This window comes from Melospiza georgiana, chromosome 9 (genome assembly GCF_028018845.1).
Source record: "Melospiza georgiana isolate bMelGeo1 chromosome 9, bMelGeo1.pri, whole genome shotgun sequence".
In the NCBI taxonomy this organism is placed as follows: domain Eukaryota; kingdom Metazoa; phylum Chordata; class Aves; order Passeriformes; family Passerellidae; genus Melospiza; species Melospiza georgiana.
The window spans coordinates 25,742,704-25,797,390 of record NC_080438.1 but is presented as its reverse complement, the minus strand read 5'-3'; the positions used below and the strand labels follow the sequence as shown (position 1 = coordinate 25,797,390).

The following is a 54,687-nucleotide window of genomic DNA, read 5'->3' as shown; positions in this document are numbered from 1 at the left end:
CTTCTAAGTCATTGTGTGCAGGGATGTGCAAACTCATGGTTTTGTGTTTGCAATACTGACAGAATGGTAATTTAGATTAAACCAGATTTAGATAACAGAGGGTAAGGTTGGGAAAGTAACACATATGTTCAAAATATTGGCAACCAAAGTCCTGTTTTCTTCTTATGGAATTCTATATCATGTCATTGAATACTCTTGAATTTAATTCTGTTGTTAACCAGTGTGAACATGAAGACTGGCTTTCAGATGCATCCATTTTTTCTTATAAGAAGGAAGAGAACAGTGATTTTCCCTAATGAAAGATCTTTTTTGGTGTTTTTTTTTTTTTGTTTTGTTTTGTTTTGTTTTGTTTTGTTTTTTGTGGTAGGCAGATTGGAGTTTAGTTGCTTATGTTAGTGTTACTGAACTCTTGAATTCTCTGCAGAATTGTGTTTGCAGGGACCTCCGAGGCTTAAATTAGAAAAGGCACAGAAGTAAAGAGGAAGGGAGGGAAGACAGCATAATGTTATCCCAGAAAAGGTGGGAAGGAACTTGTAATTGCTCAGCTGACAAGCCATCAGTCAGTAATATCCTGAAACAGAAGTCATTTTTATCCACAAGCTCTTTAAAGAAACGAGGAGTAGCAAAACATGCATAAATAACAGAGCTGCATTCCCATTCCTTGCTCAGAATACTTCAGAATTCCTGTGGTGCCAAAATGGAGACATCTGGAGCTGCCTGGACTTTAGATTTTAACTGAAAACAAAGTGCATTAGTTTTTAGAGCAGGTGATAGAGGGGGGAAAATGCTGCATTGTTTGGATGTGTGTTCAGGAGGTCAGGATGTTGTTTCTAGTTATCTCTTGCTGATTTAATAAGTGAGTATGGACAAACCACTTAATGCGAAGCCATTTCCTGTTCTGTAAGTGATAACAGGTCTCACAGTTGTTACATAACTGCTCTAATCTGGAAACACAACCTTGAGCAGAGTAAAAGGAATTTTGTCCCATTTCACTTTTGTATCCTGTAGATAGGATCAAAGTTATGAGGTGTTTTCTCTGTTGGTGTAAGCAGCCAGTTGCAGTCCTATACAGGACTATACAAATAACTGGAAATAAATAAAGTATTTAACAGAAGTGCTGTTTTATACAAGGTGTTTGAGGGTTTATTTTGCTGGTAATACAGGGAGAAATTCTTGCTTTTGACTTCAGAGGTCTGTCCTGGCAAGAGATCCTGTAACACTGCAAGTTGCCAGCTCTCTCAGGTTTGCATGTGCCAGCTCTCTCTGATCCACACAGACTGATTTTCCTGTGTGGCCAGAATTACTGTTTATTCTCTTGAGACTAGCACTGAAATGTTTGTATTCAAAGCCAGAAGATCTTTAGGATGGTTTTCCATAGAATGCAGTCTCTCCTGAGATGCTACATGAACAGGTGTGGTCACTTAGAAAGAAAAAAGTAATTTTAAAAGACTTGGTGGGTTTTCAGGTAAAATCCTTGTAGATTTTTTTTAATACTTACTGAAGCTCTGCTGAGACCTCCTTATTTTTAAAATTGGAGTCCTTGAGTTCCAGACAGTTCTGAGGATTTTGGAGTGTGAATCTCATTCTGGGCCCACATTCAGAAAATTTTAACTGAATAAATAATTCAGTTGAAGCTCAAATCACTGACCCTGAATCCTGAAAAAGGTAAAGTACTTGTTGAATGTTAAACTCATATATTTAAATTCTCTAATTTTCTTTAATATGCTATCCATTTAACTTAAAATATTTATTTTATTTTACTGTAAGATATTAAAAGCAGAGCTGTTCTCAAATATACGATACTATTAATTAACAAAACATACAATACTATTAATACTACTAATACAATATCTAATTCTAAAAGTTGTAAAAAGCAATTTAGAGTATATTTTGGTGATTTTATTAATAAAAATGTTGTTTAAGTTAGACTGGCTACTGACAATGGGCTGAAGTGCAGAAAGGCACAGGAGGTCTGGCTTCATGGTGAACGCTGCGAGCTGGAATGTATGAGCCTCACAATCCAGAAAATGGAATGTATGTAAACAGGTGTTTTATTCTGGAAAACGTGGGCTTGCATTTGTACCAAAGCAGCTCTTCTGGCAAAGAAAGCACGGGAAGGTGCTTGTCACAACTCTTTTTGCTATCCCTCACTGAGCTAAAACGCTTGATTTGGTGGAGACAATCATGACTTGTTGGCTGGTGTCAGCAGAGGGAATCATCCTTCAGTCACTGGATGTCTGCCTCTGCCCTGGGAGCAGCTGCACCCCGAGCGCTGGAGCGTGAGCCCGTCCTGCCACCCACCCCTTGTTCCTCACGTCACGAGCCACATTGTCGGTGTGCAGCTAATAAATTCCTTCTTTTTTTAACCTTATACACCCACTGTTCCCGTTAATGTGCCCATTGTTTCTTTATGTCAACCCAGTCCTTCTGTTTGTCCTGCCACTCCCTCGGCCGCGTATACCTTTGCCTTCCTTGGCCTTGTTCATTTCCTTGCACAGGCTCCTTTCTTTTGTTAATCTCTTCTGAACTGTTATCCCCGTAACCCTGAAGCTGCGTGATTGATACGACTATAACATAAATAATGGCCAAAATAATGCAAATTTTTTTCAGTATTGCATATTCTATTTGCAATTTCAGTGGGTTTGGTTTTCTTTAAGGGAAGAGGCGAGTTAAAATTGTAAATATTTATTTTGTTTATTAATTTTATGTTAATGAACAAATGAAAGAATTTAATTAGTTAAGTCTAATTATTTATGTGATTTGGTCATAACTTGGTCCCTCTGATGTCTGAGCCCTGTGGGGTGTTACTCCTGTGCTACAACTCGCTGGGGGTAGACAGCTGCACCCTGGCAAACCCTGCCTTGGCAGCAGCTGCAGAGTGCAGCTAATTGAAAACCTGGCGAAATATGAATTATGTTTTCCTCATGCTTTTTCTCGAGAGGAATTAACGACTCCCAATTCCAGCACACGCAAGCGACGCCCGCGTTCCTCTGGGCCGTTCCCGGTGCAGAGCGACACGCCCGGGTCCCGCCCGAGCGCTGCGGTGGGACCGTAACCCCGGGGCAGCACCGCATTCCCCCGGTGCCCTCCCATCCCCATTACCACCCCACCCCATCCCATCCCATCCCCGCCGCCGGCGGAGGGCGGGCGCTGCCGCAGCCGCTCACCTGCGGGGGCGGCCCCTCCGCCCGGCCCGGCCCGGCCCTGCCCTGCCCGAACATGCGCCGAGGCTCCGGCTGCCGCCGCTCCACGCACACCATGCGAGCGGGCTGCGGCGGCCGCCGGGGAGCAGCAGTAGCAGCAGCAGCGCCAGCCGAGCCCGCCGCCCGCCCGCCTTGCCCTCAGCCGCTGCCCGTCGCGACGCCTCCATGGACGCCCAGCCGGCCGGCAGCGCCGGTGCTCGGTACGAGGCTGGGCCGGGCCGGGGGGCCGGGCCGGGGGTCGCCGGGGGCAGCGCCGCCTCACCGGGCTCTGGGGATGCTCCGGCCCGGGCGGGAGGAGCGGCCGGAGCGGAGGGTCCGGCCGCGGGACGGTGTGAGGGGTGTGAGGGCGGTGGGGTTCTGGGCGCTGCGGCCCCTGAGGGCAGGTCGGGCCCCTGCTCGGGGCTGGGGCCGGAGCCGCCTGCGGCCCGTGGGCAAGGGCTGCCCAGGCCGGGACCGACCGGACCAGCACCGGGCCACCCCACGGACCGCTCCGGCCACCGGGCTGACCCCGCTGAGGGCACGGGATGTGCCCACCTGTGCCGGCTGAGCAGGCACAAACTCGTTCTTGCACTTTGAGGGGGTTTTCTTTTTTCTTAGACAAGAGCATTAGCTTGAGCTAATTACATACCTGCGCAGCAGCCCTTCAGTAGTTATATGCAAATTGCCTTTGGGCTTCAAAGGGTTGCTGAAGAGCGTGTCATGTCTGTGGAAGACCAGGTCCTTTTGCTTGAGCTCCTGTTTGTGCAGCTTGCAACACACCTTGACAGCGAAGGGCTGTTCTTTACCCTGTAACTCAATACCTTCTTGCTCACCCTCAAGAGGGAGCTGCAGGTGGATAACTTTCTCCATTCCAGGTGTGCACTCCCACTGCCCCTAAAATACATAAACTTCCATTGTGTGCGTGTGAGAGTTGTTTCTTCAAAGCTGAATCAGTCTGCAAATAACATTCTTCCCCCATGATGACGGTGTGTTAAGTTGTAGACATGGCTGCGTTAAAGGTCGGCTTGTGGATTCTGTATTTGACATAAGACATTTATAATCATCTGTGCAGGAGTAGAAGCTTTTAAAAGTGCATTTGTTGGAGAAGTTTGCTGATTAGAAGAGTGGTGATGGCTCTGTTCGTGGCTCTTCATCAGGTGTTTGGAGCAGTGGTGTGCTTTCTCTCTGGCTGCACACTTTCCCTTTATCTTAAAGTTGAAAACAGCAAACATTTACCTGAGACTTTACTTCTGCTGAAGAAACCATGATGGGAAAAACCATTTCCTGAACTTTAGATTATAGAAGCTGTACAATAGTGCTCTTTTTTGGTGGCATTGATATTAATGTTAGAGTTATTACAGAGATCAAAAGAGGTGGTCTAGTGGCATTTAAAGCAGCAAAGTCCTGTGGGATTTAAAAATCTAGAGTGCTACACTTGCTAATGATCAAAAATGACCTGTCTATTAGTATTTATATATATATAACCCCTCCTGGAAGTGCTCAGGGTCTGGTTGGATGGGGCTCTGAGCAACTTTGTGTAGTGGAAGGTGTGCCTGCCCCCAGCACAGGTATGGAATGAGATAATGTTCAAAGTCCTTTCCAGCCCTGTGAATTCTATGATTCTGGAGTTTTTAAGAGTTTTATATAATTTTTTTTTGCCATGCTCCGTCTTGATAATTCTTTAACAGATGGCCCAGCAATTTAAAAAGTATTTTTTAACTCCAGGCTGGAGAGGTGGGCTGTGTGTTTGTAATAATGATGTTAAATGATACCATAAAATTACCTCCAGGTGCTGTGTTTGCACTGACAGTAGCAGCAGGCTGAGGGATTGTGCTTCAGGAAGTTCTGAGCGCGGGGAACAATGTGTGCAGAAATATTTAGAAGCAGGAAGGGAGCTGGGTGAATTTTCCAGGTGGGGCAGGTTGTCCCCAGAGTCTGTGTTACTGAAGCTGCTGGAGCTCTCGGTGCTGGCTCCTCATCGCCTTTCTGGAGCTCCATCTGCTGGAACCAGCTCTCCATTCCAGGGTGACACTGCCCTGGGATCTAAAGGGATTCAGGTGTTTGCAGTACTGTGCTACAAAGTGTTGAAAAGCATCTATCAGAATTTTGGCTAGTTTGTGGGAAAAGATTACTATTTCCTTATTGTAGCCCACATTTTGCTTAAATCGCTCCTTGAAATTCCCAGTGAAGCTCCCAGACAGTGTTTCCACAGATCTGAATTTGTGGTTTCTTTAGGTATCATGTGTGTTTTGGGAATAGATTGAGATTATCAGATCATTGTTGGAGGAAAAATGATCTAGTGGAATGATTTGAACTGAAAGGTAAACAGATATTTGAGCAGGGATGATGAAAAATGACCTCCCATTTTAGAGATTTTCAGCTGTTGTCTTCAAGTTGATAATAAAACTTTCAGTCATCTGTTGTGAAAAAGCAATTGTGAGAAGAAAGTCTCCATCTAAGGATGGTCATTCAGATACACTTGACTCAATGGCTGGAGCCTCAGCTGTATATCAAACAGAATGCAGTACTGAACTTGGATGTCATTTTACATTTCTTTCTGACTAAAATTGCCATCCTGAACTCATGAAATCTTCTCACTGCATCTGCATTAAAACTTACTTTTTAGCAATCCTCGTTTCCTGTCAGAACGAAAAAAATTGACAGAAAGATCCCAAGCTAACTGAATCAGAGTTCAACATCAGCCTCACTTGTTTTGGTTTTCTTTGTTTTTTCTCCTCAGGTAGTTTGCTTAGTTGTTTTTGCACTCTGAAATGGAGAGAATAATAACTATTTTCTTCTTGAAACCACTGTGCCAAAGAATAACTCTTCAAAAAGGCCTTGGCAATGCTGAGTGCCAAGACAACTTTCTACTGAAACTTCTTTTTCTGTTCTTGAGTATTGATTCAGTGGGCAGGTTCAGAGAACTGTACAGGTGTATTGAAGTGCCATGCTTGAATTTTTACTTAATGGAGAGAAGGTGGCATTGTTAGTGATCAAGGTGCTGTGAAGTATGCTTTGCAGGTGACTTGTGAAGAATAAACTCAGGCTGTTGGAAGCTCTCAGGGAAACAATCTGTAATGTCACATAAAGCAATGATTACAGGCAAAGCAGCAATCCCTATTTGCTCAGGTATTATGTGTCATTCCTACATATTATTTCTATGGGACCATAAGATACTGTTCAGTAGTGGAATGATTTTAAAAAGCATTTTTTAGAGTTGCAACAAAACATGTTACAGAGTAATTTATTTTGAAAAGACTTTGCTTAGATTTAATAAAAAACAAAGAAACAAACACAATCAAATGAAATAAAACCAAACAAAGAAGCATTTCAACTCACATGAAGTGCTGCAGGAAAATGCTTTTTGGGCTAGAATGTGTATTTCATCCCTTCTATGTTGGTCACCACATTGAAGTCTGAAAGAAGTGAAGTGTAAGTCAGCATAAACAAGTACAAACCAGACACAGCAGAGTGAGTTTGCATTTTGTTCATGCTTTGTTTGTTTGCTGGGTACCTAATTGTGCTCAGTACCATTGCATGGTAGTGGTCTAGTGCAGCTCTTGCTGATTTATTTTTTTTCTCATTAATTTTAGTGAGATGAGGATTAGACCTTTAAAAATTGAGAATAACTATGTCAGAAGTGTAGGTGGACCAGAGGCAGGAAAACTGAAAAGTCAGAGGACTTGGAAAAAAGAGCAAGTGGGTATTATAAGGTTGTCTAAAGACTCTTAAAAACCCCAAAAGGAATTATATCAATCACACGTGACCTTCAAAGTGACAAAGATTGTAGATCATCTGAATTTAAAAATAAGAGCTATTAAAGCTTGCTAAACATTACTGTGGTGTGATTGATGATGAAAATTTACTCCTAATTGCAGCAATACTGTTAATTTCTGTAATTCTGAATGTATTTGTTTAATTTCAATGTTGATCCTGTGTGAGGTAACTTTTTCTTTGTACATTTCAACAGATCAGTGCTGTTGCAGGATGTTTGGGCTTATTTTTGTAATATTCCAGACTGGATTGTGTCTTTTTATATATTTTCATTCTGTCTGATGCAGGCAGTTCTGCTGCCTGGGAGTGCTCACCCACAGTGGTGCATTTCACCCTCTGAGCAGTCGTGGCAGCACAACAAGGAAAGGGAACACAGAAATGACACCACTACATTTTATTTGTCTGAACAAACCTATCTTAATGAATTTATTGCACTGTTTGCCCGTTCAAATACAGGATGAGAACTGTGAGCCTAATGCAAACTAGATCCTGCTTGGTCCAAGTTAAACATGGTGGGACCAAGGGCAGAACACGATTCTCTGCCAGTTCCCCGGTCTTTGTGCTGCTCACTGCACTGCTTTGTCACAACCCTTTGATTTGTGAGATTTTGCTGGAATGGAAGAGCTTTTTTAAAGACCTTTGACATTGCTGAGGCATCAATAACTCAGTGATTTGAGAGCTGAATTAACTTCAAAAATAAATGGTGTCATACTCCATGTACAACTTGGAATACTATGAATTCCAGAGTTGAATCACTGTTGTGTCTCTGTGCAGAATATTTGGAGAACATGAATATTGAAACCTTTCCAGTTGCTTTGTTGTTGAAGTAATGGCATTTCTGCAGCACTGAGGAGTCTTAGACATGGGCCAGAAAAGTGTTCAGGAACACAGAAAGATAAATGCTGAGGTATTAACAGCTTGGCACATAGAACAGGAAGGGATATGGGAGAATTAATTTTCTTGCATTAACTTATTTGCTTTCGAATTATGAAGATATTTCTGTATTGTCTGAAAACTGAATAGTAACAAATTATTGTGAGAACTGCTTATTTGGTCTTTTCATGCAAGATTATTTCTGATCTCATGCGGGTTTGGAAATGCTTGCAGAAGAAAAGAGTTCTTCCCAAGTGTTATGCTTTTTGTTCTCTTTGAATGTTGAGTTTTTTTCAGGCTGACAACTTGTAGTGCAGTGTTGCTCAAAGAAGTCAACTATTTAGAAAAGTAATGGTGGATTTAGGAAAAGGCTAAAGGAGGTAACCCCAGGTATCTCCTGATGTCCCTGTGATTATCCAGCACTAGGAGGACAGAAAATGGTGTCATGGCAAGAAGAATTTCCATATTTCTACATCTTTTGTAAAGAGGCAGTGGGAAGGACATCCTGGTGTCACTGGTGGTGCCATGGGATGTGAACTGCTGAGCCTTTGCACGAAAAGGGCACAGGGAGGAACTCTTGGGGATGCAGCAGGGAATGAAGACCCCCAGCCTTTTCCCTGCATAGACTGTGAGGGGATAAAAGCCTGGGGGTTCCTTTGTTCAGAGTCCCTCTGAGGCACCAGCTCAAGCTGTTATTTTGTTATTGCACCAAGATGAAATAAATTTAAGGACTGGGACATCTGAGACTCTGTTATAGCAAACTTGAGGTGGAGCCTGTCTCACTGTGAGTGTGGGATGTGCAGCTCTGAAGGGGCTTTGGCCCCATCCAGGAGCTCACTGTGACTGCCAGTGGCTCCTGGATGCTCAGACAGGGAACTTTCCTTAGCCCTGAAACTGAGGCCTTTGAAATGTGCTTTGGGAGGCTCCCACACCTGTGACTGATTGAAGTGTTAGCACTGGTGAAGCTTAAGTGGTGTTTGATTCTTTGTTTTATTCTCCTCCTCCAAATGAAGTTACCCATGCACGCAACCACAGCTGACTTATGCAGATAAGGTAGATTTGGCAGAGAAATGCATCCATATTTTAGGATATGACTGATTTAACTTGCTTTTAATGTTTCACAGTACTGAAGGAGCTCTTGAATTACTATTAAAAGCATTACTACAAAGGCACAAACCTCAGACTTACCTTTCTTTGTAAAGTTCTGGTAATTACTGAGGCTGAGTATTTTAGAATTTTGCACAGTAAAAGGTTCAAGATGCTTTTTTTATTGAAGAAGTCTGTAAAACCCGGTGACAAATCACAAAGCTTATGCACTGCAAACTCATAGTAAGAAACCAGCCAACATCATGCAGACAGTGAAATAAAATTATGCATAAATATGGTAACTCCCATGCTCAAAAATCATGTGTCTCTTTCCTTTTGACAATGGAAAACATTTTTTTTAAGATGCTTTACTGTTCATTAGTATTCCAGATTTTAGTTTTGCTTATTTTTGCTTATTCATTTTGTTTGGTACTGCTGTTGACATAGAAGGGATCTGGTGCTTAAGTAGAAGGGGCATTGCCTGGGATATTCCAAGGAGCTGTTTCCAGCTAGAGACAGTGGGGATGCAGCAGAGTAAGGAGAGCAGCTCTTGCTGCAACTCCCAGGATGTGCTGTGGTTGTGATTTGTGAAGCAACCCCTCTCGTGCTCCCTGGGGCAGAGAACAACGATTTCATGAATAACAAAACCACAAGAAGAACCATATGACTGTCCTTGCAAAACCTGCTGCCCAAAAGCGAGAAAGGAAAGAACCTTGTAAAACCAGCCGGGAAATGGCCTAAATGTGGAAATATTTCAGATCTGAGGTTTTTACAGTTGTTTTCTTTACTTAAAAAAAAGCATACATCAATGTGGGGAGGGAGAGGTTGCATGCTGAAGGTTGTCTGAGCATACAGTTGTTTCTAGAGAAGTGGTATTCAAATAAATCCTGCCAAATCAAATCTTGAAGAACTTGGCAGAGACAGCCAGAGCCTTCACCATACAGGGCTTTAAGGACTATTTGGAGAATACAGTATTAATTAGAAATTGTACAAACATCTAGTGAGAATGATGAAAAACCTTTTCAGAGTAGCCCGTGATCCTGCCATGGAACCAGCCAGTTAATTTTAGGTTGTAACCAGTAGTTATTGCCAACTAGGGAAAAAAACCCAGTAATATCTTTTATCTCCTGCTGTGGCCCAGGTACACAATGCTGTTAGGAACATGTAATGGAGTCATTATTGGGACAGCCTGTGGATCTATTACAGTAATTTTTGTACCAAATGCAGCACAGGCTTTTCTGTACAGGATGCCATAAAACCAGCAAGAGATTTAATCATGTATGTTAATGGCTTCAGAGTGTCTTCCTGGAATTGTCCTTTGCTAGTTTATCATTTTTGGGTCTTCCTTCTGCAGTGTATGTCTTCATTGTTGGTACTGCTTTGGGTAATCTAGCAAACAGATAATTTCTGCCATTAGATGCTCTTGGAGAAACTAATTTATGTAAGTAGATCATGGCTGATCAACTTCCACAGTCCAGCTCTTGTAATGAGTGGAAGGACTGGTACTGCTGCTTGTAGTTGTGTACAGGGCTGGTACAGCTGATGTGCCAGCAAAGCAATTCAGGGGAATTCACTGGTGCATTTTGGGCAAAATCAGCCAGATGCACTCACTCCACTGATTAAATTGTTAGTGCCAAGTCGCCTCATTTTCCATGGCATTAAAGAGAGATTGTTACAAACAGCGTGTAAAGTCCCAGTTCCTCCCAAAGGTACGGGAACTAACGAGAAGCAGCAGTTTGGCTGCTGGATCGGAGCCTGTTTTGTGGAGAATCCTTGCTGGGAAGAAGCACTTGCTTGTGTCTCTCGCCTGCGTGGTTCTCACATTCGCAGCAATTACTGCCTGAGTGCCGCCTGTCAGCTGCTCTCGCTTGGCTCTCCGTTGTGGTTCGCAGCTTTCTGATGTGGGCCGCTGCCACATGCAGTAATTCTTGTTGTTTCAGGGCTGTAATTACAAGGGGATTTGGCTTCTGCCTGCTCTGGGCAGGAGGAAAGGTGGCCGGTGCTGCTGCTGCTCGTTCCAGACAGGTCTGTAGATGAGAGATAGGCTGGCAGCCGCCAGCCCCTCCTGCACTGGAGGTACCCAGCTGCATTTGGATGCCGTGGCACATGAGCCGGCTGTGGCACGGCCGGGTCTGTAGGATGTGGCCGGTGGATTATGCAGGTTTGTAGGATGTGGCCGGGGGATTAGCGATGCTCCCGTTCCCCGCAGTGCCCAATCGCAGAGCGGTGCCGCAGCAGGCGCTGCCCTGCGCTCCCTCCGGGGCTGGCGCTCGCAGCCGGCTCAGGAGCCCCGAGCGCGGCCGATGCTGGAGCCCGAAAGCTGAGCGGGCTTGCGATGACTATGTCAGAACGCGCAGGACACTCGGCAGAGCGGTGAGTAGCAGCACGCAGCATTTTGCGTTCGGCTTTGAGGCAGTTCCGATCCTGCTGTTGGAAGCAGGAGGGATCTGCAGCCCCCTGAAGCATGACTAATCAGTTTGCTGAAATGCTGAGCACCCTCGAGTTTAAAGCATTTCTGCCCTATTGTTAACAGGGACAAGTGATGGTTCGTAGCATTTATGTGAGGTGTGTATTTTACCCAGGTCTTGACTTGGGAGCTGCATCCTGTGCAGGTTTCCTTGGAGTATGAGGGAAATGTGCTGCTTGTGGTGCTGCTGTGGGTAGCAGTGTGTATTGTTCTTCCAGAAAAGATGCCAATAATTATAGTATCTTGTTTCTGCTTTGAGCTTCAACAGTGGTTTTATTCTTTGTCGTCTTTCTGTTTCAAAGGAGCATTTTGAAAAGGTTTATTTGTGTTGAATGGGGTAATTCTGCTGCATGACAAGAAACAAAAAAAACAAAAAACCCAGGTAAAATGCTAGTAGTCTAAATATTTTAAAACAGGTGAAGATGTGCTTTATTGTTACATATATTACTTGGTTCAGGGACACAGATTTAAAACCAGGAAGGTAGGAGTTTTAATACAATAAGCAATAATTGACCAAGTTTTAATAATTAAGCAGGGCTCAGAATAGCTCAGAGGAGGCAGACATGATATTGCATTTTGTATGAGGCGGATGCCAAAACTTGGTTAATCAATGCTTGCAAAGCACTCACAGAGTGTCTTGGGTGCAAAAGGATTTGCAGTGGAGCTGAAGTTGAGATGACAAAGCCACTAGGAACAGTGTCACATAGTGTTTGTCTCAAATTTAAAGTCCTGCTTTTTGTACATATAATTAAACTCTTTATTTCTTTGCAATCATTATTTGTGAAACCAAAATCAAACCACTGCTGCAGTGGGTGGTTATTACTGATGCTATCTGCTCGTGCTGTGCTCCCCTGCCTTCTCCTTAAGATGTTATCAGGACTTTGCTTTCTGGTTTTCCTTTCAGCATTCTGTGTTGTGCTACTTTTTAAGGAACTAACACAGTTTCTAAGTCACAAGATAGATCACATTAGTTAGAGCTGTTCAGAATCAGGAACATGGTGAGGATTTGTTTGTATTTTGTTAGAGGATGTTTTCTACATGCTTGTATACAATATATTAGTGCAGGGTAGCTCTTTGATCATTAGATGCAGATGTTTCAGTGTCCTAACACTGCCTAGGTGACCTTAACTTCATTAGTGCAAGGCTTTATTGTTTCTTTTGTGGATTTTTTTTTTTGTCCAGCAGTTCTGGTGGTGATGAACTTGGGCCAAACTAACTCAGCTGGTCTGTATTATCCTGTTGCCAATAATTTAAAGACCAGCTGAGAAGCCTTGTGACAGGTCAGGCTGACATCTGAATGTTGTAAAGGAGAAAAGTACAGCCAGAGTAAGTCACTGAGAGTCTTCTGACTTTGAGATACCACAGTAGTTTATTCTGAGTGCAGTGGCACTTCTCAGAGGCAGTGATGTTCCCACAAAGATGCACAATGGGAAGTGTTAACCCACCTGTGAGTTTGTAGTGGTTTGTTGGTGAGGCACCACTCTGAACATGAGCTGAATGAAGGCAGATGCTCCAGCAGCAGTTGGTGTAATATTCTGATGCAGATTGACAATGTCTCATCCCTAAAGTGATAACATGATCATGATGTCCCCAGCTGGAGTCTGGCAGCCTTACAGTGAGATGTGCATTGTCACCCAGTGCTTCTGTGTTCCTGCTACCTGAGCTCATCAGATTGCTGTGCTCCCACATGGCAAATTCAGCATTTCCAGGTTCTTACCATAAAGTATGTGCAGTTTGTTTTGGTTTTTTTCAGAAAAAAACTTCAGTCTCTTTCACATGTTACTTGGTGAAAGCATAGTTAAAAAAAAACTCCAAAACCCCAAATCCACAAACATAATAGGAGTCACTTTCACTTCTTGCAATCACTAAAGATAAAATAGCAGGTTATGCAAGGGAATAAATCTGGGTTTGAGGAAGGGGGGTTCAAGTGCAGCAATAATGCACTGATAGAACAGATGTGCTGAGCTTGTTGTCTCTTCTGGCAGGTCATCCACGTCAGACCTCAACGTGGCACTGCGTGAATGTATGGCAGCTCTGGATTTATTTCTTAACAACAAGTTCTCAGATGCTTTGGCTTCTCTACAAGCAAAGTAAGTTGATAACACTTCCTACTTTTTCTCAGTTTATTTTTCTTTTCTTCACCATCTCTCAGGAGATTTTGACCAGACAGCTGGTTCTGTTTGGCTCTCTGTTAATAGCTGATAAGTCTTTAGGGTTTTGGTTCAGAAGGGAGAGGTAAGTTAATGTGTAAAGTTTTGGGGAAGACTGATAAGTGCTTTACACTCGTGTGAGTAAATAAAATATTGTTATTTACTCACACGAGTGTAAAGCACTTATTTGTCCTCTAAAATTGATGTCCTCAGCTGTAATGCAGTATGTGAGATTCTTTCTCCTGGGAGAGTAAAAACCATCTTCTGTCACATTTTATTTTTGTCTTCTTTCCCATATGTTTCTGCACACTGTGAGAATCTGAGTAATTATAGTTATGTCTCTAAATGAGTAACTGACCATCGCTTGAAGGTTTGAGAAACATTAGGTACGAACTCTTTCTTTGTTGTTGTAACCATTTGCAGAAACTTTCTCACAGCTTATTTTGCAATTCAGTGTTGTGGTCATGCACTCTGTTTCCTGATTATGTTGCAGCCCAACTTGTAATGAGTGGCCCAGCTGCAAGCCATGAGGTCATGAAATAGTTCCTAAAAATTGTTGTGTCTTCACAATGTCTCTGATCTGTCATACCCTGTCCTGAAGTTACCTGTGTTCTTGGCTTCTTGAAGTCTGTGGTTAATTTAAATTTCTCCCCCACCCACCCAATTTGCTCCATTTATTTTTGAGCCACCAGCAAATTGCATCATGCCTTCTTTCAGGACACTGGAATATGAAAGAAGTAAAATTCATAGTGTGAATTTGATATACACCAGGGGTAACTACAAGGAATGCTGCATATCTCCTTTGCTGAGGTATCAGCCTCAGATTTGATGCCAGAATCTGTAGTTTAGCCATGTAAGTACACTCTGGGAAAGAGATTAATGATAAATTGTAGCATTAGCTGTTTAAGTAATGCTGGGCTTATTCACAGCAAAGTTGTTTAGCGTTTATATATCATCAGAAGATATAATAAAAATGGTAAGAAGAATGACTGTATTTTCATTAAATCCTGACAGTAAAGCCTCTGTGCCCATCTGGGAAGGCTCACTCAGTGCTTAGCATAAAAAAGGGGATATTTTATTGCAGCAGGTTTCCAAAATACTGCAAAAGCTAGTGAGGCTATGGATTGCTTTTTTCTGTAAATCCATTTTTCTTCTGTTGCATATGGTTTTCATTCAGCTTTTGTTGGGCTCTGCAGAACATATTTCATGAGCTGATTCTCTTTTTGTACCTGACTCTATTCCACACTGCAAAACCATTCTGAAACTAATTTTTCATTTCAGCCTGTTGTTATGAGGAGGCCCTTATTCCTGTTGCCTTTGGCGCTGAGGGAAATAGAGACTTATGATCTCTGTGAGTGCAGTGAAGAGACAGGATGGTGAATTTCCCCACAGATGAAATCCATTATGGACACACTCCATCTCTTTAGGAATGAAGAGAGTTGTAGAGTGGGCACATGGGGTAGTCCTGAGTATTTTCTTTCAGAGCCACCAGTTCCTCACTGTTCCCTTCTGGTGTGCTGAGATTTGAAATTAGTTTTCACAGTCCATAAACATACTATCAGTGTTTAGAGAAATGCTTCTCAGTTTTTACATGCTTGTGGAAAATTTAATATCTTAGATTTTTGTGGCTCTAATGCTTCTGGTGTAGGAGATTCTCTGCTCTGTATTAATACAGATTCACTAAATTACTCACATTTGACTTCCACAATAAGTGTATTTTCAACTAATTTGTACCATGTGAAACTGACAGCAGATTTGGCACAATGTGAGAGGCTTAAAATCAGAAGAGCTTTCCTAGCAGCTTAAAAATAAATATCTGAGGATGGTGTCTAGACTTGTGTTGAGGTAAAGCTCTTTTTTTCCTGTTAGAAAAGCAAATCCATCACAAAGAAAAACAAATCCATTATAAAGAAGAGATCTCATTTCATAGAAAAAATACATCTGGTGTTTTTGCCTCATGTTATGTAACTTTCCTTGTTTCCTGAACTACCTTTTAGCTTTTAGAGTCAGTTTTCATTATTATTAACAATCATTGTACAATAGTGGGTTCTGGTTATGTCGTGCTTTCTGCAGGAAGTTTAATTAAATTTTTCTTTTATGTGGAGTACTCACACTGCATCCAAAAACTCTTAAGAAATTCCCAAAGTTCAGTCACCAAGCAGAGCAGTGATTTTCAATATGTAATGTGTTAACTGTTAACATGCATAACACTGAAACTGTCCAATCACTGGAGCAGGGGGAAAAAATCTCATCTTCCTTCTCAGCCCTGAGCCATGCAGTAAATTCATTAAATGCTGATTGGATTTTAGCCCTCATGTAATTGCAAACAGACAATAATAAATTAAGGGTTGATTCTGGTGAGATGTCCCCTTCCCTTCCCAAGACAAATGCTTAATATTTTGATAATTATCCTGAAGGAAAACATTGCATAATCACCTGATAGTTTGGTGATATCAGATCCATTGGGAGAGTGGTAAATAAGATAAATTTGTGACAGAATTATCTGGACCATTGGATGAGGCACAGCACATGTGTTGCTGCTCGCAATATTAAAGTAATAATAAGACAGTGATTTGTTCCAGGCAGTTGACTTTATTCTGAAAATAGACTCCAAAAAGCACTTGGTGTTGTTTGGTGGAACATTAATTCTAGAATGACTGTGCTTTGAAAGCTTTCCCTGGGAGCTGATCTCCCAAAGATCAGGTGTGATGGTCAAATGGAAAGTGGTGAAAGAACAGGAGGAAGCACACCCAGGCAGAGTGAAGCTCTAGACAGTGAATGGATAATTATGTTGCTCAAAGCTTGGGTTAGCTATTTATTGTAAGGAATGTTATGAACAAGAACAAGGTTGTTATTTCTAGGGAGTATATTTTTTTATACTTGAGATCTGGAAGAACACAACTTTTATAGTCTTTGTAAGTAAATTAATTGCAAGCAAAACCTAACTAAACTGTTGGTTTCTTCTCTTTGCTGGAAGAACTTAGCAGATTCTGAACTTTGGAGAATGGCTTTGGTTAAAAAGGCTCAGGGGTTCCCTGTTGAAGCACAGCTTTTTGTCTTGGCCCATCCTGGTGGTTTGTGCTAACAAAGGAGCTGTGGTGGTGGCTGACTGGAGAGGTCCTTGCTGGTTGTTAACTTATTGCTACTGAGGAGTCCTGCAGGAAAAGGGTTTTATCATAAGTGTTGGTTCATCAATGTGAGCATTTCTGTGAAAGCCTGTGCCATGGTCTGGTGGGATGTTCAGACATTGGTGGAACCTGGAATCAAAGATGAGGAAAGCCTTTGGGCCCTTGTGACCACGTTCTCCTGATGCAGGTTTGATTTGGGCATTGATCTCTCACTCTGGAGCCCTCCTGGATGAACAGACTCTTGACTGGTCTGTGCAGAGTCTGTCTCACTCTGTGCTGTTGGATTTAAGTGTTGGAAGCACCTCGATACTAAATCAAAATATGGATTTGAATCTGAGGTTTCTGTAACTTAGGAATGCGTGTCCTGTCTGCTGGATTACTTTAAAGGATCTGCAGAAAAGATTTTGAGTGCTATTTTTCGCAGAAGATTACTAGCCCTGGGTTAATTCTGAGGTCAAACCAAGGCAAGATGTTTGATTTTCATACTTCAGCTGGAAGGCTGTGACTGTTCTCACTTAAGCACTTGTTTTAGAGCAGGAATAAAAGTGTTCTCCAGCAGCTCCAAGAAAGGGCAGTGCTGCAAGATGACAATGATTGCACCATAGCTGGAGAAGAGGCATGTGGCAGAACTCCATAACTGCCTGAAGATATTACTTATAATCCTCTTTTTCAGTCATGTGATACCAATTACTGGGATAAGTCATAAATCACAATATTAGTTGCATTCATGTCATACAGGCTTGTTAACTCCAACAAAGTCCTGAGGAAATTGCTGCTGAGGAATCAAAAGAAGAAAAGTAAAAAGATAACAAGTTTCATTCTGTAACCATCCATATGAAACCCAGGCCTTAAAACTCCTGGGAATATTCCAGGATGTAGCTGGCAACTTTAATTAAATGGTTAAGAGAAATAGCATAGATAAATTGCATTTCTGCCAGCATTCCCCACCTCTGAAATAAAAAGAACAAATTTGAATGTTGCTAAATACCAGTTTGCTAATGATAGACATTAATTATTATCTCCTTTAAATATTAGAAGTAAAATAGATGAAACCATTGATTAGGGAAGGGGTGGTTTTGTTTCAGAAACAAATTACTGGAGAGGGAAATCCCTCTTCACCACATGTATGTGAAAAGTACCAATTTTCCTTTTAGTGCAGTGAATTTAATGTTTATCTGCTTTGCTTTAGAAAGCTAATTTCTGTAATTTTGAAAGGATGGTATTTCAGTCACTTCCCTGTGCTTTGAATTTGAGCCTCTGGAAGGGTTTTAGTTTAGTAAATACAAGATGAAGTGTGTTTTTCTGTGCCCAGTGAGGCTGATGAATAATCTAATGAACAGAAACACTTCATCAGGCTGGCATTTTAGTGTGTTCATTTTTTTTCTACTTTACATTATCAGTCTACTGAAAGAATCATGATTTACAAGGCCAAGAAAGAGCTGTCCTAACTCCACTGGATTTTAAAGTAATTTCTCCATTATCTCTCTGTTCTTCTTGGCTTGCAAATGAGATGGATGGTGGCACAGACTAGGTCTCATAGCACTTATGGCACCAGGATATTTCCCAAAACAGCTTTTCTGCTAGATTGGTTTAGATGGTGAGGGCAAGTAGGAATTAAGGACAGCCACAGAGCACAGGCTGCAGTGAATTTTAAAGATGTGCACTGCAAATTCCTTCAGTGCAGGCATCCTGCTCTGTGCTCTGTGTGTTGGAAAAATCAGCCCTTTGTCATCACTGTGAGGGTTGGGAAGTGCAAGGCCCAAGTCACCACAGTGAATTATTAGATTGTTGATTAATGTAGGATTATCTGAAATTATCCATTAAATTTTCTTTCAATCCAGTCCAGATACCAAAACTTAGGGAGGAAAGTGTATTTCTGGGGTGAGTAATTACATCAGTTGAGGTGTCTTTAAAGTCTGGCTTTTCTCCTTAAAAAACCTGACAGAATAAGAGGAGATGAGGTTGGAAGGCACCTCAAAAAGTCATGTACTCAAGCAGGGCCATTTTGAATGTCTCCAAGGATACAGACTTTACAACTTTTCTGGATGGTGTGTCCCACTGCATGGTCACCCTGATGGTAGAAAAGGTGTTTCCTGATGTTCAGCCAGAGGCTCCTGTGCTTCATGTTGTGCCCATTGCCTCTGATGCTGCTCCTGGGCACCAGTGAAAAGAGCCTGGCTCTGTCTGCTTCCTCCCCTCGGGTATTTCTAGATATTACAGGAGCCCCCTGAGCTTTCTCTTCTCCAGAACAGTCCCAGCTCTCCTGGCCTTTCCTCACAGGAGAGATGTTCCAGTCCCTTAATCACCTTGCACTCCAGGTGGGGCCTCACCAGTGTTGTGCAGAGGGAAGGAGCTCCTCTCTCATCCTGCTGGCAGCAGCACTCCTCTTCATGCAGCCCTGTCTTTGTCAAGAGCACATTGTTGGCACACACCTTTCTGCTTGAAAGAAGAAGAAAATGAAGAAGCACCTGAAGTAAACACATTGAGAACAGGTGTGCTGAGGGTGGAGATTTTGAAAGGATATCCTTGTTTGACTGCAAGTATTTTTGAATATTCCCTGCCACACAGAGCTATCTGATCTGTTCCAGGGTGTAAACAATGGAAATAGCAATTCTTGCTCCTTAACAATATTTGTCTTAAGTTGTGCTATTTGTCAGGGTGGATTAGCAAGGTCCACAGAGAATTTCTGCGTCAGGAATTTATCTGAGCTCGCCCTTCAACATATTTCTCAAGTCGTCCTTATTAGACCTTTGTGCCTGAAGATATTTTGATTCACTTGCAGAGAATTACACCAGACACAGGTGAATGCTCTAAATGTGTGCAATATATAAACCCTCTTTCCTGTCAGAGGAAAGGTGCCAGCAATGGCTGCACATAGGAATTAATTGTTTTCCTTGCACTGGTGCCAAAGTTTTTTACTTTCTGCCAACGTGGCACTGTCTGAAACCCTAGAGAATAATATTTAAGTTGAACAGATTGAGGTGGAGGTTTGGCAGAAGGGGTGAGGAGAAAAATGCTGCACTTTTTGGTATAGAATTTAATGCTTCTGGTGAAAAGATCTGTTTCAAGGAGATTCTATTTTGGCCATGGTTAAAGTATTGTGTTACTTATCTCCTTGAGCATGTGCTGAGTAACTGTCCAAATTTAGAAGAATATCAGCGGTATTTGTGTCATATATTATAACATTCATTAGATAATAAAAAACCCCTACCAAAATCAACCCCCCCCATGATTCTATTGTTTCTGAATGATGAGCCATGTGGTTAACTCCTGTGCTTTATATTTGTTAAATATCTCTCCTCAGCTCAGAATGGATACATTTTAGCAGAGTATGGAGAACTGTAGACACAATTTCTTGTACAAATCTCAATCTATTACTGTTTCTTGATTATTTTGCATGTTCTTTGTGTTTGATTTCTAATTCATTTAGACCTTGTTCTCATGAGGCTGATGCATTTCTAGTATCGAGTATTTGCTTTTTAAAAGCAATAATACTATCCAATCAGCTGTGCTTTGCACCTTGTGTTTTCTTGCAGAACTAAAGACAGCATGTATCATGCCCTGACCTATGCCACCATACTGGAGATGCAAGCTATGATGACATTTGATCCTCAGGACATACTGAATGCAGGGAACACAATGAAGGAAGCTCAAGCCACCTGTCAAAGGTAAGACTGGAGCAATTCCCTCAGTAAATAGTTCCTGCTTGGGAAAGTTTTGAAAGACTACTGGATACAAAAGGAAATGTAATCTCACAGAAATCACAGGAAAACTGAGGTTGGAAGGGCATCAGGAGGCCATCTAGTCCAGCCTCCTGCTCAGAGGAGGATCACAGCTCATAAATGAGGGTATTCAGCAGTCTAGTCTTGAAAACTCAGTTTACCTCAATATCTGATTTTTCTTGTCAGTTAGGATTTGTCTTACCTGTAGTCCTGGTTCTGCAGTGTCTGGAAGTTGTTTACAATGTTCAAACACTGCAGAATGTTCCCATGGGTGATAGTTGTATTGCAGTTGAATGTCTGAGTCAACTGTCCTCCCACTTTTGCACCCACATTCACCCATAGACACAAAAAATAAATCAAAACACCCTCTTATCCCTCTCCTTCATCAAGACAGATTTCTGTGCATGAAGTGTAAGAGACAGATCCCAGAGGACCACGTTGGCTAAGTTGAGTTCTCTGTGGACTGTGCTGAATTTGTGTGTGTGGTGCTGAATTTGTGTGTGTGGCGAGATAACAGGGGGCTGGTGAACACTGGAGGCATGTTAGAGACTCTGAGGGTGGCTGCCTGAAAGATATGGTTCTCTTTTGTTGATGCTCCTTCTTCAGAATGTCCAAACTGACTTTTTGCAGATTTAGGAAGAAATCTACTGTAGCTGATTCTATCAACAACCTTGTGCATAGGCAAAGCCTTGAACACTTCACTGAAGGTAACATCTTTCGCATGGGTAATGTTTTCCTTTCTTATTTATGCAGCTTGAATCCTGTAGAATTGTTCACTCAGTATGTGCTTGCAAATTGTGAATTCACTGACAAAATCACTGATCTGGATTTGCTAGACCAAATGTCAGTGTTTTGGCCATTGCTGTGTAACCAATACAAAATCACTGGTCTTGTTGCTTTCTGACTCAGCACTCCCAAAAATTGCTGGGTAAGGAAATATCTAGAAATAAGTATTGAAATGTCTGTAAAGGTTCTAGATCCAGGAATTTATGGAAAGCACCAGAAAAATTTCTGTGAAGTTTCTGTAGCTGCGTGTCATTTCTGTTTGGAGTTACATCAGTAGTCTAGAACTGAAACACCACAGCAAATTTGGAAAATATTTTTCTCAGTTTGAGCTCTGTGATCTTATTCCTACATTAATGAGCTAAGTGGTTTTTAATTACTTTCTGACTGATTGATTTGTTTTCTTCTCTCTGTGTGATGTTAGAGGAAATCCATGCAGAAATTTGTTATGCTGAATGTCTACTTCAGAGAGCAGCACTCACATTCCTCCAGGTATGGATTCCTGAATGGCTCTTGGGGGGAAAAATATCATGCAGGTTTATTTTCCTGAATGGACTGATAGAAGACTATAGTTTGACCTAATGGATCTTTCAGCTGGATCAAATCTGGATTTTATCTGGGCTATCTGGTGGATATTAGAATGTTTAGTTTTCCCTCATGATTACTAAAAAATACTTATCTCAAGACGTATAGTGCTGAGTGCCCTATGACACCTTTCCCCCTCCCTTTTGGATGTGTGAAATGTAACTGCAGCAAGCACCAATTTTTAAATAACGTTGGGATATCAGATTTAAAAAAAAAAAAAGTAAAAGGTGAGATGGTCATTGAAGTTGTGCTGGAATACAAGCAAGACTTTTGTTTGAGTCTGGCTGGTGTTTCCTTTCCCAAGACTGCTTTCTCACTGGTTTGTTCTTGAGCAGCAATTATGTTCTTCATGGCTATTAGGCTCCACACATGCTTTCTCCTTAACGTGCTGTCTGTCTTTAACAAAGGGGAGCTCTCCCTCTTTGGGTTTTATCTGTCTGTCCTAATGAAGCTTGATTTGTTTGATGGAGCAACATTAGCAGTACTTGCTAGGGCTCCAGCATGCAATTTTAATTGTTAGTCACAGTTGGAATACTGATTTTTTTTTTCTTGATTTGGCTGTACTTGGTGTATGAAAGTGGGCCTCTTCATCTACCAAGGGGATAATAAAAGCTACAGTCAGAAAAAGGCTGCTGCTTCTTGGCTCAAGGGTGCTGATAGGAAATGGAATGCAGGTGGTGCTTTTATAGTGTTTGGGAGTTGCCAGGTGGGCTCTGATTTATATTGCTTACAGTTTATGAACCATGTAACCTTTTTCAGCCATCTGCTAAGTCCCTCTGCTAGAAACTATTGCTTCATAGCAACACCCATAATCAGGGGAGCTTCTAGTAGTTTCTAGAGTGCTGATGATGGACTTCGAAATGACCAAAGTGTAGCTGTCTGTTTCCATTTTCCTTTGGGATGAGTAGCCAGTTTGAGTGAGATCTGAAACTATGGAAGGAACTTCCAGAGTTCCACTGTTAAGGAGAACTACTCTGTTATGTCAATAGAAAAGGAGCATTTTAAAGCAGTGTCTCTTGATTTTAGCACTATTTTTCACAGATACCTGTTTATGAAAATGTTTACAGAGACATGAGAATTAAGAGTACAAAAACAATTTCTTGTCCTCTTTTGCAAAGGTCTCTTTGCTTCCTGTTCTCTTCTGTGTTTAATTTTTCATGAACCAGTTTGAAAAATTAAACAGAGGCACTTGGTTCCAACAGCTACTGAAGTGGGTTAGTTTTGATGCTTAGTAAAAATGACCAAATCCAGTTGAAAACACATGAAATCTAGTCTCAGCATGTTTCAAGGGCTGAAAAATTCTTACATTGGCTATCCCTGTTGTTGGTGTCAGTCTAAGTGTAAAAATTTTAATGCCATATTCCTTTCTTGTTCCACTTTCCATTCAAAGGAAAATATAACTGAACCTTTATGGCTGGGTGTGCTGCACCCCCCAATATACTGTACTTAGTACATCTCATAAATTCCTCTAATCCATACTATTTTCTCCACAGTGCCCTCTTATGATTTTTCTGTGATATCTTCTGTTAAAACACATGTAGACTCTCTGAGTTAAAGTAACAGCAGACATCAAAACAAACCAGAGTGACTGATTATGTGAGGCAAGAAAGTGCCTCCAAAAAGTTATGAAATAAAGACCCTCTAACTAATGGCCCCCCAGATACTTTGCTGTAATTTCTCAGTTTGTTATAGCTTGTCATGTAACATGTTATCTTCCTAGTATGGATCTCATGTGTATATATGAATATTCAAACCAGAAAGAGCATATCCTGCATAATTTTACTGACCCTGCTTCACTCTTAAGACATGAACCTGTGTTCTGCAGACTCTTGAGGGCAGGCAGTTTACTGGTGAACATTTCCTGGCTCAGTACCAGATACATCCTAACTACACTCAAGTAGAAATGAGAGAAAGCCATTTTTTTGAGAGAACCCCAAATGTACCTTAGGTGACATCTATTAGCTGAGTCCCTGTGTTCATTAATGCAAATTCAGATGGTTCAAAGGTGACAAGGGCTAAACTGATGACAGAAAGCATTAAAATAAAATGCCTGTGTCTAAACAGAATAAAAAGTATTTTAATATAGAAAGGAAATCCTAAATGCATGTATTATATCTTAGAGGCTTGTATTGTCTGTGTCATGCTGGTTATGTTCCAGGTGTGTATTAATCTTCAGAAGACAAAAGCCCTTTATAATGCTTACAAATTCATATTGCTGCTGTGTTTCCATTCCAACAGGATGAGAATATGGTCAGCTTCATAAAAGGAGGCATCAAAGTCCGAAACAGTTACCAAACCTACAGGTGAGTCAGAGGGATGATCTCATTAAGTGCACTCTAGCAGTAAAAAGTGCTGCTGGTGAAATCATCCAATTCACAAATTCATTACTGTTGTGTTTACTGAGTCTTTATGATGGGCCTCACATCTACAGGTTCTTCCTTTGCATAACAAAGGACATGAGCATTATGGTTATTTGGATTGTGGAGACAGTGGACCTCTGTTAACTCCCAAGGTTTTTCTACTTCAAGTACTATATCCTTGAAATTCTGTCCAAAAAATAACTGTTCTAAATGATGTACTGTTCATTGTGTCTGCATGGCAGAATTTGCAGGACTTGTAGGCTTTAGGCATAATGAAATGGCATTTCTTTATAGTACCAGCTGCAGCTTTTTGGAGTATTTAATACCAGTAGCTGAAGCAGAGTAAAAAGTGAAGGTTAAATATGCATCATATTTTATTTATTTTAGAATTATAAATTTTGATCCAGAGTGGGCACAAAATGTCTTGTGTCCAGTAGACACAAAACAGCATCAAGACCAGGCTCTCCAGAAGGCCACTGGAAGGGAGAGAGATGACAATGTCCATGTTTGTGTGGGTTGAAGGTGGCTCTAAATGCAGATCCAGAAGATTGCAGTTACAGGGAATAGTGCTGAGTCTGTTGGCAGCAGCCAATCAAAAACAACTGACAGCCTGAACACAAATACATTCTTCCATTTTTTCCAATGTTTTTCCTCTCCTAATAATTAACAAAATAAACTAAAATAGTAATGTGAAAACCACATAGCTGTAGAAGCTTGGAGGCAAATTGATTTCAAGCTGAGCTGGTTTACATGGGAAATAAAGGGACACTACAAAGCTGAGACCTATAAAAGTTAGAAAAATAAGTGAAAGTAATTTCTGATGCATCTGCCCATTTTAGAATATTTATTACAGTTGTCTTTTCCCATATAAAACAAAATAATCTTTTGAACATACGCTTAATCTAGGGATTACTGAAATCAAGGCAAACTTGCTAATTTAAATTTGAGTCTCATGCGCTGCTCCGTCATCTCTTTTTGCAGTGGCAAAGTTTGGTGATGCTCCCAACAGCCATCCTTGAAACATTTTCAGGCTGAAAAGTGGTTGAATACTGACTATTGAATTCCTGTTTGACAGGAATTCCTCTCCAGGATTCCATGGTTTTTAATTGACATTTTAAATTTAATGTGGCAGGAATTATTTGTTGATAAATCCAGCAAAATGTAGATGTTGTTCACTTGAGTGAGAGGACAAATTGGCCTTTTTTTAAACTGCTCTGTACTTCAGGGTAATGGGGTTACTTTCTTACTGAATTATAATTAATCATGTTATTTACTGACACTGTAACAGAATCTTGTGCATTTCCAGGGAGTTGGACAGTCTCATACAGTCCCCACATTATGTCAAAGGAGAGAACCATCTTCATTTTGAGGGAGGTGTAAAACTTGGAGTTGGAGCATTTAACCTGGTATGTACCAACACACTCATCCTGAGCTGCTGCCCTGCTACCTCCTGAAAATTACCCTAACTTCAATTCCTGAGAAGTTCCACTGGCATCATACTGATCATGTGGTTAAATTTAGGTGTGTGCTCTGACAGTGCAGGATCCCAGTGTCTGGTCTGAACACATCAGATAATAACACTTCAGAAATAAAGAAATTGCTGCCCACAACGTGGTGTGAGGGCCCAAAGAAGCCTTGAGCAGAGCAGAGTTGCCTCTGCCTGTTGAATTCCACTTATTCTTTATTGACACTTGGAAAACTACCAGGATCTAGGCTGTTAGCAGGGCAGTTGGAAGGGAGTACATGAATAAAGTTTGAGATGCTGCTCCAGCCACTGTTGGCTGTTGTTGCTTTTGTTCTGGCCAAAAAGCAGATGAGAAAATGGTGCAGGATGGTTCCTGGGAGGGGACTGACCCAGAGATGTGAGGGGTGATGGGCTGCAGAAAGTGCCTGGAGCTTCCTTTTGCTTGCATTGCTTTGCATGAGTCTGGTACATGCCCAAATATCAGATTTACTGCACAAAGAACAAATATGGACTGTGTGGTATGAACCCAGCATTTCTGAAACATCCAAGTACTGGAGTTACTAAGCATGTGCTGTGTAAGCATATTTCTGTTTAAATTATATGTAAAATACAGAAGGTGTATACATTTATCCTGAAAAAATGTCATATAGAGATGATTTTAGTAATTTTATTAATTATTTCTTGTGCTTGTAAAAATTGTAGGAGGCCATTGGTAGCTGAAAGGCAGAAAGTCTGTTGCTGCATAACTCTTACATTTTTCTCTGTAGACATTGTCCATGTTTCCTGCACGGATTCTGAGATTACTGGAGTTTGTTGGATTTTCTGGGAATAAGGTAAATATGAATTAAATATTATTGGTTCCCCTCATCTTAAATTAAAAAAAACAGAGGCAGGAGTTTCTCTCTTTCCTCACATGAGCTGTAACCCTCTGGTATCACACATGTGCACTATGGCACTGTTGCTTTCATGGAGCTCAGTTTAACTTGATTTTTTTTTTCTGAATTATTGCACTTCAAAGGTTGTAATACCATTGTTCAGTGTTGAAACAGTTGTGAAATGTGGTAAAAGCAATGGCTAATACAGGGATGTCAACATATTTAGGTTTTTAGTTACTGGTCTTTTGATGTAGGCTTGTGCTCAGAAATCTGTAGCCAAAAGTGTATTCCTAGCCTTTAATATATTTATACAGCTTCCTTGGTAGTTACTACTGTCATTATGGGGTCTGAATGTTCCTGACAGGTTCTTGCATGGCAGGGGAAAACAAAAATCTATTTTATTTCTCCTTTAGTAGCAACTGGAAATTTGAGTGTGGCACCTAAACTCTCCTGCCTAAGGGAGTAAGGGCTTTATTGCTTGTAGTGTAACCAGTCTGGCTTATGTTCTTGAGCAAGATGTTTAAGGAAGGAAGTTCAGTAATGGAGCACCAGAAAACTCACTCTTTTATAATACTTTCCATTTACAAAAAAAGTTTTAATGGGAAAAGTGTAATTTTTTTTAAATCAGAACTGAAGCCTTACATGGCAGGTGGATTACTGTCATCACCATTTTATTGGCTTACAGGAAGTATCTTATATCTGAAAATAAAATGTCTTATTTAAAAGCAAGGAGCAGAGTGTGGATTACAATTTAGAAATTTCCAGGAGCTGACCAGGAGCTATTTCACATCAGTAAAGGCAAAAATCAAATAGTTCTACCTGTCAGTTTCAACAAGAGAGCATTTAAAGCAAATATTCTCTTAGAAATGTAAAGGCAATTCACGTACCAGCAGAGTTCTGAGAATACTTTGGTGAATGCTCATTTTACTCCTGCAGATGGAAATTGTCCCAGCGGTTGAGTTTTCATTTGGCCCTGGGATTTCTTGCATGGCTGTGAGTGGGCTGATATTTGTGTTGATGAGTCAGCTCCTATTACAGTTCCTTAATAACTCACTGAAGCATGACATAGATTACCATAAATTTGAGCAAAACCCCTGTTGTTTGCACACCGTACAAAGGAGCATTTTAAACACGTTGATCAAAGTTCATTGATCAACAATGAATTTATTTGTTGAAAATTTTATTTTAACACCCTAAAAAAGTCTTTCTGCATTTAACATTTGTGAGTCAGGTGCCTAAAGCCAAAAGCAAAATTGCAATTACATGTGCAGTCCTTTCCAGTGGTGGCTTTCTAAAGTTTCCAACAAGACAGTAGGCAGGAATCTAGAGGATGAAAGAAACAGTGACAGAAGAGAGGAAAGTTTGTTCATCTGTGCTCCACTTGTCCAGGAGATTTTCATACACCTGTGTTTGATCCTGCAGTCTTTTCCATTACATACTTACTCTGAGATTGTGCAGCAGAGTCATGGCTAGTGCCTTGCTTGAGCTGTTTGCAGATTACCTGGGAGAACTGTAGTGCACTGCAGGACAGCTTGATTTTGGTGTGGGTGATGTGTTTATTAAAACTGGATGTAAATTTGTATTGTGTGATCCTCCATGATACCAACCTACCTCAAAGCCAGCACATTTACCCCTGGGGACTCTCCTTTATCTCTGAGTCATGTCATGGGGAACAGCAAATGAGGACAGGCCCAAAGCTCCAGCACTTCCTAAGCCATTTGCAGGCACTGTGGACATCATGATCAACTTAACAGCAGTCTGGAGTCTCAAAATAGTAGGTGGGATAAAATCAAGAGAATATAAAAAGTAGCCTGAAGACATGTTTGTTCCCTTCCAGTCCCAGATATGCCAGCTCTGCCCTTTGCACTGTACAAGCTCCTTTCCCTTGCATTGTTACTGAAATCATGGGCTAATTTGTGTTTGGTAGCACAGCCCCCACATTTGGGCAGTGAGGTTGGGTGCAGTTTTGCCCAGTTTTGAGAGAGGAGCCTCGTGGGCAGAGGTGGGTCAGGCCCCTGTGCTGGGCAGCCTCGCTGGGCAGCAGGTGGAGCGTGTGTCCCATCTGCACTCGGTGTTTGACGTGACTCACCTGTGATGTGACAGCAGGACACTCCCTGCACTGTCTGCCTGGAAGCCTGAACCCTCCCCACTGCCTCTTCTGCCAGCTCTCAGGCTAATATTTACTCCTGGGCTTATTTTATAGGTGATTACAAAGGCTGTGCTGCTAAACTGTAGAGCAGTTTGATGTGAGCCTACCATATGTTAGGTGCAATTTGTCAGGGGGTCGGATGACAGCGTGATTTCATGAGCAGGCAGGAAAACTGTCAGATAGAACCAATTTCTTTCACATTATAATTTATTTTTTTAATGTGGGAGGACATTTTACCCAAAGCTGAAGAATATTCTTGATGTGCCAATTTCTAATAAATGGAATTCCAGTTTCTCACTAAGCATCTCTTTTGAATTGCATTTTTGTCTCTTCAAACTTTAAATGAAGCTTAAATATAATATTGTTTAGTGGGATGCATTCAAATGCCCTATCAGCTTAATCAGTCAGTTCTTTGAAAGGCTGTTAGTAGTATCCATCCTCCTTGCTAAACCTGCAGCAATGTGATCAGGCCATGGGACATGAACAATGACCCTGCTTTGTTTTCATTGTCAAGATCCCTAATTAAAATATTTATTTAAAAATAACATCCAAGAACTTTTGCTTCAGGAAAGTCGATGGGTTTTAGTCAGTAACAGCTGAAATAAATATGAACCAGTCTCAGTGTTGTCTGATAATGATTTTGAGCATTGTCCTTGTTCATCTCCTGCAGTTGCTGTGGGAATTCCCAGTGCTCACATGGGGAGTCCTGAATGAAGCATTGGGTGTCTTGGGACAAGAATTGAATCAATGAGATACTGATATAATATAATGTAGTGACAGTCTTGGGAGTTAGATTGTGGGATGTCATGAGGAACTTGCACAGGATGCTGAGAGTTACCACACTGGATCTGTCTAGTCTGTGCTCTGCCTTATATCCTTTAGAGTAGTTTGTTTTGTGTGAAAATAAAACTGAAATGTGTTAGTGTCAATTAGGGAAATTACAAAAATGTCTTTCTGGAAAAATTATGAACACTCACTGCCTTGACATCTGTTTAATATTGTCACCAAATGCCCTGTAATGGACTTTGTTTGGAGACTCATTCCTGGTGTTTTGGGATTGCTTCTATCAGTTGTGACATAGGTGTGGAGGTAGTTATGGGTCATTTATGGTTGGAAGGTGTGTCCTGGCAATTAGCTATAATGTATTTAGGGCCTGGTGCCAGTCCCTGAGTGAGTGCAGTGTGTTTGCAGAGTTACTCCTCAGGCTCCAGTAGTGCTTGTGATTTGGTTCCCAGATCCTCAGTCTGATCCTGGAGAGCCCTACATTGCCCAGCTCCTGGCACTCCCTTGGCTGATGGGGATTGTTGGCTAATCCCTGCAGGCTCCCTGTGGAGCAAGGGTGGTGCTTGAAAAGGTGATTGATGTGCCTGACCCAGGCTGCTGTGCCAAACTCTTCCTTGGAGGAGCACCCCTGCCCCAGCCAGGCTCAGAGGGAGCCTCAGCTAGGGAGTGTGGGATGTAAAACATGGCTCCCAGTGACACCCTTCATATTCCTATTTTCTGGGTATCCCATTGTGAGAGATGCAGTTTGCAGGAGGGTTTTTTAAGAAGCAGCTTTGCTGCAGTGTATTCTACAAGCAAGAATTAAAAGACTAATAACAACTACTTCTAGATTTCTTTTATTTAGGCTGTGTCTTCTACTGGTTGTTATTACTTTAATACAGAAAGTTTGGGATATTCAGGTGGCAGAGTGAAAAGTAAAGAGCCTTTAATACCTCTGCTGGACTAGATAGGCTTATGGACATTCCACAGAGTGAACTGACTTGCTCAGTGAGCTCCTCATGCCTGTGTAACTACTCAGTTCAAGAATTTAGAATTAAGGGTGTCATATTTGAAGCCCTCTTCTGTTGAATGGGCAATATTCTTAATCCAGTTACTGCAATCCAGGATGCAGTCCTGTGTAAGATGGGTGTGGGTTCATTCCTTGTCCATACAGATTATAACTTTGTGTTTGACTGTACTCAAATATGCTTTTGAGACTAAAACATAATTGAGATCAACTTGACAAAGGTTTCTTTATTTTATATGACAAACAAAGTCTGTTTGAATCATTCTTAGTGCTATTCACATTCATTTGATATTTATTTTATATAATATGTCAGATACCAAATGCTGTAAAGTCTAGTGCCAGTAAAGGCTCAGTGAAATATCAAGCCTGAAGATTTTCATTGCAAAAAAATGTGCTTTGGAAATATACTTTGGAATTTTTTTTTGCCAAAATTCATTCCACAGAATGTTTTATTTTACTTCTACCTTGAAGTGCTACTTTTTAAAAATACAAATGTTTGTGGTTTTCATCTGGGCTGTTTGAAGAAGATGAATATATAATATTTTGTTACTTATTTGTGTCCATCAAACTTTTCCCCTCAGAAGAAAATGAAGCTGGTTTCATTTTGCTAAGTACTTGATTTCCATTAAGTCACTGATTTTCTGTAATGATTTTACTATCTTTTAATTTCTTCTGTAGTGCCATGCAAGTCAGTATTTTCATTTTTTTGTCCCAACTAGATGTTCTAATAATTGATCTGCAATTATGAGTCATATTTTTTCCTTGTAGCAGTAATTAATGTAATACATTGAGCTTTCAAAATGAAAACAAAGAGAAGCAAAATCACAACCTCCTCTATATTTATGTGAAAAACAATTAACTCCACTAGTTAAGTGCAAAAATAGATGTCTGAGGAAAATGAGAATGATTACAGGCTTCAGTGTTTACACAGTAAGCAGTAAAGGCGTGGTGGTGTAACACCCCTCAGTCAACAAGGGGACACAAAAGATGTAAATCTGTGCTGGGATCCTGCTCTGAGGGCTCTCCCTGATGCCTTTCCTGGCGCCTCTGGTAGAAATCCCTCAGGGTTCCTATTTATAGTGTGGCTGGTTTGGAAAGGTGTCCTTGTAATCACACACATCGTGTTCCAGCGACCTTCCAGGGCACTGATGGAGTAACTTGGAACAGATTTTGTCCCAGCACACAGTGGATGCCTTACTGTGCATATTTACAAGCAGGCAGATCTCTTGTTTGATACATTTGCATATTTATATTCTTGCTGTTGATGCCATGGAACTAGTCCTAGAATGGGCTGATTAATGCTCTTGCCTCAGGAACTTGAATCCCTGAAGCTGGTTATCCATCATGCTGTCATTGGCTACGAACACAGTGTTATCCTTGATTGCTTTAGTTCTTCCCAAAGGGAACAGAAATTCTCTTCTTTTCATCATATTTTTCCACTGGTGGTAGTGGGCCAACATCATTGCAAAGCTCCTTTTGTTCTTGGCATACTTTAAAATGTCTTTTTGCCCTGACATATTTTTCCGCTGTTCATTGCAGATTTTATTTTCTTGATACCTTTAACTCTTCTGTGCAGTAAACCACAGCAAACAAGAATACACTGTACAATGGTGATGTGTGGGTTTTGTTTTGTTTGGTTTTTTTGTTTTTTTTTTTTTTTTTTTTTTTTTTTTTTTTGTTTTCAAAACCCTGTGTTTTGTTTCTGGAATGCTGTTTAGCAGCACTTGGATCACAGTGATAAGTTGTCTCTCGTTTTCTTGTGTTAACCATGCAATACATCTCAAGTTGCTGCTCTGTCACCAGGTGTTTTCCAGGCTAAGCAGTAACTCCATGCAAAACTATTAGATAAATGAATAGGTGTATTTTTATCTTTAATTACTGTATAATCAATTAGTGCCTTTTGAGGAATTTTTCAGTGCCTTTTAGGGAATTTAGTGAGTGAGCAATCTGTAGCTGACCCTGCAGAAATTAAGCCAGCAAAACACAGCCCTGGTTCTTTCCCAACACCTTGTCCCCCTCCCTGTGTTTCACAGGAACATGGTCTGCTGCAGCTTCAAGAGGGAGCATCTTCATACAGCTTTAGGTCGGTGCTGTGTACCATGCTGTTGCTTTGCTATCATACTTTCATGACCTTTGTGTTAGGTAAGATTGTTTATAATAACTCTTGGATTTGATTAGTTCTTGTGGGACACAAAGGGGAAAAAGATGATTCCATCACCTGTTTGTTGGTGAATAGTTTGTTTGTAACCAGATTAAATGTGGGTCATTTGTGGGCCATTTTACACTAATCATAAGTGAAGAGTGTGTTTTCATTTTCAAGATGGAGGTTTTTTTAACAGGTGAGAAGGGAGATACTGGGGATGGCCAAGAAAGTTGTGAGAACTGAAATCTGTTTTAGCCAGGTGCATTGTTGGGGAGGTTAAAATAATGGCTGTAAGTGATAATTGCTTTGTTGACATTGGATTTTCTTTGGGAGGTGACAGCTTCCCTCTAATGTGTACTTCTGTGTTATCTCCTGCTAAATCATTCCACAAAATGTTTGTCTGTGCCTGAATTTTCAAGTCAGGAAACACAATGTTTTCAGGGCTTCCTGCTGCTGCCTTAGTGTAGCACCAACCTGTATTTATGCTTTACTTAATGGAGAGAGGAACCAACATGTTGGCCAATTGAGGATGGAAAATCAGTACCTTGCATTCCTGTTCTCTTTTTTTGCTTTGTTTTCTAACTATTTTTATCACTTGCATTTTTACACATTCTAGGGACAGGAAAAGGAAATGTTGAGGAGGCAGAAAAACTACTTAAGCCTTACTTGGCACGCTATCCAAAGGTAAAATGAATCATAATTTATTTGCTGTGGTCATTTAATGTTTTCATGCCAAAAATCAAAGATTTAGACTGTATGGCCAGATTGAAAACTGTTATAGAATACTTGTGTTTTTATTATTATTTATTACAGGGAGCCATATTCCTGTTTTTTGCAGGGAGGATAGAAACACTAAAGGGTAATATTGATGCGGTAAGTAATCATTTTGCTCTTGAGAAAGTAAATTTCAAAAGCTTTAAAAAAATTCCTCCAGGAATGTTATTTCCTTTTTGGCTAATGCTTCCTGTGGCTTTGGACTATATGTAATTCATAGTTTATTGAATTACAAACAGGAATTTTGTACACTATTCCGACTTGTTTCTCCACCTGATTTTGCTACCCCTCTCAATTTCTGGTGATAATGTAGTCCACCAGGATTAATGACACAGTTTTGTCATTGTCTTTCCCATCCTGCAGCAGATTGTATCTTTAATGAGACCCAGTGGTAATCCTTTGCCTTCAGTGTGAACAGAGTCATAAAGGACTAGAAAAAATTATTAAGATGAAAAATGCATGCCCAAAACACTCTGAGACAGAGTATCAGCTGGTGTGCAGGGCAGTAGCTCCCTTGAAATCCATGGAAGTGCAGCAATAAATGTCAGCTGAGCATCTGTCCTCTGCCTTCAGTTTCCTAATTTCCCAAGACATAAACATTCATTTTGAATATGCTTAGAAACATAATTTTAAGGAATGGGGAGCACTGTGGCAGGGTAAACTTGCTAGCACCAGGATGACTGTGGAGCCAAGAATCTCTTGGGTGAAGCAGTGTGATTTTGGAAACTGGGCTGGCAATAGTTTGGAAGCTGCAGGAGCCATGCAGGCAGATCGTGGAGCCCCAGTGTGTGTTACAGCTCCTCTGTCTGTGCATTTACACCTGGCTAAGGCAGTGTTTGGCAATCTCTGTGTGCAGGCAGTCCATAGGTACGAGGAATGCTGTGAAGCTCAGCAGTACTGGAAGCAGTTTCATCACATGTGCTACTGGGAGCTGATGTGGTGCTTCACCTACAAGCGCCAGTGGAAAATGGCTTTTTTCTATGCAGACCTGCTGAGCAAGGAAAACACTTGGTCAAAGGTAAGTTCAGCAGAACAGGAGGGCGGGAGGCCTCTATCTACAAACTTTCAAGTAAATTGAGTAGATTTTTTGTAGCTTTGAAGGTGGAGAGTGTAAAGTAAAACCTGGCCTGCTGTGACTGCTGCAGAATGATGTGAATTCCAAACATACAAATCTGAACTGATGGTGGGCAAGCACAAATCTTTTGGGCCCAACTGGTAGATGAAGAGCAACTTGTTAAAAATGTTGTGTATTGACTGGTTGTGTCATCAGATGTTGCAATTAGTGGTGCAAGTTGCCATTTCTTTCATTTTGCTGTGGGTAAAAGCTCTTCTGCTGGTGAGTGAGGTGAGCCACGGTGGTGCCTCCAGGGTAACAAATGCAATTAGAAGTGGTGCCTTTATCCCTGTGCATCTGGAAGGGAGGAGCTCTTCAATACAGAACCCTGGCAGCTCTCTTCCCTCTCTCTTCCCTTTTTGCCTTTTGAAAAATATTTGCCCTATTCCAGTTAGTGGGAATTTTCCTGAGCTGGCTTGACTTCCCAGATGTGCTGGGCAGGGGCTTAGCCACATCATTCACCCCTTCCCTTGGGATCCATGAGCTTTGCCCCTTCAGGTTCATTAGATGGTCTTGAACCCAAACTTCTCCTGCCCTGGGCAGTTCATCTCACATTCTCTGCCTTTGCTTTCTGTGACTTGGGCAAGGAGGCTGGGACACTTGATGGTGAAGCCTGAGGAAAAAAAGTCAGAGTTCCTCAGTCTTCTCCAGATCCTGGGTAAGCTTGTGTCCTGCTCTCTTCCAGAGAGGGCCCACATTTTCTCTAGTCTTCCTTTTATCACCAGCACACCTATAGAGTCTTTCCTTGATGCTCTTTCCATCCCTGGCCAGACATTTGGCTTAAGTTTTCCTAACCTGATCCCTGGCCATTCAGACAATTTCTCTGTATTCCTACCAGGCTACCTGTCCTTCCCTTCACCCTCTGTACGTTTCCTTTTTGCCTCTTGAGTTTGTCCAGGAGATCCTTTTTCACCCACGTGGGCCTCCAGGAGTTTTTGCCTGACTTCCTCTTTTTTTGGGATGCATTGCTCCTGGGCTTGGAGGAAGGGATCCTTGAGTATTAACCAGATTTCATGGGCCCCTCTTCCCTCCAGGGCTTTATCTCATGGTGCTTTACCACACAGATCCCTGAAGAGGCCAAAGTCTGCTCTCCTGAACTCCAGGCAGTGACTGTTTCCTAGAACTTACTATTTGGGATATGTTACCAAGTTGTGATGGGACACAGGACTGTATATTATTAGGTTTTTTCTCTGAGCATGACCTTATCTTAGATTTTCTAGCATGTGTTCCTAAAAGTATTAAAAACTTTACTCAAGCATAAGATTTGTTCTTGGAATTTGGACACAAACTATAAACTGATACATACTAAGCATGTATCTAAAAACATGATCTAAAAACAATATTCTCTACTCACTTTCTAAAATACTTATCTCTTACTTAAAGTTTTGTAAGACTGTGAGCAAAAGCAGCAACTTCTTCCATTTATGTTGCTGTTTTGTGCTTTATATGAATAAAGGTGATGCTGTAAATTCATTTTTCTATATAGATATTCTTCATTGCATTTGCAGGCTACTTACATTTACATGAAAGCTGCTTATCTCAGTATGTTTGGACCAGATGACTGCAGTCCTTTTGGAGACAGCGAAGTTGAATTATTTAGGTAAAATTTGCAAACTCACAGTTACAACAATTTACTATCTTTTCATGTCACAGTGCTGGGGGAACAGAGGCAAAATTATCGTGCAAATAGCATTGGATTGGTGAGCAAATGCAGAGTTAAACATCCCTTAGACTAAAGTGGACCCTGAGTTTAGACAGCAGATTTTTCCTGGCCATACAGTGCTGCTGCTGTTCCATGTAATGCATTCTTTTTCAGTTGCTTCCTTTAATAAAAATGGAATGTAAGTTGTGAAAACCTTCAATGGATTTTGCTGCAAGATGTGTTCTTCCTTAGTGGGAACATCAGCACAACTTGATTCTTGGGTTCTGAGTCTCAGAGAAGTAAGAAATAATTAAATGTGCAGGTGAATCTATGCATTATAAACACAGTAAGATAACCTCAAAAATTTGGTTACTTTAGGGTTTAAAATTTTTATATTAAATCTATTTTTTTTAAATGTGATTACATTACTCTTTTCAAGTTTTCTCTGTCTTTTGTAATCATTATCAACAGATTTCACTGAATTTGGAATCCATTATGAAGTGAATAGTTTTAGTCTTTGGGAGAATGGGGAGACAAAAGCTAGTTTGCCTCTTTCTTAGACTGTGAAGAGAGATGAGCCCTTTATAAGTCAGGTGCATCATCTAATTTAATCTTTCAGTGGGGAAGAGTCCCTCTCCTCCTGCTTGATTAAAGAGGAAGCCTAGAGATAAACGTGCCCTGCATAAAGACAGCTTTTGTGAGTATGTATTGCTCAGCTTCCCCGAGGTAGCAATAGCCCAGTGTGTAACAGCTTTTTAAAATTCTCCTTGGTTTGATCTTTTTTTATTGGTTTTTTTTTTTTTGGTTTTGAAGTTTGAATGTCTTCATCTCAGAGGTTCACAGGGGAAAATTCCTTATGTTTTCCTTTAAACTTTCAGGATTGTTCCCAGCCTGAAACTGAAAATTGCAGGGAAATCTCTGCCCACAGAAAAGTTTGCAATTCGGAAAGCACGACGGTATCTTTCTTCAAACCCCATTCCTTTGCCTGTCCCACCTTTGGTAAGTAAGAAATATCCACACACACCCCCTCTCCAACATTTTTGTAATTTAGAGAAATAAACCAGAGATAATTGGAATAGTATCTTTCCGTGTTTCTAAGGTAAACCCTCTGCAGGAGACTGGAATGTTCCCAAAGCAAAGCCAGATGAATGCAAGGAATGCTGTAAAACTGGGGCATGCACCAGCCACAGGGAACTCAGCCAGCTGTTTGTGACACGTAAATGTGTTGCATGTGTAACTCATTATTCCAGCTATAGAGCAGCGTGCTCCCAACAGCTTTCTTTTGGTCCCCTTTGGAGGAACTTTGCCCTGGGTCTCTTCTGTCGTGTCACTTGCTAACAGAGCACTGTAAGGTACAAGGAGGGGTGGTGTCAAGGAAACAATGGAAGGTTTGGGCACTGCATGTAAGGAGCTGTTTAATGTGCTCCTCAGTGTTTGCAGTTTGGTGCTCTGCAGAGCAGCTCATGGGTGCTGGGATGAGACAACTGACTCCTTTGGCCACCCCAGAAAACCACTGCAATTAATTTTTCTTTTCCCCTGTAATGCTGGCCTGTTCCCTGTGGCCAGTTGCATGAGGCACCCATTGCACTTAGAAAAATCTGTCTGCAAGGAACATGTGAAAAAGAACATAAAAGGTTTTTGAGTCCAGGGATTCACCAAGTGCAGTGGTGTTAACACTTGCAGCGCTTTCAGCTGTTGTGTTTTTAGGAACGAGATGGATAATTAGTAAATATTCTATAAGAAAAGGCCAGAACAGGGAGAACCTCTTGGAAACCCCTCCCCAGCCCAGCAGGAGTATGTGACACTGAAATAGTTGTTACAGCAGAGCATGGGCATTCACCAGGGGCTGTGTTCCACTAGTAAGACTGACGTGAGAGAAATAATTAGGTTACTTTGATGTGCCTTTCAGGTTTCAGAGAGGAAGGAGTGCACGCTGGGGCTTGGCTGGGCTGTGCTGCTGGGATTTTGGCAGAGCAGGTTTCTGTAGCAGGAGCTCCCCCCATCCTTGGCTGCCGTGCAGTTGCGTTTCCGAGGCAGCAGATGCCGCAGCTGAACAGACAAAGGCACTTCATGGATGGGGAACTGGGCACAGAACCTCAGCTCCAGGAGTTTTCATTATCAGGAGGCTTGCTGGAAAGAGTGAGTCCTCAAGCAAGTCTTAGCTCAGAGATTTAGCTTGAATAAATGTGGTTTGAATACTCCTGTTTGAAAACCACGTTAATGAATCTGCACTAGGTCTAGGAAGCTCAGCACAGGTTTTCCAATCAACAGAGACCAGACGGTGAAAGCAACAGTGACTGGGGTTAACATGCTGTTTCAGCTATTCTAGCCTGACAGCTTTTTGTGCCACAGTTCCACAATTCACTTGTTCTATATAGAAATTTCATCCAAATGCTTTAAATTATCACCCACAGAGAAGGTCATGTAAATAAAGAGAATAAATATATCACACACTGATCTCTTCTCTCTGGTGATCAGTGACAGGGCCTGAGGGAATGACATGAAGCTGTGTCAGGCAAGGTTTAGGTTGGATATTAGGTAAAGGTTCAGCCACCCCAGAGGGTGATTGGGCACTGAACAGGCTCCCCAGAGAATGGTCACAGCACCAGCCTGACAGAGCTCAAGAAGATTTTTAGACAACACTCTCAGGCACAGCATGGGGTTCTTGGGGTACTCTTGAGCTAGACTCAACAATCCTGGTGCGTCCCTTCCAGCTCAGGATGTTCTGTGATTTTGTGATTAAATAATGTCATGAAGGCCAGTTGTAAGTCTGTACAATATTTTAATCTTTCACTTTGTGATTGGAAGTAGCAATGGGCACATTTGGTGATATACTCTAAGAACCCCAATAGCAAATAGGAATTCAGCCAATAGTTTTTAATAAAACTTACTCGAAGGACAGTTCAGTAATAAAGAAGTTGCTTTCTTTGGGAACATCAAACAAACCTGAGGAATGTGAGAAGTTTACAGTTCAGATTTAAAATTCTGTGTATGTGTTTGAAACTTGGCTTAAAGGTTAGAGTGTTTGGTTTTCTTTTTGGTTTGTTTTGCTGTCCTGAGATTTCATAATTTCTCTGTGGAAGCAGTGCATTGCAGTTATTTATGGATATTACTGCCTTTGCTAGGATAGAACTGAAAAACAAGAGGAAGCCTTAATGAAGGGACAATTAGCCATGTGCTGTGAATGTTTTAAGTCTGTTTTGTTGGTACTTACCTTCTTCCATAAGTGAGAATGTGTTTGCATTCTGTTCAAGCAATTTCCTTTGCATTGTTTTCAGTAAGTGGCTCTTGAGGCGTCTTCCAGGGCTAATTTGTTCTGATAAACAGTGTAACAAATTTTCAGTTGCAATGAAAATACATTTTGACAAACTTTATTTAAGGAACTTTATTTAAGGACTTTATTTAAGGAACCTGTAACTTTTTCATCATGCAGAGATAAACTGAAGTGTTTGACAACTACATTTATCCAGTGCTGCAATTAATGGTGCTGTCATTTCTCCCTGACCCTAGGAAATGATGTATATCTGGAATGGCTATGCTGTAATTGGAAAATGTCCCAACTTAACAGAAGGCATGTTAGAGACTTTAAATGAAGCAGAAGAAGCATTGGCAAGAAGTTCAGGTAACCAATGGTAGGGTTTAAGCAGTTATTTTACACTGCAATAGCTAGAGATATTATCTGTGAATAGAGACACACTCATTAGTAAAGTTAATTGGGTCACAGGAGAAACATAGGTAATGAAACCATGAACTATTTATGCAGATAGGAATATTTTTTATTTTTAAGATAGCAACTATTTACAATAATAGTAAGTGATTTTTCCATCCACAGATGTGTGTTAGGAGTGGTTTATGACATGTGATAAAGGTCTGTTTATTTTGTTAGATCATATCAAGATATTCATTGACTTCATTACTTGGATCCTGAAGCTCCATTACCCTCAGATTTTGTTATCCTCTGTTTTGAAGGATAAATAGGAGAGGAGTTGGGTTTTTGTTTTAGAAGTGCTGTCAGTTTGTGATGTGACCTTTGGGCTGAATGTTCTGGTGTCACCAGTGTGCTGCAGAAATCCAGGACACCAGGGATGGCCTTTCTGTCAATGAGCACAATATGGGATTGAACTGAAACAGCCTCTGCTACCACATTTTCTGTCAGTCTCTTAATTAGTAATCCATGAGAAAATTGAATTGGTGTTTATTTCTTGTCAGTGTTTCCCAGTTCCTGTGGGAGTGCAAGCAGTCTGCACAGCATTTGTCAGTTTTTCCTTGACCAATATTTGATCTTACTACTATTACATACAGCCTTCCTGCAAAAGGATCAAGGCCCTGTTGACAAAGGAATATAGGCTAAAACACTGCATTGCAGTCTTTTCTAGGGCCTTGGACTTCTGTGCAGTGAGTTACACAAGATTTGAAAGGGTTGCCTGAAACACTGGCTAAAACTATCTATTTTTAATTAATTGAAAAAGAGAATGGGGAAAATATTTTTAGTGAAGGTGACATCTTAGAAAAAGGCCTTTGACCTATTCACCTTCTTTGTCACCCATTTTGTTTCATCATTTAAAATAAGTGAAGTATTTCCCTGTTCCTTTTTTTTTTCTTAGTTGGCAAATTGTGGCTAAGGCTTCATTTTGCAGGGATTTGTAGCAGATTCATGTTTGTAGAACACTATGAGGACATGTAATTGAAAAGTGGGATATATTTTAAACATGCCACCGTTTTTAAGTGTTGCCTGTTCAAAATATTGACTTGCTGTTTTCAGGCATATTTAACAAATTGGAAATGAGCAACCAAGCTGAAGATTTTGCCTATAAACTTGTAAGAGTAAGCTGCTTATATGGATTGGCTATGAAAAACCCTGCAGTTTTCTTTGATATGCATTATTCAGAAATTTTGTGATGGAGAAAGAGTGTTGATAGTAAAGATTTTGAACTTAGGTGAAGCTGGAAAGACTCTGGGCTCTCAGAAGTATAAACTCCAAAGAAGGTATGGTAAGATGTGAGGTACAGGTAGCAAAGTTTCACATATTTTTATTTAGCCAAATGAAGGTGGAGAATTGACAGAATTCTTGCCCATGAGTAGGCCATGTGACTACAAGTCAGGGAGCAAAAGAGCTGTACAGTGCAATAAAGGCAAAGGGTTGAGAGATTGTAAATTGGACCTTAGGATTTACAAAATGGACACCTTAAATTAGTTCTTAGCTGTCAGAACAGTAAGACTGTGGAATAGCTGTTCAGTGGGAGCAGGGAGGGAAAGAACAGCCTAACAATTTTTGGGCAAAGTTTGTTCAGTTTATGAAAAGGTTGATGTATGTTTGTTTCTGCCTTAAATTAAATTCACCAACTGGTTCTTTCCTGTATTTCCAGACATGGAATGTGCTCACACTTACCTTTGAAAAGTTTCTCTACTGGCAGGAAAGTCTTCTCTGCTGTAGAGTTTTCTAAAATGTGCCATTTCCTTCCTCCTGCAGCTACAGAACTACTGGCAGATGACCGGTGTGTGATAAAGCTGTTAAAGGGATTATGCTTCAAGCATTTGGGCAAGATCTCAGAAGCAGAAGACCACTTTAATTACATCTATTTAAAGTAAGTTTTCATACCTGGCATGTAGGAGAGCTCTTGAGTTTCAAGTAAGAGGAGATGTAACCATGATATGAATAGAAGGGAGAGGGTTGCAGTATCTTTAGTGTTTGCTCCAAGGTATTTCAGTTTTAATTTCTACTGTTATTAGCCATGTGTTGAAGAATTTCAGATCTTCAATTTTAATTTTATTTTTAAATTATTTTAATTGAGGTGTTTTCTCCTTTTTGAGGGACTATAGGTGCACAACATTTTTCAGTTACCACTTAGCTTTTATTGCCCCCTTCCTCTTCCCAGTCATGAAGAAGCTGTACCCAAAAATACAAATGAACTCTGCAGAGACTGGTGGGAGCATGATTACACTGGGACCTTCTGCACATCATGTGGTGAATGGCACCTCTTTTTGTCAGCTCACATGGGTAGAGCTCATGATATTGTCATCTTTTCTAACATTTCCCTGATAATAAAGGCATTATTTTCTGATCCTGAGATTATACATACTGTGTAGGATGCTTATGCAAAATACACATTTAATAACCCAGAAGGGAGCTTCGGAGAGAGAACATGACAAGTGTTGTAATAGAGATTGATTGCTCCTTCTGATCTTAGCTAATCTCCTATTTATTTGTGTTTGGATCTGTTAAATGAGGGAAACAATATATCATTTCAAGGTCTCTAGGCTATTTCTTTTCCAATGCAGTGAGAAGAAGATAAAATATGACCATTACCTAATTCCAAATGCCTTGCTGGAGCTGGCAATACTGTATCTGGACCAGGATAGAAGAGAAGAAGCAATAAAACTTCTGGAAAAAGCAAAGTAAGTGAAAAGCCTGTGTTGGTGTCTGGTGGATCGGTTTGGTGTTTCACTGGTTAGCAGGAAGCAGAAAAATTTCATTAATATCATGGAAACTCATTTCATTTTTCCAAGGGGAGCATGCATGCCTTAGTTTTTGTTTGGACCTTTCCAGTGTTGCATTTGTTCAGTCTTGGACTTGAAAAAAGTGCCAAAAAATTAAGTATCTTAATAGGAATGTCAAAGGCTCCATAAGAAATAATCCATGTGTAATAAAATGTAATAATCTTTGTAGTATATTTGCTTGTTCATGTAAAAGATGTATTAAATTTAATCAAAGCTCTGTTCTGTGGCTAAAATAGCATTACTTGAATTGATGGCCAGCAGTGCCTGTTTCTTTCCTTGATGAAATATATTTAAGACAATGCTTCAGGTTACACTTGGTATCTTTGTATTCTTTCATCTGCATCAAGGCAACTAAAACACCTGCTTTTACTGTTTTGTGTGATTGATTTTTCTAGCAAAGTAGGTTTATGGGAAGTTGGACTTGATCATGGGTGTTCTTTATTATAAAATTAACAAAATATGGGTTTTGCCTCTGTTTGAACCTTTATTTCTCTGCTGAGCCAAAATTTTGGCAGTGATGAGGAGGGAGGAAATCCAACCCAAACAATTCTTCCCCTCTTCAAGCATCTAGCAGCAGCAGGGCAGTTCCCCTCTGCCTGGGTCCTGAATGAGGCCAGATGTGCAGAGTCAGTGCCACAGGAGTGAGCAGCTACAAAACTGATGCCTGCCCTTGGCTCAGAGAGGTCAGAGGGAGTTTTTGTGTTGCTTTTTGTCCAACTCAGGCAGCTCTGCAAGTCAGAGTAGCAAATCAAGTCTACCAAAGATTATGCCAAAAGCCTGTCAGCACAAAAATTAAAATATTACAGTCTTTAGTCTCCTGTGCTTCTGAGCCTGGTTCTCTGTAGACTCATGGAAGATATTAAGAGCAGCAAAAATTGCATTAGCAAAGTGCAGTGGAAAGTGTTTCAATTGGCTTCATGTTTTTCAAAACACACTTCTCCTGTCCTCGTTTCCTTTGTTCAAATCTCTCTTAACAAGAGATCCAGAAATTAATGATTTGGAGCTGCTGATTCCAGCTGGAGCTTCTGTCATTGCTGCTTGGCCATTGCATCTTTCCCTGGTAGCTCTGAGTGTCTCAGGTCCTCTCAGGAGAAGGTGTTTGGCTTAACAGACAGCAGCTCTAAAAAATGTGCTGTGCCCAGTGTATGAAAGCTGCTACTCACACTTGCTGTGCTCAAAGAACACTTGAAAACTGTAATGACTTGGGGGGAAAAAAAAACCACACAAACCAAACAAAAAAACCCAAACAAGCAACAAAAAAAAAAAACTGAAAAAACCCAAACCTACCCTCATTACAAACCCCCCCTCCTTGTTTCAGTCAATCATAAATAAAGGTGCAGCTCTTACATTTCCACCTGTGGCATTAAAATCTCAGGGTTTGTGAGCTTTCAGCTACCAACACTGAATGTCTCAGGAGCCACGAGAGGGAGAGCAGAGCCTTGCTGGGGCTGGGGCTGCAGAATTCACTTTGCAGTTGTCAGGAGTGCTTGGCTGGTGCCTGACATTTGATTTGCCTGACCTAAATCCATGTCCTGCTGCTGGCTTGGATCCTCAGCTTTGGAGAAAGAGTGGGATGAGATGATAAACAGTTTTGGCTTGGTCATGCATGGAAATATTTCTATTTGTATGACTGTAAACTACAAACAAGAATATCAGTGTACTCATGAGAAATACAGGCTCAGAATGACAAAATCCATTTCATTTAAAGGGAAAACTCCAAGGGGTTTCAGATCAGCACACAGCAGAACCTGGCCACCTCCTTTTCTCAGTCAGCCTCTTGGGTGTTGCATACATAAAATTATAAGCTGGTGTAGGATGGGCATGGAATTCCTTGTTTTCACCAAGAGACTGGCACTGCCACAGACAGATACCACTCTGCCATGCTTGGTTTGAATTATGAATTTAGAACTGAAATGCTGTTAAGACACACAGAGTTTAATACTTAATGTTATGTTTCTGTAAAGATGACAAATATCTTCTACAAGAAAATTAGCATGGTCTAATCCTCTTTTGTATCTGGATTCTGTATCCATCCTGTAGGAGCTGACATGTTAATTCCTACTAAGTAGGATCTGCAATTTCTATGTGGTCCTGGGGCAAATTCTCTTTTTTTTAATGTAAGCTTTTCCATGAAAGTACAGGTTCTTTGAATGTTCCAGTAACTCTAGAGCAGGACAGAACTACAGGAAACTATAGGCAGATGACAGTGTGGAGCCAGGCCCTGGATGTGTGTGGTGGAAATCCTGCCAGTCTTTCCCTGGGGTGGTGAATTGCTCCTCAAAAGCTGATATGGAATCTGCTGTGTGCCCACTTTCTCTTTCCAGCAAATTGTCTGCCTTCATTTCCTACACACAGAATTCACATTGTTGGCAACCATAGGATGGAGATGGGGTGTTTCCCTCCTCTGGATCAGGACATCTTCCCTTCTCTCACTCTCTTTTTTGTCTTTTTTTTTTTTTTTTTCTCCCTTCCTCTTTACTTTCTTGAAATTAGTCTGACTTATTAAAATGATTTTTTTAAATGCTGAAAATATTTGTATTCAAATCTGTCAGTTACACTTTGAGAGGGAGAAAAAAAGTTCTAATTTGTGAATGTAAACTAAGTGAATGTTACAGATAATTAATGTGGACTCAATATTTTGATTGAGTGGACCAGATTCAATTTCTTGCTAAGCTATATTTTTCTGGTAATTGCCAGACAGTGGAACTACAAATAAAGAACAAAGAGCTGCATTGTTTGGCCAGGAACACATGCCTTGTATTTTAGAGTAGGCAACAAAGGAGCTTGTGCTGTCTACTGTTGTTTTGCTTAAAATAGTAATACAAAGATAACTTAGAAATGTTTTAAAAATATATATTAAATGGAGTGGATCTTCTTTTGTTTCAGACAAAACTACAAGAATTACTCCATGGAAACAAGGACACATTTCAGAATTCAAGCTGCCCTGCACCAAGCCAAATCCGCCCCAGAAAATGGAATGCACTGTGGAGCCTCGGCGGTGTCGTAACTTTTTCTTCTTTGATGTTCTGTTTGTTGCAAATTTTGGTGCAGAAAATTACTGACACTTTAGAATTATTTTTCCTTTTCTTTCAAGTCAGTGAAAAACCAAATAACTTAAAATTTCAAAGGTGATGCATAAAACATTAATCTGGTGTAACAACATGGTAAAAAATCTCTCAAACCAACCATAATCCTGAAAAATATTGTTTTTCCAACAGTGGCTTTTTGACACTTGCACACACCTCCATCTGTGTAATTCATTTTCAATTGTGTGCCTTTTTCTTGCATTTGCAACATTCTGTTGTAGCTTGCTTAGTGAAAGGGGAACATTTAAAAAAAAAACCAAACAGCAAAACTTTAAGATTTCCAGATTTAATCTGTTAGTTCTAAATGTTTGTTTGCATCCATACTGCTGGCAGCTGAGAAGGAAGCATTGCTTTTTCCCCAGTACCTGCTTAGTTGGAATGGTGGGAGAAAACCTCACAGCAGGGAGGAGCTCTGGATCCTGGGCATGTCTAGTTGTGCACAGGAAGCTTCTCTTTAGCAGAAGAGAAACTGTTCTCTTCACATTTTTGCTTCTGTAAGAACCCTGCTGGTGAAAAGAATGATCTCCCTTATGCAAGTACCTTGACTTTTTCTTGAGTTTGGTTTTCCTGTCAAGTCTGCTGCTTGTAGCAGCTGAATTAATTTACTGAGGATTGCAAAGGGAAAGGTGGTGATGGCATAAAACTGCATCACTTCCTCTTTGACAATGGGAGGTTTTTAGGAAATGTCTTTTGTCAGAATGTGCATGATGTGAGGCTTATGTCAAATTGAAAGCACAAGTCCTTGAAGGTCATTTAGGAGATGGCAACCCTGCAGTGGCTGGAGCAGTCCAGGAGTTGCTGTGCCAGTGCAGCCCTTCCTGCAGGGGCTGCTCTCAGGATCCCCAAGCTGAGATGTCCCTGTTGCACAAGGCTGACGTTCCCTGTGGGAGGAAGCTGGGGCTGGAGCAGGCTCCCTCAGCACACAGGACATCTTTATCTTTCTGCTCTTTATTCATCTTTTGGGAGGTTTTCTGTGTTCAGGGTTTGAGAATAGAGCAGTGAGCTGGGTCTGCTTTCCAATGCTGCCATGGAATTCCTGCTTTGCTGGTGATGTTGGTGGTACCACAGCTTTGCCTCGTGTTTGCTTTCTCCAGGCTAGCTCCATGTCTGTATGCCTCTGGGTTGTGGGGCACACTTCTACCTCCCTTTTGAAAGAGCTTCTTCCCCATGACCCATTCTGATGGGTGGAGATGGGAGGTCTTCTGACAGCCCTTTCTCTCCAATGGAGATGTTTGTCAGGAAGATTCATATCTATGTACCTCACAGTGCATATCCTTTCTAAAGTGATTGTTCCCAGCAGAAGAGAAAATTGACAGTTTATAGCTCTGCTTTTGCCTCCTCAAAGGAAATAAAATTGTTTTATAACTGTAGATTAATATGCAAGGAGACAGAACCACCAGTTCCTCAATGTGGAGAACTTGCATTATCTTAAAAATAGATGCCCTTTATAAAAGTCTTTGCAAGTTAAAAATCATAGATGAAGAATGCATTTTTTAAAGTGACTTTCTCAGATAAATTCAGTTCTGATAAATTTCTCGATTCAGATAAAATTCAGTATAAACAATTACGCTATTTACATGCTGCACATCAAAACTTCCGTGTAAAAATTCAGTCATTCTTTGTATAGAATAAAAAAAGTTTCTTGTTCTACTTCATGCATATAACGCCTCTTCTTCCAGTTGTCCTTTTCAAATATTTTGGCAGCCTTAGCATCTTCTGAGCAAGTAATGCCATGTGAAAATTAGCATAAATTGTACTTTGCAGAAAGTGAACAATCCTTCTGAGTGTAGACTCATTTCTCTTCTTTGAAATTCACCCACAGCTTGGTTTTGCCTGATCTTAGATCACAAAAGGATATACTGTGTGATATTCAGCCAGCTTCCCTGATGCTTTGCAGCAATGAAAATCCCAAGATTTTCCTAAGGTTTTCATATCCTTCCTTAGATTTTCAGAGTCATCTCCAAACACCAGCACCACTCACACTGTGGACCTGATCTCCAACTTCAGCTGAGTGCTTTGTAGTTCACTGTGATGTTTGACTCCTTGGCTCCCACTTTGCTCCCAAGCCATAGCAAATAATCACCTTCCTTATGCAATGAGGACTTATGGGCTGTAATAATATGGATTCACTTGAGGAGAAGATGAATGGAAGGTCTGGTACATTGTCACTGTGTAAGTTTTTTCATGTGTTACATTTGCAATTGCCCAACCTCTCTCTGCTCATCAGTTCCTTCATTTTGGTGCTCCTGCACGGCAGGGATCCAAACTTGGTGGGGTCAGCCTGGGCTGGAAGGTTGGTGCTGGGCTGGTTTTTCCACTGCTTCTCCAGCAGCTGTGTGTGGTGCCTGGAGCAGCTCTGCATTGCTTCATCGGTCTGGAGTCCCAAATGCAGTGAACCAGGGGAAGCACAAAGCTGTGAGCTCTCCCCTCAGGGTACTCAGCAGAAAATAGCAGATTTTGTCACTGAATTGCACAGCAGAGACTGAAGCACGGCCCAGGATTCAGGAAATGGAAGAACGAGTGCAGATGGGAATAGTCCACACCTCAACTGCAGAAGGAGCAGTTCCTTCAGCATTCAAACACTGAACTGTGTGAGCAATGCTTGAGAAACCCACTCTGTGCACCAGCTTTAGCCAACAGCTGCTGCAGTCAGCTCTTCCCCATCCTCAGCAAAGCCAGAGATCTTACCCAAAGACAAAAATTACTAACTCAGACAGCAGAAAAGTTTTCTGCACTTGGTAGGACTTTTATCATAAAACCCACAAGCTTTATTTCTTCTTCTATGTCTTTAAAACTAGGAAGTTTTTCCTGCCAGTAACCAGGGATAGAAACTCCTCCTCAGTTTCCTGGATGTCTGCAGCAGTAGCCGTGGTGGCCCATGGGACAGTGCTGTCACCTGAGGGTGATGCTGGCAGGAAGGGACAAGGCAGTAAAAGGAGCATCCCTTTATCATGGGCTCAGTGATGTGGAATCCCTGTGTGCAAGGGAACTGGGGGAGGAGAGGCAGCTCCTGCTCAGGCCTGGTCAGGTGCAAGTGCAGCTCCCAGCTCCTGTGAGCAACACGAGATGAGATACTAACTGTTGGGTGAAGGATGATGGGCTGGAGCTGGACCTGGCCACAGCTTTTCTGGATGGTTAGAGGAGAATTTGATGAAGTCACAACCATGATGCTGTGATTTGGAAACACACATTTAATATTGCTCAACTCTACCTGTGTCATAGGAGCCTGCTTTGCTTGCAGTTCAGTTGCCATGCACAGCTCACAGGTGCCACCAGGGATGGGTGGCTCAGGGACTGTCCCCTTCTGACTGTGTCTGGCCTCAGGCTGTTTACACCACAAAGCTTGGCTGAGGAAACAGCATTTTATGAGATACAGCAGCGTAGAACAGGATCATATCAAACATTTCCTCCCATTTCACACTGGTTTTGGCATTAAATTCTGTATTGAGTGCTTTAGTATTTTTAGTTATCTGTGGCCTGGGTCCAAGACTAAAAGCTCACTAAAAGCTCACAGGCTGACAGCTTGTGTGCCTCTGGTCCAACAAAGGCACCAAGTAATGCTTCCCCATGTGAGACAAAGCTTTCCTACAGGTCAGTCCCAGAATGCAAAAATCACTCCCAAGAGTTTAAATACAACACTCCAGTTCCAGCTGCAAGATACATTTCTTTGTCTTCACAAGCATAAAAACACAGCAGCAAAGCAAATGTATATGAAATGACCAAAACAATGCATTCAAGACCGTTCCCCTTTGGGAGGAAGAGGAGAAGATAAAGAGGTGAGTCATGTTGTTTACTGCTCTACAGGAAAATGGGTAATGGTTGGCAACATCACTGATGAATGAGACTGGGCAACCTGAACAGACTAGAAAAGAACTTGCTTCTTTTCTCATTATGTTCTGCAAATCCATTTTGGTGGCAGGTGATGTGCAAAGCGTGTACCAGCAAGTGTTTAATTGAATGATTTGTCATCATAGAATATTTTTTAAAGATGCTATCTAGGTTTGCTTCAGGTGTTTAAAAAAAATATCCAAGTACTTTTTTTTAAGGACATGCTCAGTCAATCCCTGTCTCCAAGATTTATGAATAGCAACAGGGTTAATAAATACCTGCATTGCACTGTGGTAAAGTTCTGCATAGTGTTTGCTCAAATTCAGTCATGGCTCTGTAGAACTGGGCTGTGCTCCATTATCTTCTGTGGTTTTTATAAACCTGAGGACCTACTTATTTTCAGTGCTGGCTAAGCATAGGCAAAATGTTTATTTAGAATTATGCATTGCAGGGCATATCTACTTGCTTTCTCTCTCCTTGGCTATTTCACAAGAAGAATACAAAACAGAGCAGTTGTAACCCCCTGCATGCTCTTTTTATGGGCTGATTCAATTTTAAAAAAGGCAAAGAAAAGTTTATCTTCTGCTAGCAAAGTACAGGAACAGCACTTTCAGGCCTGTGGCCTAAAAGTGATGTAGTGATGTGGTGGAAAGAGAAGATAGGCAGAAGCTGCAATACTCTGGACAGTTTTCCTCTTCCTATTCCTTTCATTCTGCAGTGCCCAGGGTGTGAAGGTAAGAACAACATCCTTGGTGCTGGAGCTGTGTGGGATGTTTGTCTGCAGTGCTGCAGCCCCAGGCCAGGCTTGGTGTCACAGGGGCAGTCCCAGGAGGAGCTGCTGCTCTGTCAATGTGGTGCTTCCCTGATCTTCTGGGGAAGGTGCTGCTGTGAGATGCCTGCAGCTGCCTGTGCCCTGCAGATGTGGCACAGGAACTGTATCTCAGTGCAGTTCTGTAAATCATTCTGGGGAGTGAAGCCAGGCTGTTAACTCCAGAGGATCCTAGAATTACATGGCTCATGTTCAGGGTCATCTTTGCGTGGGGACAGTACCCAGCACTGCTCTCACCACCACTACGGTTGTACAGCTTCAGGGGGTTTTAGGTGCAATCAGGGCCAGTTAGTTTTGATATTTCAGTCATAGATACAATATCAGGTTGGAAAGGACCTCCAGGATCATGTGGCCCAACCTTTCTTGCCAAAGGCAGAGGCTAGGCAAGGTGGCCCTGCACCCTGTCCAGATGAATCTTAGAAGTATCCAGTGTTGGGAGATCTAATATTGCCTGGGGAGATTGTTCCAATGTCTGATGCAATTTTGTGAAAAATTTGGTTTGCCTTTCATTCCTATGGCTTGTGAATACCTGAGTGGTTTCCATTCTGTGACACTGGCTGAGCTCATCACTGATGCAGACAAATGTTGGTGTTTCTAAGAACAGCAGGAATTCCATGCACAGTGTCTTTGCTACAGCTCTGTTGTTGTCTGATCTGTCACACACACATACATAAAGAAAAGCATATATAAATATACATAAAACATCTATGTATGTATGTATACTCACACACAAAGGGAACAGGGTTCTGGAGGCCAAAGCTTTTTAAAAATTTAACTGCTTCAACTATTAATTCAGTTTGGTACTTTAAAAAGGCAAGATACTTTAAAAAAAGAAAAGAAAGCTTTGGTGATAGCTGAGGAAAATGCAGAGGTTAAAGGCCTTTACTAATGGTTTGCAGTAGATCACACTGCAGGACTGTGCAGTTTGCAGCCTTCTAGAAGATGAAATCCCAAGGCAAACAGGCAATCTAGCAAGAGCCCTTCAGTGCAGTAACCTCACAAAAATGCAGTTTTATGCTCTAGATTTGAAGGCATCATTTTTCACTCTGGAGTAGCAGAGCTGTGCCTCAGTGGGACAGTGCCTGGGATGGCTCTGTCCTGCTCAGAAAAGAGATTTGGAGTGATTCATCCTTTCCCCCTTGAATTCTTGCCTTGTCTGCCTCCCTCAATCTGCTTCCCCAGCGTGAATCCTGGATTGCACAGGCAGCTCCTGCTAACGTGGCAGAAGTGTGGGCAAAAGAGGCTGAGAAGGTGAAGTTTGTCTGTCATGGTGCAGCGAGAGCCCTGGCAAAAGAGCAGCCAGGGAGCAGAGTGGGGCTGGGAAAGGGCTCTGTGGGCAGCCAGGGCCTGTGCAGTGTGTGTGGGGAATCCAGCATTTACTGCTGTGTGCAGAGCTCTTGAAATGCCTTCTTGGAAAGAAAATGTTTTGTAGGGGTTGGTGCTGCAAAGAGCAGGTTTGTTGGGTTTCTGCTGCTTGTTTTCCAGAGGACAGAGGAGGGCTGGGGGCTCTCTGTGCACGCTCTGCTCCGTGTGGCTGGGCCCCTCTTGCTGAGCCAGCAAATACCTCGGTGCTGTGGGAGCACAGAAAGGGCTCTGCACAAAGGATTTCTTCATTATAAACTCCTCTCTGCAGCTTTTACTTAGCAAAGTGTCAGAGCAGAGTGGATGTTGTAATGAATCAGTTGCTAGTGTGAAAGTACAGTTATTTCCTCTGCTTAAATCAAAAAGATGCTTTAGCAGAGTGCATTTAGACTGTTCTCTTTATCACAAAGCATTAACTTTGCATTTCATACCAAGCATTCCAAAGCCCAGAACTCTTATCCCAGAACAGGTTTAAATGCAAGATAATCTGCAAAGGATGGTTACCATAAATTATATTCTTCAAAGTTAAATGCTGTATATAAAAAGAAAAGTTAATCCTTGAAGCTAATTTTTATTCTGGGTATTAAGTCAAGAAGGGTTCTTCTGAACAGATTTTATTCATGTGTTTTTATAGGTTGTCAACTAGATTGTATGTTTTTAATAAAAATGTGGTATCTGTAACAAACTGTGTTTGTAATCAGGCAGCATCCACATTTTTTGCTGAGTCCTTTTAATCCAGGATTTAACTGCTGAGAGACCCTGGATGTTTAGTTTCAGCCATCTTGTTATTTATTTCACTGGCAGTCTGACTCAAAAGAATTTTCATCTTTACCACAATTGCACAAGGACAGGAAGTGTCGAAGTCCTGAAACTGTGGCAACTGAAGTAAATTCAGGTATTTCATAATCCCTCAGCTCAGAAATGCACCCTTCTGCCACTGCAAAGGGAGCCTGTCAGCCTTCCAAACATGGAACTGCTTTCAGCCCTGGGAAGCTGCAAGACCATAAGAGCTTTTAAACCCTTATGTGGCTCATGTTCCTGAGAAGGAAACGCTCTGGAATGGGTTTGTTTGTTTATGTATGATTCTCCCCCAGATTCACAAAATGAACTGGCAACAGTAATAAGGATTGCCATCCTTAGAAGTAAAATGATTAAAGTGGTAATTCCTGTAGCATGCAAGAATTTTTAAGCATGAAGGTCTGTACAAAACTGAGTATTCCTTACTTGTCATTACATCTCTGGCTGCAGGTTTGTGGGAGTTTCCTCTCATGCAGGAGACAAAATCCATTTCCTGCCCTAATCTACAAGTGGAACCCCAGCACATCCCTGCTGTGCTGCAGATCCTGTGCAGGGACAGCAGTGCTGTGGTGGCTCTGACCTGGGGCCTGGGGCTTTCACAGCCCCTGTCCCTTGTGCTGCTGGGATGGAGCCTGGTGCTCCCTCAGCCCAGCTGGGGCAGTGCCAGGGCTGCTGTGCCACTCCAGCCCTAGATTGCACATGCCATCCCTGCACTCAGTGTTTCCATCCCACTGCACAGGCCCTGTGGAAATGCCTCAAAGGAGCAGCTCTTGAGGCTGTCGAGCACCTCCACGCTCGGGTACCTGCACACAGTGGCTCTGAGAGGGTTTTTTGTTTGTTTTTTTCCTTCAAACTGCTCTGCCCAGCCTGCCATAAGAAGGACTTTGGGTGAACAGGTCCAGGTGAGTCAGAGCCAACTCCTTCCCCTCACCCAGCTGCAGGAGACTCCAGCTGGGAACAGCTGTGCTGTGCTGGACTGCCTTCGTGTGTCTGAAGTGCAAGTAATTGTTAGACACCTCTAGGACATGAGGTAAATATATCTTAATCTTAGAGATGGCAGAAATAAAACACAGATCTGGTTCCACAATTAGCTAGAATTCAGGTTATACATTATTTTGCATTAAATTTAGATAAATTCTTCTTTAAATTCAAAATCACCCAGAACAGTACTGTATCTAAAAACTTGAAAAAAAATTTGATTTATTTGTTATATTTACACATTGGTCTTTAAGCTAAAATTTGAACTTTTTTGAAATGGTTTTGTGTCATCAGCTCCAGTTTTAACTTTCCCCCACCTTTTTGCTATTTAACAAGTATTTTAATAAAAGTAATTTCTTCCCTTAGCCCAGTCAGTATCAGTGTTAAAGTTCAGCTGCTCAGGTGTCAGCTGCCTAGGAAAGCATTCAGCTCAGTAAGTCATCACTTCCTACTTCTTTTAAATCTTTCTTAATCAAGTCTTGTAATAAATAAAGATTAATACCACCATGACAACACTGTTTTTTTCAAATTGTTCATTTGCCAGTTTTAACAAGATAAAGAAATGAATACTTAATGTGGACATTGTTTTGCCAAAAAAAAAAAAAATAAAAGAACCCAACCCCTGAAACAAACAGACAAAAAGGAGGACACAAAGGAACACACATGGAATGATGAAAAGGAACAATGATATTGCACAACTTCAGATCTCTCTTCCCAGATTTGGATCCATGTAATTAGGTATGTATGAATTCAGCAAAACATTGTGTCCAGATAAATGTGTGGCCATTTGAGTGAATCTAGAACTGCAGAGTATTTTTCAATTCCTTGTGACTGCTCCTTGGAGCTCTTCTCTAAGGGAGCAGGGTGCTGTCAGCTGCAGGAATCACAAACAAATGTTGACTCTCCACTGTGCTGACCACTATGTTATCCATAACCCACAGAATTACAATTCTCCTCTACTGCAAATGCACTAAAAGTCCTCAAAGGACCTGGGTCTTCAAACACAACTTCTTGTATCAAGAACTCACACTACATCTGAAACACAATCAAAGAATATCCCCCAGTTTGCTGTGGTTAACTTGAGATTGTGTTTCATTCCATGAGACCAGGGCTTCTCACTGTCAGGGTGGCACTGAATGCACAGAAGTCACAGAAGGTTCATCAAGGGAGTGGGGGAGAAGAAAAAAGGAGAAAATCATGCTAAGTGGGAAAAGGTCTTTACAGCTACAATCTTTGCTGGAGCCTCT

At 41.3% G+C, this 54,687-nt stretch overlaps 1 protein-coding gene across 1 annotated transcript; it reads left to right on the top strand.

The window, feature by feature from the left end:
• The first annotated feature begins 3,336 nt into the window (after positions 1-3,336).
• TTC39A (tetratricopeptide repeat domain 39A) lies at positions 3,337-45,774 on the top strand. Its single transcript, XM_058030223.1, has 18 exons — positions 3,337-3,403; positions 13,368-13,472; positions 20,197-20,328; positions 21,013-21,089; positions 21,590-21,657; positions 23,989-24,053; positions 25,417-25,516; positions 26,343-26,408; positions 32,422-32,530; positions 33,148-33,215; positions 33,345-33,404; positions 34,162-34,323; positions 35,928-36,019; positions 36,940-37,060; positions 39,572-39,683; positions 41,532-41,646; positions 42,341-42,457; positions 45,446-45,774. Exons 1-18 carry the CDS (start codon positions 3,369-3,371, stop codon positions 45,564-45,566), a joined length of 1,725 nt encoding a protein of 574 aa, XP_057886206.1. The 5' UTR covers positions 3,337-3,368; the 3' UTR covers positions 45,567-45,774.
• The last annotated feature ends 8,913 nt before the right edge of the window (positions 45,775-54,687 follow it).

Excerpts from the sequence above, each read along its gene's own strand:
- TTC39A (XM_058030223.1), top strand. The coding sequence starts at position 3,369 with ATGGACGCCCAGCCGGCCGGCAGCGCCGGTGCTCG. Across the intron at positions 39,684-41,531 it reads AGCATTGGCAAGAAGTTCAG|CTACAGAACTACTGGCAGAT; the intron begins GTAACCAATGGT and ends TTCCTCCTGCAG. Across the intron at positions 42,458-45,445 it reads AAACTTCTGGAAAAAGCAAA|ACAAAACTACAAGAATTACT; the intron begins GTAAGTGAAAAG and ends CTTTTGTTTCAG.